At 39.9% G+C, this 72,089-nt stretch overlaps 2 protein-coding genes and 1 pseudogene across 2 annotated transcripts in view; all 3 read right to left on the bottom strand.

Annotated features, from left to right (window-relative positions):
- Positions 1–157, bottom strand: part of LOC113253678 (proline-rich protein 23A-like) — a 732-nt gene extending 575 nt beyond the window's left edge. The window contains exon 1 of the mRNA XM_026496594.3: positions 1–157. This exon is cut by the window's left edge and continues 575 nt beyond it. Within this exon, the coding sequence (XP_026352379.3) occupies positions 1–157 (157 nt within the window).
- Positions 158–24,810: 24,653 nt separating this feature from the next.
- On the bottom strand, positions 24,811–25,542 carry LOC113253679 (proline-rich protein 23A-like). Its single transcript, XM_026496595.4, has one exon. The coding sequence runs from the start codon at positions 25,540–25,542 to the stop codon at positions 24,811–24,813; it is 732 nt and encodes a 243-aa protein (XP_026352380.3).
- LOC113253618 (steroid hormone receptor ERR1-like) lies at positions 25,542–43,685 on the bottom strand (annotated as a pseudogene).
- Positions 43,686–72,089: the final 28,404 nt, after the last annotated feature.

Here is a 72,089-nt window from a genome sequence, read left to right as displayed (position 1 = left end):
CGGAGGTGAGTGCGCCGGCGGCGGCGGGCGGCCCCTCCAGGCCTTCCAGGCCCGCGGGCTCCTCGGTTCGGCGGCGCTTGGCAGGGCGGGGTCCTCCGGGCGGCGGTCCCCAGCGGAGCTCAGCGTAGGCGCTGGGGCTGCGGGGCCGGCTGCCCATCACCTGGACGGCGCGTCGGGCGGCGCTCCCGGGGCTTGGCGGAGGGTGTGAGGGACAGGGTCCTGCACGCAGTGACAGGTTTGGACGACAGGTGAGGCGTCCGGGGGCGGCGGGGCGCAGTGCCGGGCGACGCAGAGACAGTGCCTGGAGTTCTGGGGGCGCCTCCTGGGAGGCCCGCAGTCCTGGGGTTCTGGCTTCGCAGCACGGGTGCAGGGCTCAGCCTCGGGCGTTCGAATCCCAGGTTTCTCACACTGACGGATCTGCGCGGGTAATTCAAGTGACGCCTGCGGAACCAGAGTCGTAAAATGTCAGCTAGGCTCCGCCCCTTCCGAGGCTCCGCCCCCTAGAGATCACGGTGTCTGTGCAGCCCAATAGCTGAGGCTGTGGTTAAGGAAATACTTTCAGGGGCTCTTATAAAGGAGGCAGGACACATGTGTAACTCATTCTTAGAAAAAAGAAGATATACCAGTAATAAAACTCAAAACATTGTCACCTTTAGGACTAATGTTTTCTTGTGGTTTCATCCATTCTAGAGAAAAGACCTCTCAAAGAGATCACCCCCCCCCCCCCACCCGCCCTCCCTACTCCCACCCCTCTCACCCCTAGTAAAATGGACTTACCCAAATGCTTTATAAAATTTCTTTAGGACTGGGTCTATCATTTCAGGAGTAAATGGAAAATACTGATTTCTCTTTAGGAAAACTTCTGTTTTAATAGTAAAGTAAAATATTTGTGGAACTTTCTTCGAGAGGTTAAGGTTGTTATAAAATTTCATTAATAATATCAATAGCAGTTAAAATAATATAATTAACTTGTTTTCTTGAGCAATTATTATGACATGTCCACCATTTACTGTTTACAAAAGTGATCTTTTTCTTTACGAAAAAACCCAACACTTTATTGAGGTATGATTAGCATGTAGATAGCTGTATATATTTAATGTATACAACTGAATTTGGAAGAAGTGAGCACCCATGAAACTATCACCTCAATCAATGCCATAAACATATCTATCACCTACAAAAGTTTCCTCCTGCCCTATTTAAAACAAATGATCTTTTCAGTCTTCACAACAGCTGACACTGGAAGTGGTGAGCTGAGTTATCCAAAATTAGATCCCTAGTTGGGTTTGATGTGGGAATCAAATGCAGACTAATCTAGTTTTAGATCATCGACTCTTTACTCATATGTTTATTGTATATACCTAGGAATAGAAAACTAATTGGTATTATGTGTGTCTTTTCAAATTAATAGGTAATGCTTCCCTCTGGTTTTTTTTTTTTCCACAAAATGGTTTTCATAGTTTACACTTCTATGAGCAGAGTATGTTTTTATTTCACTACATCCTTGCAAACATTTCTTACTGCGAGACTCTTAAATCTGGTGTAGTAAAATGCTCTCATTGTGTTTTCATTCTGCATTTCTGATTGCCAGTCAGGGTGGATCATTTTTCAAATACTTATTGGCCACTCTTTATTCCTTTTTTCTTATTGGCCATTCTTATATCTTCTTGTTTGAAATGTTCCTATCTTTTATTTTTTTAATTTAAAAAATGAGTTTCAACACTTCTTTCAATTTTAAGCAGCGCTGATACCTTCCTCGTCAGAGCCCAACTTGGATAGCACCTTCTCAAAAAGGCCATTGCCGAGCATTTTATTGGAAATAGCTTTCTCTGTTCACTCTATCTCATCACTCTCTTTATGGCCTTCATAGTATTACCACAATCTGCAACTAATCAAAATATTGTTTAAAAAACTTGCGTTTCAGACATACTCCGTATCAATCATTTATCAAATGTATATGTAGCAAATGTCTCTATCACAATCTTTGAAGACTTTAGCTTTGATTCGCTATAATTCTCACTCATTCTATCTCTGGTATGATTTGTGGTGATTTTAATATGCTAATGGATCCCCCCGCCCCCAAATCTTGGTCTCCGACTTCTCTTAATGATCAATAATTTTATCTTCTCTCCTCACTGACTCATACTCTTGATCTTGTCGTTACTCCAAATTGTAACCCCTCCATAATCACAGTTTCAAACATTGTATTCTCAGAGCACCACCTCCTAACTTTCTAGCTTAGTCCTTTAAATATCCAAATTCTATCCGTCTTTCTGCCCCTCTGGAAAAATCCATTGATCCTACCACCTTTTCACTGAAACCAACACCATCAGGTCCTCGCTTCCCTCTTTACCTGGAATTTAAATTCCATGGACAGTCATTATAATTGTTGTCATGTTTATATCTTCATCTCCCTTTCCTGCTACCTGCTTTGCTGGTTAATACATTATGTTACTCTGTGGCTACATTTGTGCGGCTGAGTGGGGCTGGAAAAAAACACTCAACCCCACTGACTGGTCTTACTTTAAATTCATGATCAGCAACCTCAAGTAGGCTACTAATTGCTGCCCAGTGATCTTACTATGTTGTTCTATTTCATTCACTTTTTCACTCTTGTAGATGAACATTGTGTGCTTTCTTCTCTCTGCAAACTTCTGATACCTTATCCCTTATTTTCTGTACTAGATGGTCACCTTTTTCTTTTTCACTGAGGCAATAGAAGCAATCAAAAAATATTTTCCAAAATTCCCATAATCACATCTCATTAAGCTCCACTGGGATTGTATGTTTTGCCTTTTGTCCTCTTCCCATAGATGATATGTCTGTGCTTCTAGCAAAGTCTTCTTCCTCCATTTGTATAGTTCATCTCATCTCATTTTGCCTCCTCAAGAACATCACTCTAGGAATCCCCTCCTCTCTGTCCAGCATCATCAAATTTTACTACCTTTACCAATTCAGTATCTTTGATATGTAATTGAGAGGTAAAGTCCTCCATCTTCAACAAAAACTCTGTTGACGTGACTTTCTCCTCCAGTTTCTTTCTTTTAAATATTTATTTATTTATTTGGGGGCAGAGGGGCAGAGGGAGAGGGAGAGAATATCAAGCAGACTTCCTGCTGAGCACGGAGCCCAGCATGGGGCTCAGTCTCACAACCCTGAGATAATGACCTGACCTGAAATCAACAGTCGGACGCTTAACCGAGGAAGCCACCTAGGTGCCCCTCTCCTCCAGTTTCTATATCAGTTTTCTTTTTCCTCATACACCGAAACTCTCAGATTAGTGAACTGTGCTTGTATTCTCTAATTTTCCTTTTTCCACTTGCTCTTGAACCCACTCTAATCAGACTTCTGTCCATGCCAGTCATCTATAAATGCTCTCATTAAGGTCATCAATGGTTCCCACATTAGGAAATCCATGGTTAATTCTCAGTTCTCATCTTAGAGTTATGAGCAACAACTTACACCACCACTATTCCCTTTAAACATTTCCCCCCTTGGCATCCAAGATTTCACACTTTCCCAGTCTGTCTCTGGCTTCCTCTCAGTTTCCTTAGCTGTTTGCTTCTCCTTGTGAAGGTTGAAATATCCCAGGACCCCTTTTTGGCCTTATCTTTTTTTCTGTCAACCTTCACTGCCTTCCTTTAAGTGCCATCTGCATGTTGGTGACCCCCAAACATGAGTCTCCCTCCTTTTCCTTTCCCACCAAATGCAACTGCATTGTCAGCATTTTCTCCTGGATATCTATTAAGTTGAACCATGTGCAATTTTCATTTTTGTAGGTCAAGATGGTTGTCTATTGCTAATTTTATGTATATCAATCTAATGGTTGGCAGTCCAAACTTCAGGTCTAAACTTGAACTCCTCATATTTCCTCAAACCCGATCTTTTAAAGATTTTATTTATTTATTTATTTATTTATTTATTTATTTATTTATTTATTTATGATAGATAGCTAGCTAGATAGAGAACATGAGCAGGGGGAGCAGCAGAGAGAAAAGCAGACACCCCACTGAGCAGGGAGCCCCACATGGGGTTTGATCCCAGGACCCTGGGATCATGACCTGGGCCAAAGGCAGACTCTTAACCGACTAAGCCACCTGGGTGCCCCAAACCTGATCTTTTAAAAATGTTCTGTATCATGGTAATTGGCAATTCCTTCCTGTCGCTCAAGCCAAAAACTTGGAATTATCCTTGGGCATCTTTCTTTCACATATCACATCCATTCCACCTGGATATCCCGGACCATAGCCCTTCTTACCACCCCCTCACTAACCCCCTGCTGCCACCTTCATCCCTTCAGTGAATTACTGTAGAAGCCTCCTAGGTGGTCTCCTTGCATCTTTTCTTTTCTTTTTTTAAGGTAATCTCTATGCCCAGTGTGGGGCTGGAACTCATGACATGAGATCATGAGTCCTATGCTCTACTGACTGAGCCAGCCAGGAACCCCATCCTTGCATCTTTCCTTTGTTTCTTTCCCGGCTAGTTTCCACACATGAGCTGGAGTGGTTCTATTAAATCGTAAGTCAGACCATGTCACTCCTCTGCTCAGATGCCTCCGATTTCACTCAGTCAAAGCCTATGTTTTTATATAAGGGTCTGCAGAGCTCTCTCTATATGATCTGGACTTTCCACCTATGTTTTGTCATACTGTACTTCCTATCACCCTCTCTCTTGTTCCTTCTGTTAGAGCTCTGACTGCCTCTATGCTTTTCCTAGAAATGGACAGGTATAATCACAAATTTTGCAATTGCCTTTTTCCTACCTATCTATCTGCATGGCTCCTGACTTCTTTGTGACCATTATTGAGTTAAACGCTCCATCTTCAAGGCTTTTCCTGAATATATCATCTAAAATGGTAATCTCTGACCTTCTGCCTCCCCTTAGTCTTTTGCACATAACGGTATTTAACATGGTGTGCATTGTATTTCTCTTGTTTACCCTCTATATTATCAAGTATAAGCTTATGGTGGTAGTGATTATTTTTTAAGATTTTTAAAATTTATTTGACACAGAAAGAGAGAGGGGCTCCATCCCAGGACCTTGGGATCATGACATGAGCCCAAGGCAGACGCTTAATCGGCTGAGCCACCCACGTGCCCCGATGGCAGTGATTTTTTAACATGGTTTTGCTCTCCTGTATCCCCAGTTTTGGAACACTGCCAGCTGCATCTGGACACTCAAAAACATATATTGACTAAATAAATGATTTTTTCTTTCACTAGTTATGAGCAATCTTTTTTTAAAAAGATTTTATTTTTAAGTAATCTTTACACCCAACATGAGGCTCGAACTCACAACCCCAAGATCAAGAGCCGCATGCTTCACTGACTGAGCCAGCCAGGTGCCCCATGAGTATTGCCCTCTGTTCCATTTTCTCTATTTCCTCCCTCTGAAACTCCACTAGTCATGTATTAGAACTTCCTTTCTTCAAATAACTATTTATTCTTTTTATTATTTTTATGTCTGTACCTTTCTATGATAAATTATAAGAATGTTTAAAAAATATGTTCAACACTTTTACATGGTTTGTTTTGGAGGATTTTTTTTTTTTTTTTTTTTTTTTTGCCATTATAGACCAACATGGATGTCTTCAGTTATTTCTTTATGTGTAGGGTGTGATTCTCTGGAGAAATAGAAGTCACTATTTGTGGAAATAAAATCATGATCTTAGGCTGGGACTTGAGGCTGATTAACTGCTGATTCTTTTGTGCCATTTAGGAGAGTATAAGGTTGTGTGTGTGTGTGAATTCTTTTTCTAGTTTAAGTGCTCAGACTAGGATTTCCAGTACTACGTTGTATTGAACTGGTGAGAGTGGGTATCCTCGTATTGTACCAGATCTTACAAGAAAAATTTTCCGTTTTTCCTCATTGACCATGGTGTTAGTTGTGAGATTTTCGTATATGGTCTTTATTGTGTTAAGGTAAATTCCTTTTATATTTATTTTGTTGAGAGTTTTTATCATGAATGGATGTTGAATTTTTTCAAATGCTTTTTCTGTACTTATTGAAATGATCATATGGTTTTTATTTTTATGTTTTTGAGATGATCGCGTGGTTTTTAATTGTTCATTCTGTTAATGTAGTCTATCACCTTGATTGATTTGGATATGTTGAACCATCTTCACATCCCAGGGATAAATACTACTTGGTCCTGATGCAGAATCCTTTTAATGTGTTGATGAATTTGGTTTGCTAGTATTTCTTTTCTTGTGGTGTCTTTGGCTTTAGTATCAGGGTGATACTAGCCTCATAAAATGACTTTGGAAGTGTTCCCTTGTTTTCTACTTTTTGGATTGGTGTTAATTCTTCTTTGACTGTTTGGTAGAATTTACCAATTTACTAATGAAGCCATCTAGTCCTGGGCTTTTCTTTGTTAAGTGGTTTTGATTAATTGATTCAATCTCCCTATTTGTTATTGGTCTGTTTGGTAGGTTTTATGTTTCTGGGAATTTATCTATTTCTTTTATGTTATCCAATTTTTTGGTGTACTATTGTTCATAATAGTTCCTTAAGATTCTTTTTATTTTTATTTTTTTAAAGTATAGTCTCCAGGGGTGCTTGGGTGGTGCAGTCGTTTAAGCATCTGACTCTTGGTTTTGTCTCAGGTCCTGATCTTAGGGTTGTGGGGTTGAGCCCATGTCGGGCTCTGTCCTCAGTGTGGGAGTTTGCTTGAGGCTTCTCTCTCTCCTTCCCCCTCTGCCCCTCCCCCCTCAAATAAATAAATAAATCTTAAAAAAATAAAGTATAGTCTCTATTTTAATTTTTTAAATTTCTTAAGTATCCATTGTAATGTATCCTCTTTCATTTATGATTTTATTTATTTGAATCTTCTCTTTTTTTTCCTTAGTCAAGCTAGGGTTTGTTGATTTAGTTAGTTTTTTCAAACAAAACTAAGTCTTAGTTTTGTTGATTTTTCTATTATTTTTCTATTCTCTATTTGACTTACTTTTGCTCTAATCTTTTTATTTCCTTCTTTCTTCTAACGTTGGGCTTTACTCTTTTTCTAGTTCTTTGATGTATAAAGTTAGGTTGATTTGAGATCTTTCTTCTTTTTTAATGTAGGTATTTGTTGCTGTAAACTTTCTTCTTAGTCCTGCTTTTGCTGCATCCCATAAGTTTTGGTATGCTGTTTCTTGGTAACCATTTGGATGGACTATCTTTCTTATCCCTTCACTTTCAAACTCTGTGTTTCCTTAAATCTAAAGTGTTTCTCTCGTAGACAGCATATAATTGGATCTTGTGCTTTTACCAATTCAGTATGTCTTTTGGTTGGGAGTTTAGTCCATTTATATTAAAAGTAGTTAATGATTGGTAAAGACTTACTATTGACATTTTGTTAATTATTTTGTCTTTTTTTTTTGGCTCTCTTGTTCCTCTCTCTTGTTGTTGTCTTTGTAATCTCATTTTTTAAAATAGTGGTGTGTTTTGATTCTTTTCTCTATATCTTTTGTAAATCTACTGTACTTTTTTTTTTTGGTGTGTGGTTATCATGGGGTTTGTATTGGACATTTTGTGGCTGTAGCAATCTTTTTAAAGCTGATGACAACTTAACTTCAATTGCTTGCAGAACTCTATACTTTACTCCCCCAACTCTACTTTATGTGATTGCTGACAGATTTTATTTTTCTCTATATTCTGTTTCTAGTAACAAATTTCTGTGGTTAGAGTTATCCTTACTCTTTCTGTCTTCTGATTTATATACTACTGTTAAAGTGATTTATGCATGACCGTTAGAGTATTATTACATTGTTTGTCCTTATAGTCACCTTTAGCAGTGAGATTCATACTTTTGTAAGTTTTTATATTGTTGTTTAGCATCTTTTCATTTCTTTTTTTAAAAAGATTTTTAAAAAGATTTTATTTATTTATTTGACAGAGAGAGAGACAGCCAGAGAGAGAGGGAACACAAGCAGGGGGAGTAGGAGAGGGAGAAGCAGGCTCATAGCGGAGGAGCCTGATGTGGGGCTCGATCCCAGCACTCTGGGGTCACGCCCTGAGCTGAAGGCAGACGCTTAATGACTGAGCCACCCAGGTGCCCCAGGATCTTTTCATTTCAACTTAAAAAACTTCCTTTAGTGCTTCTTGTAAGGCAGGTCTAGTGTTGATGAACTCTCTCAGTTTTCATTTGGGAAAATCTTCTATCCTTGATTTTTAAAGGACAGTTTTGCCGGGTAGAGTATTCTTGGTTGGCAGTTTTTTCTTTAAGTACTTTGAATAGATTCTTTCCTGGCCTGCTGAGAAAACCACTGATAGGCTACTTGGTACATGGCAAATTGCTTTCAAAATTCTCTTTTTGCCTTTTGATAATTTAATTGTAATGCGTCTCATTATAGACCTTTTTGGGAACTTCCGGGCTTCATGAATCAAGATGTCAACCCCCCACCAATCTGGGGAATTCTCTGCCATTATTTCTTTAAATAAGGTTTCTGTCCCTTTCTTCTTTTTCTGGAACTTCCATAATGTGTATCATTTCTTTTGATGATTTCAATTAAGTCCTATATGCTTTCTTCACTCCTTTTCATTCTTTTCTCTTTTTATTCCTCTAACTGGATAATTTCAAATGACCGTTTTTTGAGTTTGTTGATTCTTTCTTCTACATGATTGAATCACTGCTAAGCACTGTATTGAATTTTTCAGTTCAGTCATTGCATTCTTTAGCTCCAGAGTTTTTTTAATGGTTTCTATTTCTTTATTAAAACTTCTCATTTTGTTCATGTATTGTTTTCCTGATTTCATTTAGTTATTTACCTGTGTTCTCTTGTAGCTCATTGAGTTCTTTAAGATCTTTATTTTTTTTTAAATACTTTATTTATTTATTTGACAGAGAGAGAGACAGCCAGCGAGAGAGGAAACACAGGCAGGGGGAGTGGGAGAGGAAGAAGCAGGCTCCCAGTGGAGGATCCTTATGTGGGACTCGATCCCAGCACTCTGGGATCACGCCCTGAGCCAAAGGCAGATGCTTAACAACTGAGCCACCCAGGCGCCCCAAGATCATTATTATTTTTTTTTAATATTTATTTAGAGAGAAAGAGAGAGAGAGAGAGTGTGTGTGCTTGAGCATGGGGAGGGGCAGAAGGAGAGGGAGAAAAATCCTCAAGCAAACTCCCCACCGAGCATGGAGCTCGATCCCAGGACCCCAAGATCATGACCTGGACTGAAATCAAGAGTCAGTTGCTTAATGGACTGAGCCACCTAGGCACCCCTAAGGTGATTAATTTTAATTCTTCTCGAAGTAGTTTATGGATCTTCATTTCTTCAGGGTCAGTTACTAGAACTTTATTAGTTTCCTTTTGGTGGTCATGTTTGCCTGATTCTTTATATTTTTAGTGTTACATTGATGTCTATACATTTGAAGAAGCAGAAACCCCTTCCAGTCTTTACAGACTGTTTTTGCCAGGTAAAGACCTTCTCCTACTAGGTCCAGACTGATGGGACCGCCTCTAGACTGTAGTCAAATAAAGTTAGAGCTAGGTCATAAGGCTGATTTTAGGGTCTGCAGTTGGGTCCACAGTCAGTGGGCCTGTACCTGAGGTCACTGATGAACTTGGCTCCTCCTGGGTCTCTTGGTGGATGTGGTTGATGGAAACACTGCAGGCAAGTAGAGCTGGAGCTGACTCCACAAGGGGATGGGGCAACTTTTGAATCTGCAGCTGGTACCACACTATAGTCAGTGGGCCTCTCACTGGTGTCTGCCTTCTCAAAGTGGCCTTCCTTGGTCTTGGGCTCTACCAGTTTTCACAATCTCCTACCTGGTCCCAAGCCTCTCTCAAAGGCACTTTCCCCCATGAATGGCTGCCAAACCGTTGTTTCTGTGGGGAAAAGAGTGCTGGAGACTTCCTATTCCACCTTCTTGTTGACATTACTCCTTAGCTGTCTGGTTCTAACAATTTCTGCATCTAGAAGATCTCTGAGAATCCTCAATTTGATGTCCCTTATTGGAATAGACTTTACATTTTATGGAATTCTGAACTGTTTTTTGGTTGTGAAATGTGGACACAAGGACTGATGCCCTGGAGTTTCACTGCTGTATTTATAACGGTATCTGATAAAGTCTCTTCCAATGAGGTTCAAGAGTACTTTTTCTTTGATATCTCTTCCAATAGAGGAAATCTCCCAACTAAAGATCATGAGGAGACTTTTTAGGAAGATGTGGTTGGAATGTGGACTTGTTGGTGATTGGACTGGGTATAATATATGTCTCCTGCAATATCTTGCCATGTCTACATACAATAGGGTGGAGTCTAGTATTGGAGCTAAAATCCCTAAATGCATGGGCTTTGCAGTTACTTCTTCATAGGGGGATAACCAGTGTGTCTCAAGGAAGTGGAATGTATAGACTCATAAGTGTTAGTAGGAGTATATTTGGCCAAGGGAGTATAAGAGTTTCTTAAAGTTTTGCTAATTTTAATTTAAGGATGCTTTTGGTGCTGTTAATCTTTCTAGGAGATTGTGGGTGGTAAGGACAGTACAGTTTTTGAGTAAAGGACAATGACTTACAGAGTTCTTTTATAATGTTTTCCATAAAGTATGTACCTTGATCATTGATATAAAAGTTGCTATATTCCAGGTGGGAAACACAATATCAAGCAGCTTTTTCTTAAATAAAAGATTTTATTTATTTATTTGAGAGAGAGCACAAGTGGGGGAAGAGGCAGAAGGAGAGGGAGAAGCTGACTCCCCCTGAGTGGGGAGCCCCATGTGGGGCTTGATCCCAGGAGCTGGAGATCATGACCAGAGCTAAAGGCAGATGCTTAACTGACTGAGCCACCCAGGTTCCCCTGAAGCAGCTTTTTAGTGATTATAAAGGCTGTAGATTTTCAGCCTGGAAATGATACAACCAATCCTGAAAGTAGACATACAAAAACTAAAATATATTCATATAGGGATGGAAGCTGGATAAAATCTATCTGAAGGTGTACAAAGAGCCCTTGAAACTTTGGTTCTTGGCTATGTGCCATTTTTATAGTTTTTCCAGGATTATGTTATTGACAGGTGACATATGAACTAGAAATAACCTCAGGTCTTTTTAAAACAAAATCGAGGTTTGGGGTGCCTGGGTGGCTCAGTCGTTAAGCGTCTGCCTTCGGCTCAGGGCGTGATCCCGGCGTTATGGGATCGAGCCCCACATCAGGCCCCTCCGCTATGAGCCTGCTTCTTCCTCTCCCACTCCCCCTGCTTGTGTTCCCTCTCTTGCTGGCTGTCTCTATCTCTGTCGAATAAATAAATAAAATCTTAAAAAAAAATTTAGCACTCTAATCATTTTTAAGTGTACAGTTCAATAGTTTAAGTATATTCACATTGTTGTGTAACCAAACTCTAGAACTTTTTCATCTTGCCAAATGGAAAACCTATACCCTTTTTTAATTTTTTAAAAAGATTTTATTTATTTATTTGACAGAGAGAGAGACAGCCAGCGAGAGAGGGAACACAAGCAGGGGGAATGGGAGGGGAAGAAGCAGGCTCCCAGTGGAGCATGGAGCCCGATGTGGGGCTTGATCCCAGGACCCTGAGCTGAAGGCAGATGCTTAACGGCTGAGCCACACAAGCACCCTAATATATTTATTTTTTTTACAACAGATTTTTAAAATATGTTATTTGTTTATTTTTATGTTCAATTAGCCAACATATAGTACATCATTAGTTTTTGATGTAGTGTTCAACAAGTCATTAGTTGCATATAATACCCAGTGCTCATCACAACACGTGCCCTCCTTAATATCCATCACCTGGTTGCCCCATTCCCCCACCCCAATCCCTTCTGTAACCCTCAGTTTGTTTCCCGGAGTCCAGAGTATCTCATGGTTTGTCTCTCTCTCTGATTTCTTCCCATTCAGTTTTCACTCCCTTCCCCCATGGTCCTCCATACTATTCCTTATGTTCCACATATGAGTGAAACCATATGATAATTGTCTTTCTCTGCTTGACTTATTTCACTTAGCTTAATATCCTCCAGTTCCATCCATGTCGATGCAAATGGTAGGTATTCATCCGTTCTGATCACTGAGTAATATTCCATTGTATATATGAATCACATCTTCTTTATCCATTCATCTGTTGAAGGACATCTCAGCTCCTTCCACAGTTTGGCTATTGTGGACATTGCTGCTATGAGCATTGGGGTGCAGGTGCCCCTTCTTTTCACTACATCTGTATCTTTGGGGTAAAAACCTAGCAGTGCAATTCCTGGGTCATAGGGTAGTTCTATTTTTGATGTCTTCTGGAATCTCCATAATATGCTGTTTTCCAGAGTGGCTGTACCAGCTTGCATTTCTACCAACAGTGTAAGAGGTTTCCCCTTCTCCACATCCTCTCCAACATTTGTTGTTTCCTGTCTTGTTAGTTTTGACCATTCTAACTGGTGTAAGATGGTATCTCATTGTGGTTTTGATTTGTAATTCCCTGATGGCTAATGATGTTGAACATTTTTTCACGTGTCTGTTGGCCATTTGTATGTCTTCTTTGGAGAAGTGTCTGTTCATGTCTTCTGCCTATTTCTTGACTGGATTATTTGTTTTTTTGGGTGTTGAGTTTGAGAAATTCTTTATAGATCTTGGATACCAGCCCTTTATCTGTAGTGTCATTTGCAAATATCTTCTCCCATTCCGTGGGTTGCCTCTTAGTTTTATTGACTATTTCCTTTGCTGTGCAGAAGCTTTTTATCTTAATGAAATCCCCAAAGTTCATTTTTGCTTTTGTTTCACTTGCCTTTGGAGACATGTCTTGAAAGAGCTTGCTGTGGTGATGTCAAAGAGGTTACTGGCTATGTTTTCCTCTAGGATTTTGATAGATTCCTGCCTCACATTTAGGTCTTTCATCTCTTTTGAGTTTATGTTTGTGTATGGTGTAAGAGAATGGTCCAGTTTCATTCTTCTGCATGTGGCTGTCCAATTTTCCCAGCACCATTTATTGAAGAAACTTTTTTTCATTGGATATTCTTTCCTGCTTTGTCGAAGATTAGTTGGCCATAGAGTTGAGGGACCGTTTCTGGGATCTCTATCTTGTTCCATTGATCTATGTGTCTGCTTTTGTGCCAATAGCATGCTTGATGATCACAGTTTTGTAATTTATTTATTTATTTATTTATTTATTTATTTTAGGGGGGAGAGAGCAGAGGGAGGAGCAGAGGGAGAGGGAGAGAATCCCAAGCAGTTTCTGCACTGAGCACAGCGCCCCTGGAGGGGCTCCATCTCACATCCCTGAGACCATGACCTGAGCTGAAATCAAGAGTTGGTCAGTCACTTAACCGACTGAGCCATCCAGGCGCCCCCTTTTTAGAACCATTTTATGTTTATAGAAAATTGAGCACATAGCACAGAGTTTCCATACACCACGCCTCTCCCATGCAGTTTCTCCTATTATTAACATCTTGCATTACTATGGTACAATATTACAATTAATAAACTAACATTGATACATTATAATTAACTAAAGCCCATAGTTTACATTAAGGTTCACCTTGTGTTGTACAGTTCTATGAATTTTGACAAATGCATGTCATGCATTCATGTAATATCATAGAATAGTTTCACCACCCTACAAAACCCCTTGTGTTCCACCTATTCACACCCTCCTTCTGAACCTTGGCAACCACTCATCTTTTTACTGTCTTTATAGTTTTGCCTTTTTTTCAGAATGTTACATAGTTGATTTCACATAGTATATAGTTGTTTCAGACAGTTTCTTTCAATTAGCAATATGCATTTTCTTGGCCTGTTAGCTCCTTTCTTATTTTTTAACACTGAATACTATTCCATTGTATGCATATATCACAGTTTGTTTACCTATCTGCCTGTCGAAGGACATCTTAGTTGCTTCCAGTTTCTGGAACAATGGTTTTTTGGTGGTTCTCATCAGGTTTAATTAAAATCTCAAAGGTTTGTCTAGGTTGCTTATGCGCAAATAGACACAAGACCTTTTTGTAGTTAGAGATGGCTAAAGAAAGAGACTGTTGAATGGCCTTCTTCAGGTCATAAAGCCCTGTTCATTTATGTGCTTTCCAGGTGAGGATTTCTTACTGAGAACTTAGTCAATTCATAAAGAGGTGTTTCAATCTCAGAAATATTTGGCACCCTTTGTTTGCAAAATCCAGTTAAAATAAAAAATACTCTCAACTGTTTTTTTGTGAGGGGTCTAGGATATATTTGGATGGTCTTTAGTCTATCAGGAGAAAATGTTTTTCCTTCTTAAGATAGGTCATGTTCTAAATAAAGGATTGTACTTGGGCAAAATTATAACTTATCTTTTCAAACTTTGTTTGGCCGGGGGCAAGTAGATGGAATCCTTTTACAGGCTTCCTTGTTCTTTGAACAAAGTAGGAGATTATCTACACATTGTATTGGTACTAAATCACAAGGGAGATTTAGATCTTTTAAGTCTTGATTGAGGACCTGGGAAAAATAGGAGGGGGCTCTAGTGAACTCCTGAGACATGACTGTCCAGGTAGATTGTTGTCCTCTCCAGGTGAAGGCAAAAAGGTATTGATTGTTTTGATCTATAAGCACACTAAAAAAGGGCAAAGATCCGCTATAGCGAAGCAAGTGGCTTCAGGTGGAATCGATGATAGGATGGTGCTTGGGTTAATTTCTATCAAGAAATGAGGTATACTTATTCTGTTGATGGACTTGAGGTCTTGAACAAATTTATATCCTTGTCTGTTTGGTTTCTTTTCTGGCGGGATGAGAGTGTTATGAAAGACAGGGTATGAGAAGACCTTTGTATATGAGGTCTTCACCTATAGGTTTAGCTCTTCCTTTGGCTTCAAGAGATATTGGGGAAGTCTGGGTAATGGTTTGGTAGAATGTAGCTGAATTTAATAGATCCTGCTCCCATTACCTTTCCTATGTCAATAGAATTTCTAGCCCATAGAGGGTGGGGTTGGGTGTCAAGATCTTTATTTGGGGTATATAGTAAATATGGAGAGTGCAAAGGTATATTCAAAAAAGACACAATTGGTTATGAATAGAGAAGTCCTCTGAAACCTCAAGAAATAGTTTCTTAGGTGTGATTTCAATATAATGAGTCTATGTGCAAAGTAAGTCTCTCCCTATTAAATTTACAGGTGTGTTATCATAGAACAGGAAGAACTGTTTCCAATCAAGGGCTCAAGGGTTACAGTTAAAGACTCAGGATGTAGGGAAAATCTGTGAGTTATTTGAAATAATGACCACCCGTGTGGTTTCTTTCCTCCAAGGAAGAGGCTGAGCAAAGGTGGCAGGGTTTAGATATAGAAACAGTAGCACTTGTATTGGTTTGTACTGGAAATGTTTCAGGTATGGTTTTTAGGAGACTTTGCCTAACTTTTCAGGCTTGTTTTCAGACCCTCAGGTTTATTGTGGTAAGAGAGATCCTATAGGTCCTTTTCTGGGTGAGTCTGATCTGCTTTGCCATCTAGGAGTTAGCATCTGCATTTCTGACCAATATGTGTGAGTGGTATAAGTCAGGTAATTATAGGTCATATGCACCCAGAAGAATTCTAAATTCTTCTATGAATATTTGCTGGTCTTGTCTGAATTTAGGGAAATCTTTACTAATAGCTCTTAATTCAGTTATGGGGGATGGATTTTTAGAAGCAACTGGCATTTTAGGTTCTTGGGAAAGTTGTTGGGGAAAGGTGGGGCCTGAACAGGGGAATTGGAGGGAGGAGTCAACAGAAGTGCAGAAGGAGAGAGATTGGCAGGATAAGGGGAAGAAAGAGATTTTGAATAGGTCCTAGGCAACTGGGGGACAAGGACAGGGGATTTATTAGAGAAATAAATCTTGTTTGTTGTTTGTCAAGTTGCTCATAAGCTTTGGGGAAGGAATTTTTTAATGAAGGAACTGTTGATTCAAAGTTTTGTTTTGAGGTCTCTTTAAACCCAATCAAAAAAATACTGCCCATTGAAACTGGAAAATCTTTTTCCCTTTCATTTCTAAGGTGCTTCTCAAATGAACAGTTTTGTTGAAGTCAAATCACCCTTGCTGAAGCTGTGTCATTTAGAGAGAGAGGCACGAGAATTAGGATTGTAATGAGATTATATATAAGCAGCAGGCATTTTTCCTGGAAGAGAAGAGGAGTTAGACTTATATTACCTAATAAAGGTGGCCAATGGTGGGTAAAACATGATACTGTTACACCTTGTGTTTTAGGCCCCTATTCTGTTGGTCGGCTATCTCTGAATGCAGACCCAACAGTCTGCACCCCCTAACAGGCAGACAACCAGAGAACACTCTATCTGGATCAAAGCTGGAGTTTCAGGATGAAAAAAATTCAGGACAGAAGAACCTCATCTAGTTTTATTGATTGCCCACAGCAAAGTTTCTCCAAAGGGGTGCTGGTTTGGTGAGAACTGCAAACTCACCAGACTGAGGCTGGCTCAAACGACAGGCTTATAGGACCTATTACAGTGTTCTACTCTGTGATTCTCTTTCTGTGACAAAGAACACATTTAGTCAGCACAACACAAAATGGAAACACGAAAGAGAGCAAAAGAGGAGAAAAGGAATGGCTCGATTCCACAGGATGCCAAATAAATGGAAGTGGTAACAAAACCTGGTATCAGACCGAGAATAAATAACCAAGGAACTCAATGCAGTGAGAGAGTTCAGACCTGCTGTTGACTTACCACATTGATACATACTTTATAAGCCAAGAGTAGCAAGGCACAGGGTGCCTCCATGAGTACTGCACCTGGTTGAAGGCTGAGGTTTGGCAATGGGCAGTGCAGATTACATCTTACTGGGACCTCCAGGAAAATGGAAAATAAACAAAGGCTACTCAAATGAGAACAAGTGGAAGCTATTTATACAGAGCTTGCAATAGCAAGGGAGTCAGCCCAATCACTTGCATTTGACAGAGATTTTAGGCAGGTAAGGGAGTGAGAAAGCTTTAAAGTGAAAAAAAGGAAGTCTTCAGGTATGTTTGATTGGAGGTTGTAGGCATGATAGGAAAGCTGGAGGCAGGCTAACTGGAAGCAAGGCATCCTATGTAATTGGTTTGGTTTGTATACTTTGTATCTTAGATACAGCATATGTGACTTTCTCTAGCTGGTCCTGAGTTGTAAGTGGGGGTGGAAATTAGGGAAGCTGGCAGTTACTCACTAAGTATGTCTATTTGGGGCCAGTTACTGATGAAGTTATGGTTTTGTTTCTGGGCTGGGTGCTGCAAAGGTTGTGGGTCAGAATTTTATTGTCATATGTGGTCTGGCCATTGTTCATTTGTATATTCAGTCTCTCAGATCCTGTTATCCCCATGGCTTCCAAGCAGTCCAGCTCTTTAATGGCATTTGCCATCACTGGCCATCTTGGACTATTGAGCTTCTCAATGATACTGGTGTCTCTCCAGTGCATTTCTTATTGCTTTGTTGCACAAAGGTCCCTCTAGTCCCTCCCACACTCTCTAGTAGCTGATATATTATTCAGCTTAGCTAGTATATCTGCTGTATCGTTTCCACTGCTTGAAACTTTTTTTTTTAAAGATTTTATTCATTTATTCAACGGAGACAGAGACAGCCAGCGAGAGAGGGAACACAAGCAGGGGGAGTGGGAGAGGAAGAAGCAGGCTCATAGCGGAGGAGTCTGATGTGGGGCTCGATCCCGTAACGCCGGGATCACGCCCTGAGCCGAAGGCAGACGCTTAACCGCTGTGCCACCCAGGCGCCGCATCACTGCTTGAAACTTTTGATCCATTATTCTACTGTCTGCCTCAGCATTTATGGTATTTTTACTTAACTTTGTGTGGGACATCTTTTTCTCTAAGCTTCCAAGAGCCACCTGTCCAAATGTGAGCACTGCCTTATAGGGTCCTTGCGAGTATTGTTCAATCCTGTATCATGAGTGCTTCTAAATTGATAGACTCTCCCTTCTCCAGGCTGACCTCCAGCACCCTCAGTTCTCTACTTGGCAACTGCTGGTAATATGTTGAGTGAGTTCTATAGCTCTTCCAGGGTATAGGCAGTCCCCTTCCTTATGTATAGGACTAACATTTCCCTGACTGGATTATATTGTACATAACTTTAGTTACTGGCCTGGTGACAAAGAGAGGAGATGGAGGCAGATCTTGAGGTTGGTGCATGTTATCTTGCCAGGAAGAGGCTTCTGTATCATCTTAAAGCAGGGAGAAGTGCCAACTTTTCACAGAAAGGAGTGGGCCACTTCTGAGGTTCAAGAGGATTGAGAGGGATCTGGGGATTCAAAATATTCAGTATATCTTTCTGGTTGTCTCCATTCAATGTCTCAGTGCTCAGTTAAGCTGTGATCTCACCATTACAGACTTGCCTAGTTTGAGAATTCAATCTTTTATGGTTCTCCGCTATCTCTACAGTGAATCCTGGGTTGGATCTTTGGGGTCTCCCATTGACCCCTTTAGCTCCAGGAGGCTATTTGTATGCTGTCGAGGAGACTGTCTGAATCTCTTTTATTGGTAATTAATCACCCTCAGCCTTTCATTCTTTATCTTGAATGTATTGATTGTCCCAGCAACAGCCATTCAATTCCATACTGCTTATAAATGTTACTTCTTATAATTACTCTGTCCCCCAAATTCCTCAAATGCCTGAGATGTTGCCAATACCAGTGTAGTCCCTTCTACCAGTACGTCAGTAAGTTCACCATTGATTAAGATCTTATCTGCTTTGCTGTAGCATGCCATGGGCTATTCATACTCCATGATTCAGCTCTGAAATCCACTCCTCCCTATGGTAACTCCTGGTACTAACTGTATTAAATTGGTTTGGAGGGGGCGCCTGGGTGGCACAGTGGTTAAGCGTCTGCCTTCGGCTCAGGGTGTGATCCCGGCGTTATGGGATCGAGCCCCATATCAGGCTCCTCTGCTATGAGCCTGCTTCTTCCTCTCCCACTCCCCCTGCTTGTGTTCCCTCTCTCGCTAGCTGTCTCTATCTCTGTCGAATAAATAAATAAAATCTTAAAAAAAATAAATTGGTTTGGGAAGAGTGCAATGGAGATTTGTATGCAGGAATTTGGAGGAACAAAGAAAATATGACTGGGCAGATGGAGAACTTGAACTGGGTTACAATTGCAACAAAATCGTCAGACAACCCATGGAGAGCTCTAGAATTGGGCTAGACCTCCAGAGTTGTCTTGAACCAAGGGAACTGGGCCTGTGCATCCCCTAATTGACAATCGCTGGAGTGGACTTACCATAGAGGTTGAAGGTAATTCTTGGAGAGCAACTCAGCTGAGTTAGCTGCTAATACTCCCAGCAGCAGTCCTGATGGAGTGGGGGTGGGGACAGTCCACTCCAGCATCACTACAGCATTAAAATTGGAAATTGGGACATGTGTTATTGCTTGAGGATGAGAAATATGACTTTTGAGTGCAAATTATCTGAGCTCCATATGCTTGGCTCTGAGTTCTGGATCTTTGGGAGCCATTATGATGCACATACAAAATTCCAATATGGAACAGAAAATGAATTACCATTCAAAATGTGTCCCCAAGAAAAACAGAGCTTTTCGTCTATGGTCAGGTACAAGACCGGGTTGTCCACTCTCACCATTGTTATTTAACATAGTACTGGAAGTCCTAGCCTCAGCGATTAGACAACAAAAAGAAAAAGAAGGCATCCAAACCAGCAAGGAAGAAGTCAAACTTTCACTATTCGCAGATGACATTATACTTTATGTAGAAAACCCAAAGGACTCCACCAAAAAATTGCTAGAACTGATACACAAATTCAGCAAAGTCTCAAGATCCAAAATCAACATGCAGAGATCAGTTGCATTTCTATACACTGACAATGAAGAGAAATCAAGGAATTGATCCCATCTACACTTGTACCAAAAACCATAAGACACCTGGGAATAAACCTAACCAAAGAGGTAAAAGATCTGTATGCTGAAAACTATAGAACACTTATGAAAGAAATTGAAGAGGACACAAATAGATGGAAAAACATTCCATGCTCATGGGTTGGAAGAGCAAATACTGTTAAAATGTCTATACCACCCAAAGCAATCTACACATTTAATGCAATCCCTATCAAAATACCACCAGCATTTCTTACAGACCTAGAATGAACAACTCTAAAATTTGTATGGAACTACAAAAGACCTTGAATAGCCAAAGCAATCTTGAAAAATAAAAACAAAGCTCGAAGCATCACAATTCTGAACTTCAAGCTATATTACAAAGCTGTAGTCATCAAGACAGTATGGTACTGGCACAAAACCACACATAGATCAATGGAACAAAATAGAAAACCCAGAAATGGACCCTCAACTAATCTTCGGTAAAGTAGGAAAGAATATCCAATGGAAACAAGGCAGTGTCTTCAACAAATGGTGTTGGGAAAATTGGACAGCCATATACAGAAGAATGAAACTGGGCCATTTTCTTATGCCATACACAAAAATAAACTCAAAATGGATGAAAGACCTAAATGTGAGATAGGAATCCATCAAAATCCTAGAGGAGAACACAGGCAGAAACCTTTTTGACCTCAGCCATAGCAATTTCTTACTAGACACATCTGTGGAGGTAAGGGAAACAAAGCAAAAAATGAACTTTTGGGACTTCATCAAGATAAAAAGCTTCTGCATGGTGAAGGAAACAACAGAACTAAAAGCCTACAGAATGGGAGAAGATATTTGCAAATGACATACCTGATAAAGGGTTAGTATCCAAAAATCTATAAAGACCTTATCAAACTCAACACCCAAAAAACAAATAATCCAGTTAAGAAATGGGCAGAAGACATGAATAGACATTTTTCCAAAGAAGACATCTAGATGGCTAATAGACACATGAAAAGATGCTCAACATCACTCATCATCAGGGAAATACAAATCAAAACCACAATGAGATACCACCTCAAACCTGTCAGAATGGCTAAAATTAACAAGACAGGAAACAACAGATGTTGGTGAGGATGCAGAGAAAGGGGAACCCTCTTACACTGAGGGTGGGAATGCAAACTGGTACAGCCTCTTTGGAAAACAGTATGGAGGTTCTTCAAAAAGTTAAAAATAGAACTACCCTATGATGCAGCAATTGCCCTACAAGGTATTTATCCAAAGGATACCAAAGTACAGATTTGAAGGGATACATGCACCCCAATGTTTATAGCAGCATTATCAATAATAGCCAAATTATGGAAAAAGCCCAGATGTCCATTGACTGATGAATGGATAAAGATGTGAGGAATATATATATATAATTTATGAAGGAATACTACTCAGCCATCAAGAAGAATGACCTCCTGCCAACTGCAATGATGTGGATAGAGCTAGAGTGTGTTATGCTAAGTGAAACAAGTCAGTCAGAAAAAGATAAATGCCACATGATTTCACTAATGTGGAATTTAAGAAGCCAAACTGATGAACATAGGAGAAAAGAAAAAAAGGAGAGAGGGAGGCAAACATAACAGACTCTTAACTATAGAAAACAAACTGAGGATTGCTGGAGGGGAGGTGGGTGGGGGATGGGCTGATGGGTATAAAAGAGGGTGAGTGTTGTGATGAGCCCTGGGTGTTGTATGTAAGTGATGAATCACTAAAGTATACTCCTGAAACCAGTATTACACTGTATGTTAACTAACTAGAATTTAAATAAAAATTTGAAAAAACAAAACAGAAAAACCCAAAATGTGTCCCTACAGCAAGACTTCTTTACCCAGAAGGAAATCAATCTCAATCACTGCCAAAAATTGGAGTTTATGCCTGAGGAAATGGAATTATTGGGCTAACTGATACATAATTTAAAATAAGAATGCTTAAATTCTTCTAGAGATAAAGGAGGAGATATCCATCAAATAAGAAAAGTTTCTATGACATTGATTAAAAGTTGTGAAATAAGGGCAGGTAGATTTTTTAAAAAACAAGCAATTAGAAGTCTCGAAAAGGAAAAATGCAGTAGTTGGAATGTACACTGTCTTATAAAGAACATAAACAGAATTTTGAAAATAGAAAAGGACAGAATCAGTGAATTGTAAGAGAGAAAGTGGGTTATCATAAAGACCACAAAACCAAAATATGCATACTAAGAGACGCAAGGGTAAGAGCAGTGATTAAGCAGTATCACCATTTATCTAATAGAAGTTCCAGATATTGGAGAGGTATTCAATGGTCCAAGAGAACTGACTCATTCTTTTTTGATATTTTTTTTAAAGTTAATTCTCCAGATTTAAAAAGCTCATTGAGTTGCAGCAGCAAAATTTCCCCCACTAAACATATCACGTTGACATTGTAGAATATTGAAGTCGAGAAAATAGTTAAGTAAATCGTAAACAGAACCCCGCAAAGGAGTGGCAATACAAGTGACAGAAGGCTTCTTAACTGTGACAATAAATGGCAAGGCAAATAATAGAGCAATATCTTTTTTTTTAAGATTTTATTGATTTGTCAGAGAGAGAGAGAGAGCGCGCGCCCAAGCAGAGGGAGCAGCAGGCTCCCCGCTGAGCAAGGAGCCCGATATGGGGCTCGATCTTAGGAACCTGGGATCATGACCTGAGCTGAAGGCAGATGCTTAACTGACTGAGCCACCCAGGCATCCCTAGAGCAATATTTTTAAAGTAGTAAGAAAGTATAGGCATTGTTTTGTTTTTTCAAAGTAGGCTTGAAGTACATAAACCCTTCATGAAACGGTTTTTAATGAGATCAAGAGTTGGTTGCCCAACTGACTGAGCCACCCAGGTGCCCCTAATTATTTTAGAATTCCAGCTCTCACTAGAACATTACACAGGTTTGAGGGTGTAATTGAAATATTTGCAGACATGCAAAACTAAGATTTACAAACAGGCCACAGTTGAAAAAATTTTAAAGTGTGTACCTTGGTAAGAAGAAAAACGAGGATGGAATGAAGGAGTGGAATGCAAGAATAGAAGGTGAGCAAAGACACTGGCAAAGCATGTTGGCAAATCTAAATAATAATAATTAATATTCAACAGAAAAAAATGAACATCTTGTTGACATTAGCTTTATCCTGAATAATTTATTTCTTTATAAATATGAGACAAATCTGCAAAATATATTTTAAAATTAGAAATTGTGTGTATATGGTTGTTTGTAAAAACAAAACAAAACTAAAAACAAGTAAAAGGAACCAAAGGTAGAATTAGAATTGTATCAAATAATGTGGAATAGCAGAAAGGCAAAGATTTACATTTTTAGGAGTTGCACATCACCACATTAAGAGATTAAATATGGAAGTACAAAAGTCATCTACATATACAGAAAAGTTTGCATTAAAATTTAACATTAAAAACCCTTAAAGTGACCCAGCAGTTAACTGCCTTTCCCTTTCTACCTTCTCTTCTCAAGTCCTGAGGAGGGCATCCAATTTTTAAGATCCCTGAAGCCCCAAGCCTGGTCCCATTTGCTCTGTTGGCAGGTTTCTGTATATACCCAGTGACCCAAAGTTTCCATGCAGCTATTTTATGTATACACACAATTAACTGCCAACATTTACAATAATTTGAGAAAGTCTTTGTAGTCAGTACAAATAGACAAAACAGAAGTCCAAGATTTTTGCATGATTAGAAAGACTCTAACTTCTTCAACAGGATAAGGGCTATCTACCAACAATGCACACACACACACACACACACACACGCACATACACACATACAAAATCATGCTTTATGGTAGAATTTAGAAGCACTTGCATTAATACAAGCCACAAGATAGGGATGCCACAACAACCTTACTGTTCAACCTGGAATTGGAGTTAACATCCAATAAAAAAATCAAGGACACAAACTTAGGGTTACAGAAGGGAGGGGTAGGAGGATGGGGTGACTGGGTGATGGGTCTTAAGGAGAGCACGTGTTGGGATGAGCACTGGATGTCACAGGCAACTAATGAATCGTTGAACACTACAACAAAAACTTATGATGTACTATATGTTGGCTAACATAATGAAAAATTAAAAAAATTAAAAAAAATCAAGGAAAAATAAAATGTAAGAGGCTTGTCAAAAAAAAAGAGACAATATTCGCATTATTTTGGACATATTATTGTCTTTATTAGTTAAGCAAGATAATCTACAGATAAGCCATTAAATAAATCAAATCATTTTTCTGGATACCAGAACAACACAACAAATTATGCCAGTAACAATGTACAAAATATATCCAGGATCTTAGAACTATCAAAGCACAGAGTCTTTAGAATTATGAACTTTTCCAGCACAGGAGAATTACATTAAAAATATAGTGGAAGAAAATAATGCCAAAGAGTTGGTTCTTTTGGGAAAAATCCCCCCCAACCGAGCAATACAGTTATAACATTTGATAACCTTCTCATTAAGAAAAAGAGGGCACATGATCATGGCTCCTCATTCTGTGTTTGTTTTGTATGCAGCAAACATTTGTCCACATACACCTATTTGTCAGATTCCCCAAAAGCATCTCCAGCCACCAAAAAGTCAAAATGGCAAGGCTGTCATAAACAGGGTAAGGACATAAACAGAGTAAGGACACGGGGGCCAAAACTCTCTAAGAAATTTTTTTTCTTTTTAGTAATTACTCAAATTTCGGAGGAAGAGGTGCAGTGGTAGGGTGCTGGGGAAAGGATGGGTTTTTAGAAAAAAGTGCAAAACTAGGAGAATGGAGCTACTTAAGCGTAACCTTATAGAGAAAACAACCTAAGCAGCATTTCGGATTTCTGGAAGTACACTGTATTTCCAGCAGCATGTCGTTGCTGAGGTGATTTCCTTTCAGATGTTTCGGTTCGCCTTGATCCAAAATTTTGCAATGCAGCCTGCATCAAAAGAGCATCTGTCCGTGATTCATGCTTGGCGATTCTTGCAGGTTGTGCAATGTACACACAGCGGCTGGTAGAAGGTGCCCACTGGATGGCAAGGGATTGTGGGAGCAGTTCATTCCCGGAACAGACGTCTCCGGGCCTTGCGAGAGGGACCCGGAGGGCGCTGGGGGCGCACTTGGGGACCTGGACTCGGAGAGGGAGGTAGAGGTTGGAGTGGCGAGCTGGGGAAGGGCTCCAGAAGGTGGGCGTCCAGGCTGAAGTAGCGAAGAGGAGAGCGTCTCTTTGGACGAGGGGTGGGGGCCCCAGGCCAGGGATCTGGTTTGGGGCCCTGCGGGTGGGGGCGGAGCCCAGGGACGGAGCCCGCCGCGGGGTCCAGCCCAGGCGGCAGGAACTCGGGGTCCGCGTCTTCCTCGTAGGCCTCTTCTTGGGCGGCCACCTCTGGGACAGATGCGCAGAAGAATCCCTGCTCGACGGCGACTTCGTGCCCGGGCGCGTTCCGGGAAGCGCCGTGTTCTAGGCCGGCGGGCGAGGGGCCCTGCCCTCCCGAGCTGAGGAGGGCCTCGGGGACCAGCACGAGGGAGAGCTCTCCGAGGGTCACTTGCAGGGCCGACGTCGCCTGGGGCTCGAGCACCAGCTCCACGTCGTCCAGGAGCAGCTGCAGGGCACAGCCCGTGGCCAGGACCACCACGGAGGTGAGTGCGCCGGCGGCGGCGGGCGGCCCCTCCAGGCCTTCCAGGCCCGCGGGCTCCTCGGTTCGGCGGCGCTTGGCAGGGCGGGGTCCTCCGGGCGGCGGTCCCCAGCAGAGCTCAGGGTAGGCGCTGGGGCTGCGGGGCCGGCTGCCCATCACCTGGACGGCGCGTCGGGCGGCGCTCCCGGGGCCTGGCGGAGGGTGTGAGGGACAGGGTCCTGCACGCAGTGACAGGTTTGGACGACAGGTGAGGCGTCCGGGGGCGGCGGGGCGCGGTGCCCGGCGACGCAGAGACAGTGCCTGGAGTTCTGGAGGCGCCTCTTGGGAGGCCCGCAGTCCTGGCGTTCTGGCGTCGCAGCACGGGTGCAGGGCTCAGCCTCGGGCGTTCGAATCCCAGGTTTCTCACACTGACGGATCTGCGCGGATAATTCAAGTGACGCCTGCGGAACCAGAGTCGTAAAATGTCAGGCTAGGCTCCGCCCCTTCCGAGGCTCCGCCCCCTAGAGATCACGGTGTCTGTGCAGCCCAATAGCTGAGGCTGTGGTTAAGGAAATACTTAACTGGGCCTCTAGGAGGCAGAACAATGGTACCGCTTTAGGGCTTGGCTTCCAGTGTGGAAATCTCGGCCTTCTTTGAGTTGACTTCAGGTGAGGAGGACCTTAATCAGAAAAGTGTTTGAGTGTCAATTCCCAGCAGTGGAAAGCGACACCAGGACAGAGAGATGTAACGCCCGCCTCCTCCGAAGCCCCGCCCCGGAAATGACCTGGGCTTTTCTGTATATTGAATAGCGGGAAGCATTTTTGGGCCATTTTCTTACACCTCTGCGGAAGTTGTAAACCACTCTCAAGAATCTTTCAGATGTTCTGTTGAAGGGGAAGTGAGATTAGAATTGAGTGCGTTAATAGCTGGCCCTGCAAGATGAGTTATTACCATACTACATACATACCCGTTTTGTCCTGTAGTAATGATTATAGTACCATCATAAGTATTAGGAGTTTATTTAGTTTGACCTAAAATACAACCACAAAGTAGGTCTATTTTAGCCCATTTGACAGATGATGAAAATGTCATGCAGAGGGTTAATCGGTTTGCTCATAAGCCGGGAACTACCAGAACTGGGTCTGACATGACAAGGCCCACTTAAGAAGATGCAACGTCGGCACCTTGATCTGAGTGTCAAGTGTATTGTGGCTGCAAAAGGAAGGTGTGGCTCAGCTCGTTGTCTAGTGTTAACAGGAAGAAACACCCAAAACTGGTTTTGGAATAAGTAATACTCCTAATATGGTTACAGAGGACAACAAAACATTTCCTTCCACCCCTGTTCCTTAACCATGCGATTGCTCACCTTATACCTTTTTACAAAATAACATATTTATATTTTCATTTTTAGAGCTGCATAGCATTCCTTTGTATGGAATTACATTTAAACCAGACCTCTCTTAATGGACATTTAATAGAGTGGTCTGTGACTTGGTGGCATTGCCATTCCCTGGCGAATTTTGGAAAATGCAGATGCTTTCCCCCATCCCAGAATCACTGAATAAGAATTCCTGGAGCGTGGGGCCTAGGAATTCTCTGTAAGCACCTCCAAAAAAATTTGTTTTACACTGAAGTTTAAGATCACTGAGTTTGTTTTCATTAATGGTGAGTGGTTCGGGTAGCACGGTGGTTATGCCTGCGATCAGGGCCCTGACTGTTGGTGACAAAGTTAGGCAGAAAACTCAAACTTCCTGGGCTACATTCAGGGTTTTTCCTTGCACAAGTGGCCAGCATCCGCTCTTATGGCAGGGCTTCCGGGGTTCCTGGCTGTGTGGCGGGAAATTCCTGTGAGCTGACGCAACCTGGGGCAAGGCACTGTCTGTGAGAACTAGCAAGGGCTCTGGCGGTGCGACCAGGGGAGGGGAAAGGGAGAGTGTGGGCTGCTGGGAGACTGCAGTCCTCACGGGGTGAATGTGGAAGCCGCTGCAACCTACTCCAAGGGTCCTAGGTGATAGGAGCAATCGCTGTGCTGCTGGTGTTCAGGCAGAAGATAGTGGTGGTGGTGCAGGGGGTGAGGGAGTGGGGATGGGGGAGGAGCTTGCAGGAACCACTGCTTCGGCCCTTGAATTTCCACGCCTGGGGAATAATGGGAGTTCCACTCAGGAGACTGAAAGTGAACGTGCCCTGGTGTAAGGCACACATGGATGAGTTAAAGCTAGCCTGGCTAAAGCTAGCCAGGACACAGGGAGGGGTTTAGAACTCCTGGCCTGCCCAGGAGTGGGGCTCTGAGCAAGGTGGAGCCTAGCCTTGGCTGGTGTCTGCTGCTCACCTCATCTAAGCCATTCCACTTTGGAGCTCATCATTGTCCTTGGTCCTGTGAATCCTCACTGGGAAGTCCTCTTCCAAGGTAATATGGTCCTGCCCTGAAACAGAAGCAGTTAGCAGGGGTCCTGGAATAGATGCACCCAATTTTCTCTTCTGGTCATCCACTTTCTACTTGGGTGATGACGGGCAAGTCATTTCACTTTCTCTGAGCCTCAGTGTCCTTACATATAAAAGGGAGAATGCCATCTACCGTGCCAGCTGGTTGTGAGATAATGTACGTAAAATGTTGGAACATAGTAAGTGCTTAGTAAATAGTAGCTGTTTACTGTTTATTATGTTTATAATCTGTCTCTCCCGCTTGACAATGCCAGCACTGTTCCCCAGCATTTTGAACAGCGCTTCACATGCAGCAGGCATTGAATGAATGGTAAAAAATACCGTCATCGTCATCATCATGATCTTCATCCTAAAAGGGAGTCTGATCTGTTAGAAAGTACTCTTCCAGGTATTTTTATGACATAATATGTATATGGTTCAGGAATGGCTTGCTGGGTACCGGATCAGATATCTTTCATCCTGCCTGACTTAACTTTCCTGCAAGAGGCCCAGGGACTGTCAGGGCCACTCTTTGGGTCAATACTGCCTAACCAATCAGCACGAAATGCTTGAACCACTGTTGGGGTGGAATTAACAACTGTAGCTTAAGGTTCTGGGCAGGGTACAGGTTGGCCACAGACATGTCCTATTGGAAGAAAAAAGTGGAAGTATCTTGGCTACTGGAAGTTAGGTACAAGGTGGACATCAGTGAGTGGGACTCAAGAGTTTCCTCCGCATTGTGCATCAGAACACTCTGACTCCTTCATTGCTTGGTTGGAGACTCTGAGGCCCAGGCCCTGCACTCCAGGCCCTGACACTGGTCTTGGCATTGGCTGTTATGTTATCTCCTAGAATGCACAACTGGCTTTAAGAAAATTTTATTTACATAAGTAATAATACCTGAATACATTTTCAAAAACTGTAAGCAGTGTAGCCCTCCCTTCCACTCCCCACCAACTCCCAATCCCGGATTGATGTAGTAAGATACTTTTCTTTGTATTTACAAACATAACATAGGGGATTTGTTTCCTTCCTGGAATGGCAAACTATTGTGGATATTTTTCTGTAATATGTTAGAGCTTACTGCTACTTGGTATTGTTATCAGCAAAGTACAGGATCTCTTGTGTCTTTTACGAAGAGATCTTTTTCAACATGCAATACTGGTGTCTGTATCTTGTTTGAATATTTTGTATAAGTACAAGATAAGACAACTTCAAATGTCTCTTGCACAGCAACTCCTTTGTCTTTGCCTGAAGAAGAATGATTATAGTGGCCCATTCACTTTCTGCTTATCTCCTGGTAATTCTGGTAATTTTGGTATATCTTTATTTCCTGAACACATCACTGAGGGGTGAATGGCATCATGCAATTACTGATGCTTTTACAATGATTAGATATGATCATGGCCTATGTTATCATAAAATCATCAATACCTTACTATTTTAAGAATGCCCAAATTGACAGTAAAGTAGTTAATTTGGGTATCTGGTCTTTTAAAGGCTGAAGCTAAATTGCAGTTGTTTTTTTTTAACCAAATACTTAAGTTTCTATGTTATAAGCGAATGCCAATGATTTCTCTCTCTCTCTGTATAATTTAAAAATTTTATTTATTTATTTATTAAAAAATTTATTTATTTATTTGAAAGAGAGAGAGAGAGAGAGAAAGCATGCCTGCCCCCAAGTAAGGGGAGCGATGGAGGGAAAGAATCTTTAGCAGACTCTGCTGCTGAACGTAGAGGGGAGGGGGGCTTCATCAGGACCTGAGATAAAGTTATCAGTCCCCTGTTCAACTGACCAAGCCCCGGGGCACCCCTTATTTATTTTTTACAATTTTAAGGTACAGATGGCCTTTATTGTTTACAAAGGGAAGTAGAAGAGGAGGAGACACGGCAGCTCTGGCTCCAGGGACAGCTCCAAAGACTGAGTCCACTGCTGTCCTCCCAGTGGTTTCTGTATATTAATTTTGCATTCAAATTTCTTATGGAATTGTCTTATTTTTTTCAGTTACTTTCTAGGTTTACAATCATATGGTCAGCAAATGGTCTTCTTTTCTTTTCTTTCGAAGTTTTATATGTCTGATTTCTTTCTCTTTTCTAATTTTGTTGGCTAGTGACTCCAGTACAATGTTAAATACTAGTGGCAAAGTGGCATCTTTTTCTTGTTCTAGACTTGGGTGGGAATGCTGCTGGTGTTTGCCTGTTAAGCGTAATACTGGCTGTTGTTCAGAAATTAATGTCATGTCAAAGAAGTATCAATCTCTTTCTGTTTTGTTAATTTTTTAATGCTTTGTTTTGAAATATTTCCTAATTTACAGAAACATTGCAAAAATAATACAAAAAACTGCCGTTTATCCTTCATCAACTTTTTACATTTTGTCACATTTGCTCTATATTCTCTGTCTCTCAGAAAGACCACAGGAGATATAAATATATATATATATATATATATATTCCTTGAATCATTTGAGAGTATGTTACATATATTAGGCCTTTTCACTGTATAATATTTCAGTGTATATTTCCTAACAAGAATATTCTTATATATCTTTAGTGAAATTATCAAATTAAGAAAATTTTGACATTGATACCATACTTTAACAGTCCATTTTCCAATTTTGTCCATTGTACCAATAATTTTTTTATAATATACTTCTATTTATCTATCTCTATATCTACCTTTTAAAAATTTCTTTTATTTATTTATGTATTTATTTATTATTTTGCCTAGAAGATGTAGGTCAGGATCATGTATTGCTTTCAGGTGTCGTGTCTCAGGGGGAGAGTTGGGGGGAGGGGCAGAGGAAGAGGGAGAGAGAGAGAATCTTAAGCAGACTCCACACTCAGCATGGAGCCAACCAGGGGCTCCAACCCAGGACCCTGAGGACATGACTTAAGTAGAAATCAAGAGTCGGACACTTAACTGACAGAGGCACCCAGGTGCCCTGCTTTTTATTTTGATGTAGTCCCAATACTTTATTTTTGCTTTTGTTTCCCTTGCCTCAGGAGATCTATTTAGAAAAACACTGCTTAGGTCTTATAATGATAATTCTTGTCTTAAAGTCTGCTTTTCCTCAATGTTAATATAGTTACTCTAGCTCTCTTCTGGTTACTGTTCACATGATAGATCTCCTACCATTTCAACTCATTTGTTTCTTTGAATCTTAAGTGTGTTTCTTATAGACAGCACACAGTTGGATCTTGCTTTTTTTTAATGCAGTCCAACAATTTCTGCTTTTTGATTGGGATGTTTAGACTATTTGTATTTGTGGTAATTATTGATATGGTTGAATTTACACTTGCCATTTTGATATTTATTATCTAATTGCTTCTGTCTTTTTTGTTCCTCTGTTATTCCTTGACTTCTTTTGCATTAAATAAATATATTTTTTGTGTGTCTCATTTTAAATTTCTCTGTTGATTTTTTAACCATATTATTTTGAGCTGTTTGTGGTTGGGATCTAGGGATCACCGTATGCTTCTTAACTTATTACAGTCTGCTTAAGAGTAATTCAAACTTAATTTCAATATTATATAAAAACGTTGCTCTAATATAACACCATTCCCTCTTTTTCATTCTATACTTTCATCTATATTATATTTATATACGTTATGAATCTAATAATGTCATAATTATTGCGTTTTATAATCTTATGTCTTTTAAGGAAGAGAAGAAATGAGAGAATATATTCATAGCATTTCTTAATAATAGGTATTATTATTTTTAGAGTAGTTGTAGGTTCACAGAAAAATTGAGCAGAAAGTAGGAACAGTTCACATATACCCCCTCTCTCACACATGTATAGCCACCCTAAATATTAACATCCTGCACCAGTATTACATTTGTCACAATTGATGAGCCTACAATGACACATCATTATTACCCAAAGTCCATGGTATATATTAGAGTTCACTCTTGGCATTGTACAGTTCTGTGGGTTTTGACAAATGTGTAATGACATGTAGCTGTCATTATGGTATCATACAGAATAATTGCCCTAACAATCCTCTGCTCTGCTTATTCATTCTTTCCTCCTCTTCCCTAACTCCAGGCCATATCTGTCTGATCTCCTTACTGTTTCCATGGTTTTGCCTTTTCTGGAATGTTATATACTTGGAATCACAGTTTGTAGCCTTTTTCAGATTGGCTTCTTTCACTTAATAATACACATTCAAGGTCATTTTACGGCTTGATAACTCATTTGTTTTTAGTATTGAATAATACTCCATTGTCTTATGTGCCATAGTTTATTTATCTATTCACCTATTGAAGGACATCTTGGTTGCTTCCAAGTATCAGTAATTACGAGTAAAGCTGCTATAAACATTTGTGTGCAGGTTTTTATATGGTTATAAGTTTATAGCTCCTTTCGATAAACATCAAGGAGCACAATTGCTGGATCATATGGTAAGAGAATATTTAGTTTTTTAAAGCAACTGCCACACTGTTTTCCAAAGTAGCTATACCACTTTGTATTCTCACCATCAATGAGTGTTCCTTTTGCTCCATGCCTTTGTCAGCATTTGGTGTTATCCGTTTTTGTTTTGTTTTGTTTTTTTGGTTTTTTTAGATTTTCACCATTCTAATAGATATGCAGTGGTATCTCATTGTTTTAATTTCTTTGGTGACATGAGTGGGAAGCACCTTTTCATATGCTTATTTTCCACTTTCTGTTTTCTTTGATGCAGCTATTTTGCCCATTTTAAGTCAGGTCGTTTATTATCTTATTGTTGATTTTTAAGAATTCTTTGTATATTTTGGCTAACAGTTCTTTATCAGATATGTCTTTTGCAAATATTTTCTCTTGTTCTGTGACTTATCTTCTCATTCTCTTTATAATGTCTTTACAGAACGGAAGTTTTAATGCCAATAAAGTCTAGTTTATCAATTATTTTTTTCATTAGTGTTTTATCTAAAAAGTCATGACCAAACCCAAAGTTATCTAGATTTTTTCCCATGTTATCTTCTTAGGAGTTTTCTAGGTTTTGCATTTCTGTTTAGGTCTGTGAGCCACTGTAAGTCAGTTTTTGTGAAGGGTGTGAGGTCTGTGTCTAGATGCTGCTGCTCCTGCCCTTCCTCCTCCTCCTCTCTCTCTCTGTGTTTGCACATGGATGTCTAATGTCTAGTTGTCCCAGAACCATTTGTTGAAGGGTTGTGTTTTCTCCATGGTGTGCTTTTGCTCCTTTGGCAAAGATCAGTTAATCATATGTGGGTCTATTTTGGAGCTCTTTATTCTGTTCCATTAATTTGTGTGTCTATTCTTTTTGCCAGTTTTACACTGTCTGGATTGCTGTATCTTTATAGCAAGGTGTTTTTTTTTAAAGATTTTATTTATTGGGGCGCCTGAGTGGCACAGCGGTTAGGCGTCTGCCTTCGGCTCAGGGCGTGATCCCGGCGTTATGGGTTCGAGCCCCACATCAGGCTCCTCTGCTATGAGCCTGCTCCTTCCTCTCCCACTCCCCCTGCTTGTGTTCCCTCTCTCGCTGGCTGTCTCTATCTCTGTTAAATAAATAAATAAAATCTTTAAAAAAAAAGATTTTATTTATTTATTTGAGAGAGAGAGAGAGATTGGGTGCATGTGTGCGTGCAAGTGTTGGGAGGGAGGGGCAAAGGAGGAGGGAAGGGAGAGAGAGAGCAGGCTCTACATCCAGTATGGAGCCCAATGCGGGGCTTGATCTCACAACCCTGAGATCATGACTTGAGCTGAAACCAAGAATCAGGTGCTTAACTGACTGAGCCACCCAGGTACCCCTATAATAAGTCTTAAAGTTGGGTAATGTCAGTCCTCTGCCTTTGTTCTCCTGCAGTATTGTGTTGGCTATTCTGGGTCTTTTGCCACTCCATATAAACTGTAGAATCAGTTTGTCAATATCTACAAAGTAATTTGTTGGGATTTTGACTGGGATTGTGTTGAATCTATAGATCAGATTGAGAAGAATTGAAATCTTGACATTATTGAATTTTCCTAACTATGAACATGGAATAGCTCTCCATTTTAGTTTTCCTTTGGTTTCTTTCACCAGAGTTTTGTAGTTTTCCTCTTATAGATTTTGTGCATGTTTTGTTAGATTTGTATGTATGTGTTTCATTTTGTTGGTGCTAATGTAAATGGCACTGTTTTTTTAATTTTGGATTCCTATAGTTCATCGCTGGCATATAAAGAAGCAGTTGACTTCTGTATATTAACCTTGCTGTGATTGCATTGTTCGGAGTGTTTCCCCTTCCCCCGCCCCGAGTGTTTTTGTTGATTCTTTGGGATTTTCTTTTCTTTTTTTAAAAAAGATTTTATTTATTTATTTGAGATAGATAGGTGCAGAGAGAGAGAGAGAGAGAGAGAAAGAGCACACGAGCAGGGAGAGGGGCAGAGGGAGAGGGAGAAGCAGGCTCCCCACTGAGCAGGGAGCCTGATGCTGATCCCAGGACCCCAGGATCATCAACTGAGCTGAAGGCAGATGCTTAACCGACTGAGCCACCCAGATGCCCCTGATTCTTTGGGATTTTCTATATAGACAAGCATGTCATCTGAGAACAAACACAGTTTTACTTCTTCTTTCTCCGTTTGTATACGTTTTATTTCCTTTTTTTTTTTTTTTTTGGCCTTATTGCACTAGCTAGGGTTTCCAATACAATGTTGTATTGGAGTGGTGAGAAGGAACAGCCTTAACTTGTTCTTGACCTTAGCAGGAAAGCTTCTAGTTTCAACCCACAGTTATGATGTTAGCTGTAGGTTTTGTAGATTTTTTTTAAAGATTTTATTTATTTATTTATTTGACACAGAGAGACAGCCAGCGAGAGACGGAACACAAGCAGGGGGAGTGGGAGAGGTAAAAGCAGGCTCCCAGTGGAGGAGCCTGATGCGGGGCTCGATCCCAGATCGCTGGGATCACGCCCTGAGCCAAAGGCAGACGCTTAACGACTGAGCCACCCAGGCGCCCCTGTAGATATTTTTTATTAAGTTGAGAAAGTTCCTCTCTATTCCTAATTTGCTGTGAGTTAAAAAAAATCATGAACGGATGTTGAATTTTGTCAAATGCTTTTATTCTATCTACTGATATCTCCATGTAATCATTCTTCTTTAGCTTGTTGATGTGGTGGGTTACATTGATTGATTTTCAAATACTGAACCAGCCTTATATATGCAGGATAAATCCCACTTTTTCATGGTGTATAATCTTTTTATTGGATTTTATTTGCTAATTTTTTTAAATTGAGATTTTTAAAAATTTATATTCATGAGAGCTATTAGTCTATAGTTTTCTTTTTTTGTAATATCTTTGCCTGGTTTTGGTATTATGGTAATGCTGGCTTCATGAAATGAGTTAGGAAGAATCCCTTTGGCTTCTATCTTCCAGAAGAAATTATAGAGAATTGGTATAATTTCTTACTTAAATGTTTGGTAGGACCCTCCAGTGAATCTATCTGGGCCTAGTGCTGTCTTTTTGGAAGGTTAATTATAGATTTGATTTCTTTCATAGATACAGGCCTATTCAGATAGTCTATTTATTCTTTGCAGGTGAGTTTTTGGCAGATTGTGTCTTTCAAGGATTTGTTTCATCTTGGTCATCAAATTTGTGGGCATAGAGTTGTTTATAATACTCCTTTATTATTCTTTTAATGTCCATGAGCTCTGTAATGATTGTCTCCTCTTTTGTTTCTGATATTAGTAATTTGTATCTTCTTTCTTTTTTTCTTGGCCTTGCTAGAGGTTTATTTATTTTACTGCTTTTTCAAAGAACCATCTTTTGGGTTTGTTGATTTTCTTTATTGATTTCCTGTTTTTAATTTCATTGATCTCTGCTCCAATTTTATATTTTCCCTTCTTCTGCTTACTTTGGATTTTTAAAAAAGATTTTATTTATTTGAGAGCGAGAGAGAGGGAGAACATGAGCGGGGTGAGAGGCAGAGGGAGAAGCAGGCTCTCTGCTAAGCAGGGATCCTGATGCGGGGCTCGAGCTTAGGACTCCAGGATCATGACCTGAGCCGAAGGCAGATGCTTAACTGACTGAGCCATCCAGGTGCCCCTGCCTACTTTGGATTTAATTTGCTCTTTTTTATTTTCTGAATGTAAGATTACATTTTGGATTTTAGATCTTCTAAGATATGCATTCGCCTTCTTGCTAGACACATCTCCAAAGGCAAGGAAAACAAAAGCAAAAATGAACTATTGGGACTTCACCAAGATAAAAAGCTTCTGCACAGCAAAGGAAACAGTCAACAAAACTGAAAGGCAACTTATAGAATGGGAAAAGATACTTGCCAATGACATATCAAATAAAGGGCTAGTACCAAAGATCTATAAATAACTTCTAAAACTCAACACCCAAAAATCAAATAATCCAGTCAAGAAATGAGCAGAAGACATGAACAGACATTTCTCCAAAGAAAACATTCAAATGGCCAAGAGACACACGAGAAAGTGCTCCACATCATTTGGCATCGGGAAAATACAAATCAAAAGCACAATAAGATACCACCTTACACCAGTCAGAATGGCTAAAATTAATGAGACAGGAGATGATAAATGTTGGTGAGAATGTGGAGAAAGGGGAACCCTCTTACACTGTTGGTGGGAGCGCAAACTGGTACAGCCACTCTGGAAAACAGTATGGAGGTTCCTCAAAAAGTTGAAAATAGAGCTACCCAATGATCCAGCAATTTTACTACTAGGGATTTATCCCAAAGATACAAATGTATTGATCTGAAGGGGCACCTGCACCCCAATGTTCATAGCAGCAATGTCCACAATAGCCGAAATGTGGAAAAAGCCAAGATGGCCATTGACAGGTGAATGGATAAAGAAGATGTGGTATGTATGTATAATGGAATATTCTTAGCCATCAGAAAGGATGAATACTTACCATTTGCATTGACATGGACGGACCTGGAGGGTATTATGCTTAGTGAAATGAGTCAATCAGAGAAAGAGAATTATCATATGGTTTCAGTCATATGTGGAATATAGGAAACAGTGCAGAAGATCATAGGGGAAGTGAGGAAAAACTGGATGGAAAGAAATCAGAGAGTGAGAAAAACCATGAGAGACTCATAACTCTAGGAAACAAACAGGGTTGCTGGAGGGGAGGTGGGTGGGAGGACGGGGTAATTGGATGATGGCCATTAAGGAGGGCACATGATGTGATGAGCACTGGGTGTTGTACGCAACTGATAAATTGTTGAACACAACATCTGAGACTAAATATGTTGACTAATTGAATTTAGATAAAAGAAAAAAGAATAACATGCATTCAATGCTGTAAATTTCTGTCTACCACATATGTTACTGTTTTCTAGTTATTGCTTTTGCTCTTTGTTCATATTTTTGTCTTCTATTCTTTTTTTGCCTTTTTGTTGTTTTAATTGAGCATTTTATATTATTCCATTTTCTTTCCTTTCTTAACATATCAATTATACTTTTTCTTTTTTGCTTTTAAAATGGTTGCCCTAGAGTTTGCAATATACTTCTACAACTATTCCGAGCCCACTTTCACATGACACTGTAACACTTCACAGGTTGTACAAATACCTTATAATACCAAAATATTTATAATTACTTCCTCCTGACCCCTGTGTAATTGCTGTCATTCATCCCACTTACATGTACGGCATAATCATCGAATACATTATTGGTATTATTATTTTGAACAAACTGTTATCTGTTAGATCAATTAAAAACAAGAAAAAGAGTACAATTGCTGGATCATAGGGTAGCTCAATTTTTAACTTTTTAAGGGACCTCCACACTGTTTTCCACAGTGGTTGTACCAACATGCATTCCCACCAACAATGTAGGAGGGATCACTACTGGGTGTTTACCCCAAAGATACAGATGTAGTGAAGAGAAGGGCCGTATGCACCCCAATGTTCATAGCAGCATTGTCCACAATAGCTAAATCGTGGAAGGAGCCAAGATGCCCTCCAACAGATGACTGGATTAAGAAGATATGGTCCATATATACAATGGAATATTACTCAGCTATCAAAAAGAACGATTTCTCAACATTTGCTGCAACATGGACGGCACTGGAGGAGATAATGCTAAGTGAAATAAGTCAAGCAGAGAAAGACAATTATCATATGGTTTCACTCATTTATGTAACATAAGAAGTAGGAAGATCGATAGGAGAAGAAAGGGATAAAGAAGGGGGGTAATCAGAAGGGGGAATGAAGCATGAGAGATTATGGGCTCTGGGAAACAAACTGAGGGCTTCAGAGGGCAGAGGGGGTGGGGGAATGGGATAGGCCGGTGATGGGTAGTAAGGAGGGCACGTATTGCATGGTGCACTGGGTGTTATACACAACTAATGAATTATGGAACTTTACATCAAAAACCAGGGATGTACTGTATGGTGACTAACATAATATAAAAAAAATTATTATTAAAAAAATAAGAAAAAGAAAAGTTTTTATTTTACCTTTACTTATTTCTTCTCCAATGTTCTTTATGTAGATCCATATTTTCTTTATGTAGGTCTACCTTTCTGACCTTTATCATTCTCCTTCTCTCTAAAGGACTTTTAACATTTTTTTTGCAAGGCAGTTCTGTTGCAACAAATTCCCTCAATTTTTGTTTGTCTGAGAAAGTTTTTGTTTCTCCTTAATTTTTTTTTAAGTAGGCTCCATGCCCAGTGTGGAGCCCAGTATGGCGCTTGAACTCAGGACCCTGAGATCAAGACCTGAGGAGAGGTCAAGAGTTGGACGCTTAACCGACTGAATCATTGAGGCACCCCCCTCCATTTTTGGAGGATAATTTCATATGATACAAAATTCTGGGTTGATTTTGTTTCTCTCTACATTTAAATATTTCACTCTACTCTTCTTGCTTGCATGGTTTCTGGGGTGAAGTCAAATGTTATTCTTCTCTTTACTTCTCTGGAGGTGAGCTGTGTTTTTCCTCAGGCTGCTTTCAAGACTTTTTCTTTCTCTTTGATAGTCTGTAGTTTGAATATGGTATGGCTATGTGTAGCTTTTTTTTAGATTTACTTTTTAAATTATTTTTTTGCATTTATTCTGCTTGGCATTCTCTGAGCTCCTGGATGTATGGTTTCATGTCTTGTATGAATTTGGGAGAAATTCTCAGTCATATTACTTCAAATATTTTATTGTTTCTTTCTTTCTTCTCCTCTGGTATTCCCATTGTGTGTATTTTATACCTTTTATAGTTATCTCAGAGTTCTTGAAAGTTCTGTTGTTTTTTATTTAATTTTTAAAATTGAAGTGTGGTTGACACACAATGTTACAGTAGTTTCAGGTCTATCTGTTTTGTTTTATTTTCCAGTCTTTTTTCTGTTTTATTTTCAGTTTTGTAAGTTTCTATTTATATATCCTCAAGCTCAGAGATTCTTTTCTCAGCTGTGTCTAGTCTACTAATGAATCCATTAAAGTCATCTCTACCATTGCTTTTTTTAAGGGATTTTTAAAAAAAAGTCCAGTATTGCTAAGATATAGTGTTACATTAGTTTCAGGTACACAATGTAGTGATTCAACAATTCTGTACATTACTCAGTATTCATCATGATAAATTTACTTTTAATCCCCATTCCCTATTTCACCTATCACCCCATCCCACCTCTCCTCTGTTAACCATCAGTTTGTTCTCCGCAGTTATTGGTTTGTCTCTCTTTTTTTCTACTTTGCTCATTGGTTTATTTCTTAATTTCCACATATGAGTGAAATCATATGGTATTTGTCTTTCTCTGACTGACTTATTTCATTTAGCATTATACCCTCTTGTTCCATTCATGTTGTTGCAAAAGGTAAGATTTCATGTAAGATTTCATTCTTTTTCATGGCTGAATAATATTCCATTATATATATTTTATTTTATATATCTCTCTCTATATATTTATGTATATATCTACACATACACACATACCACATCTTTTTTATCCATTTATCTATCAATGTACATTTAGACTGCTTTCATAATTTGGCTATTGTAAATAATGCTGCAATAAACATAGGGGTGGCATTTGAATTAGTGTTCTTGTTGTGGTTGTTGTTTTTGTATTTTGTAAATAGCCAGTAGTGTGATTACTGGATTGTAGGGTAGTTCTATTTGTAACTTTTGAGGAACTTCCAAACTGTTGTCCACAGTGGCTGTACCAGTTTGCATTCCCACGAACAATGCATGAGGATTCTTTTCTCTTCATATCCTCACTAACACTTGCTGTTTCTTGTGCTTTTGATTTTAGCCATTCTTAAAATATTGCATTGTAGTTTTGATTTGCATTTCCCTGATGATATTCATCATCTTTTCATATATCTGTTGGCCATTGGTATGTCTTCTTTGGAGAAAATTCTATTCATTCTTCTGCCCATTTTAAAGCAGATTATTCGTTTTTTGGGTGTTGTGTTGTATAAGTTCTTTATACATATTGGATACTAACCTTTTATCAGATATGTCATTTGCAAATATCTTCTCCCATTCAATAAGTTCCTTTTTAGTTTTGTTGATTGTTTCCTTTGTTGTGCAAAAGCTTTTTATTTTAGTGAGTCCCAATAGTTTTTGCTTTTATTTCCCTTGCCTCGGAAGACATCTCTAGAACAGAGTTGCTACAGTTAATGTCAGAGAAATTACTGCCTGTACTTTCTTCAAGGACTTTTATGGTTTTAGGTCTCACATTTAGGTCTTTAATCCATTTTTAGTTTATTTTTGTGTATGGTGTAAGAAGGTCATCCAGTTTCATTCTTTTGCATGTAGCTGTCCAGTTTTCCCCAAACCACTTGTTGAAGAGACTGTCTTTTACAACTGTATAGTCATTCTTCTTTTGTTGAAGATTAATTGACCATATGTTGTGAGTTTATTTCTGGGTTTCTATTCTCTGCCATTGATCTATGTGTCTATTTTTGTGCCAGTACCATACTGTTTTGGTTAGTACAGCTTTGTAATACAACTTGAAGTCCAGAATTGTGATACCTTCAGTTGTATTTTTCAAGATTGTTTTGGCTATTTGGGGTCTTTTGTGGTTACATACAAATTTTAGGATTATTTCTTCTAGCTCTGTGTAAAATGCTGTTGGTATTTTGATATGGATTGTATTAAATGTGTAGATTGCTTTGGGTAGTATAGACATTTTAACAATATTTGTTCTTCCAATCCATGAGCATGGAATATCTTTCCATTTGTTTGTGTCGTCTTCAGTTTCTTTCATCAGTGTTTTATAGTTTCCAGAGTATAGTTCTTTCCCCTCCTTGGTTAAGTTGATTTCTAGGTATTTTGTTATTCTCAGTGCAATTATAAATGGGATTGGTTTTTTAATTTCTCTTTCTACTGCTTCAATATTAGTGTAGAGAAATGTAACAGATTTCTGTACATTGATTTTGTATCCTGTGACTTTACTCAATTCATTTATCAGTTCTAGGAGTTTTTTGGTGGAGTCTATAGGGTTTTTATATATAGTATTGTATTGTCTGCAAATAGTGGAAGTTTTACTTCTTCCTTACCAATTTGGATGCCTTTTATTTCTTTTTGTTGTCTGATTGCTGTGGCCAGGACTTCCAATACTATGTTGAATAAAAGTGGTGATAGTGGACATTCTTATCTTGTTCCTTACCTTAGGGGAAAAGCTCTAGTTTTTCCCCATTGAGTATGCTATTGCTGTGGGTTTTTCATATAAGGCCTTTTTTTTTTTTATGTTGAGGTGCTTTGTTGAGGGTTTTTATCATGAATGGATATTATACTTTGTCACATGGTTTTTCTGTGGCTATTAAAATTATCATGATTTTTATTTCTCTCTTTTTTTTCTTGAGCTTGACATACGTTTTTCTAATCAAAGGTTTAAAATGAAAAGCAGTTTCTCTTTGCAGCAAATGTACATTAAAAGAGAGTCTCTGTATAGCCAAGGGCTCTGGGCCCTTCCTTGCCCTATGTCCCTCCACTTATCTGGCCAAACCCCAAAATACAGTGTTATTGTTCTGCAGGAGATAGAGACAGTGCATTCCCTACCCCTTGAGGAGGCTGGGTGGGAGGTGATGGGGGAACCTGGGGTCCAGGGGCTGGAGCCTGCTTGGGTTTATTGCTTCGAGGGGGAGCAGTAAAGCCTTATGTAAAAGATGAGAAGAGGAACAAAGGGGGTAGAACCTGTGCTCTCCAAATTCTCCTCTGCTCTAGAGAGGGGGCTGGATTAAGCAGCAGCAAAACATCACCCACTGGGACACTGTGGCCTCCACTCCCTTCCCTCCCTGAGATCAGGCTTCTGCCCCCACCCTCCACATACCCTGCAGTCCCCTATGGCTTCTGCAAGGTCCCCTATACTCTGAGGGCACATTATGGCTTGCAAGGGGCAACACTGTGTCCTGAGCCTGGGCACACATGTCCCCAGCTTCTAAAACCCCCTGGGAGGGGGAGAGGAAGGGCATAGGGCCTGGTCCCAGGGGCTGATGGTATTGCCCTGGCCCTGCCAGCAGGCTGTAGCACTGCCCAGACCCAGCTCTGCCCCGTTGGAGCTGACCCTGTACTGGGTGGGTCCTGCCAGCACCCCCACCCATGCTCACCCCTTGCCTCAGTCATCATGGTCTCGAGCACTTCCAAGAATAGCTTATGCATGGGCACATTGCCTTCCAGCTTCACCCATAGATATAGGCCCACACTTTGCCCACTGTCTGGTGAAGGAGTGGTAGCATGAGCAGCCTGCCTGCCTGATGCTGCTCAGTACCCCCTCCAGGGCCCACCCTGGCTGCTTCATATTCTGGCATGGTCTCATGTAAAGCTTCTCATAGCTGCTCCACAAGCTTGGCATCCTCAATGTGCACAGAGTCTGAATTGGCAAGGGCCAGGGCCTTCGTCGGACTTATACCTTATGCTCCAGCTGGAGTGCCTGTAGTCACCTCACCAGTTACAGCAGGACAGCCCCTAATTCCCCCAAGCCAGCCGCTTGTGCCCCCTTTTCATCCAGGACTAGGTCCTCATCAAAGGCCAGTTCATCCTGCAGTAGCAGTGAGCGCTAGGCCACACCCGACACCAGGACCTCTGTCCATACACTCTGCAGTACTGACATCTGGTCAGACAGTGACAGTGATGAGAAGCCTAGGATGCTCTTAGCCCAGCTGATAGTGACCATGATCTCTCAGTCAGAGAGGTCACAGAGGGTAGCCAGAGCTGGAAGGTTGGGGGCCCACTGGGTCAGGCATGGCCTGTACTTCTCAAGGTCCACCACCAGCAGGTCGTACACCAGTGCATTTACTGGAGCGGTTTTGGGAGTGCCGCTAGCTATTGTCAGGGGTCCAGCAGGGAAGGAGCCTGGGAAGAGCACTGGATCCCCCTCTGGCTGCTGCTTGTACTTCTGTCACCTATCCCGGACATGGTCCAGACAAACCTTGAGCATGTCCATCAGCAGGCAGTTGGTGAAGGGACAGGCCTGATAGGCCTTGTGTCTCTGCTTGGTGAACTTGTACTCATTGGAGGCTGGACAGTTATACTTGATGCTCCCCTGGATGGTCCTCTTGAAGAAGGCTTTGCAAGCCTCACAGGATGCCCATCCTAGTGGTAGCTGGAGGCCCCATCCCTACAGACCAGGCAGAGGTGTTTGAACAGAGAACTGAGCACCAACTTCCCACCACCCTGCTTGCCAGGTCCAGGCCCCTCCACATCGTCCTCTTTTTTGTGGCCTGGGGCGCTGTGGGTGGGAGCTGGGCCAGGGGCAGGAGGTAGGGATGTGGGATGGGGGCGGCTCAGTCTCTGAGGAACACTTTGGGCTGTTGGGGCTGGCTGGCTCTGCCTTGAGGTAGAGAGGCTCAATGCCCACCACCTGGCACTTGTCACCTGGGACTCCACAGGGCAGGCGGGCAGGCATGGGGCCCCAGTGCCAGAGTGGGCAGGTGAGCCTGGGGCCAACAAAAGTCCCTCCTCCACCCTGCCTTGTCCCCTCACTGGGCAGAGCTGCAGGCAGCTTGTGGGATTCATTGCAGCCACTTCCTACTCTGCTTCCTTCAGCTCACAGGGGCATGGGCTATCCTTTTTCTTATTGATGTGATATATCACATTGATTGTTTTATGAATATTGAACCACGCTTGCATCCTGGGAATAAATCCCACTTAATCATGGTGAATGATTTTTTAAAAGGTTTTATTTATGTATTTGACAGAGAGAGAGAGAGAGAGAGAGAGAGAGAGCGTGAGCACAAGCAGGGGTTGTGGCAGTCAGAGTGAGAGGGAGAAGCAGGGAGCCTGATGTGGGGCTTGATCCCAGGAACCTGGGATCATGACCTCTGCTGAAGACAGCTGCTTAACTGACTGAGCCACCCTGTGAATGATTTTTTAAAAATGTATTATTAGATTTGGTTTGCTAGTATTTTGTCAAGGATTTTTGCATCTATGTTCATCAGGACCTGTAGTTCCCTTTTTTGGTAGTGTTTTTATCTGGTTTTGGTATCAGGGTAATACCAGCCTCAGAATGAATTTGGAAGCTTTCCTTCCTTTCCTATTTTTGGAATAGTTTGAGAAGAAGTATAGGTATTAATTCTTCTTTAAATGTTTGGTAGAATTTGTCTGTGAAGCCATTTGGTTGGAACTTTCTTGTTTGTTGGGAGTTTTTTGATTACTGATTCAATTTCATTGCTGTTAATTGGGCTGTTCAAATTTTCTATTTCTTCTTGCTTCAGTTTTGGTAGGTTGTGTATTTTTAGGAATTTATCCATTTCTTCTAGGTTGTCCAATTTGTTGGCATATAATTTTTCATACTATTCTTTTACAATTGTTTGTATTTATGTGGTGTCAGTTGTTATTTGTCGTCTTTCATCTGTAAAGATTTTGTTCATTTGAGTCCCTTCTCTCTCTTTTCTCTCTCTCTGTCTCTCTTTTGATCAGTTTGGCTAGAGGTTTATCAACTTTGTAGCTGTTTTCAAAGAATCAGCTTCTGGTTTCACTTACCTGTTGTATTGTTTGTTTATTTGTTTGTTTTAGTTTTTAAACATTTATTTTTTTCTCTAATGTTTACTATTTCCTTACTTCTGCTGGTTTGGGGTTTTGTTCTTCTTTTGCTAGCTCCTTTAGGAATAAGTTTAGTTTTTTTGAGATTTTTCTTGTTTCTTGAAGTAGGCCTTTATTGCTGTAAACTTCCTGTTAGAACTGCTTTTGCAGCATCCCAAAGATTTTGGACCCTTGTATTTTCATTTTCAATTTTGTTTTTTTCCACATAATTTTTTTACATCTTCTTTGATCCATTCATTGTTCAGTAGCATGTTCCATGTATCTGTGGTCTTTCCTGATTTTTTCTTGTGGTTGATTTCTAGTTTCATAGCGTTGTGGTCAGAAGAGATGCATGGTATGACTTCAGTCTTTTTGAATTTATTGGGACTTGTTTTGTAGCCTAATATGTGATGTATCCTGGAGAATGTCCCATGTGCTTGAAAAGAATGTGTATTCTGCTGTTTTAGGATGGAATGTTCTGAATATATCTGTTAAATCCCATCTGGTCCAGTGTGTCATTCAAAGCCATGGTTTACTTGTTGATTTTCTGTTTGGATATACTGTCCATTGTTGTAAGTGGAGTGTTTAAGTCCCCTATTGATTAGTTCCTTTATGTTTGTTATTAACTGTTTTATGTATTTGGGTGTTCCCATGTTGGGTATATAAGTATTTAGAATTGTCATATCTTTGTGTTGGGTTATCCCCTTTATTATTGCATAGTGTCCTTCATTATTTCTTCTTGCAGTCTTTGTTTTAAAATCTATTTTGTCTGATATGACTATTGCTACCCTGGCTTTCTTTTGACATCCATTTGCATGATAAATGTTTCTCCACCCCCTTACTTTCAATCTGCAGGTGTCTTTATGCCTGAAATGAATCTCTCATAAGCAACATATAGATGGGGTCTTGTTTTTTCACTCTGTCTTGTCATTCACTCTATCATCTTGTGTCCTTTGACTGGAGCATTTAGTCGATTTACATTCAAAGTGATTATTGATAGATATGTATTTATTGCCATTTTGTTACTTGTTTTGTGGTTGTTTTTGTAGTTTTTCTCTGATCCTTTCTTCTCTTGCTCTCTTTCATGGTTTATTCGCTTTCTTTAGTGATAAACTTCGATTCCTTTCTCTTTATTCTTTGCATACCTATTACTGGTTTTTGATTTGTGGTTACCATTATGTTTGTATATAATATCCTCTTATAGCAGCCTATATGAAGTTGATGGTTGCTTAAGTTTGGATCCATTCTTTACTCCTCTCCCCCCACATTTTTGATATATGGTGTCATATTTTACATTCTTTTATTTTCTGAATCTCTTGACTGATTTTTACAGATATACTTATTTTTACTGCTTTTGTGATTCCTAGTTTTCATATTTCATTTATGGTCTTTCCTTTCCACTTAAAGAGTCCCCTTTAATATTTCCTGTAGGGTTGGTTTTGTGGTCATGAGTTCCTTTAGTTTTTGTTTGTCTGAGAAACTCTTTATCTCCACTTCTGGTCTGGTTCTTCCTTCCTTTCTCTCTCTCTCTCTCTCTCTCCCCAACAGGGGGCTCAAACTCATGACCCAGAGATCAAGAGTAGCATGCTCTACTGACTGAGCGAGCCAGATGCCCCTCTTCTATTCTGAATGGTAGCCTTACTGGATAGAGTATTCTTGGCACCAGTTTTTCCCTTTCAGCGCTTTGAATTTATCATGTCACTCCTGCCTGGCCTGCATAGTTTCTGCTGAAAAATTTGCTGATAGCCTTAGGGGGTTTCCCTTGTATGTAGCTGTCTTCTTTTCTCTTGCTGCTTTAATTTTTTTTCCTTTATCACTACTTTTTGCCATTTGAATTACTATGTGTCTTGGTGTGGACCTCCTTGGGTTGATTTTGTTGGGGGGATCTCTGTGCCTCTTAGATCTGGATATCTGTTTCCTTCCCCAGATTAGGGATGTTTTCAAGTATTATTTCTTTAAAAAAATTTCTGCCCCCTTTTCTCTCTTCTTCCTCTGGGATCCCTGTAATGTGAATGTTATTACACTTGATGGGGTCACTGAGTTCCCTGAGTCTATTCTCAATTTGCATAATTTTTTTCCTCTGCCTTGCTCAACTCGATTGCTGTTTATTACTCTGTCTTCCAGGTCATTAATTCATTGCTATGCTTCCTCTAGCTTGCTATGTGTTCCTTCAAGTGTATTTTAAATTTCATTTATTGTGTTTTTCATCTCATGAGTATCTTTATGATTGTTACTTTAAATTCCTATCAGGCATATTATTTATATCCATTGCACTTAGGTCTCTTGCTGTGGTTTTTCCTGTTCTTTCATTTGGGACATATTTCTTTGTCTCCTCATTTTGTCTAACTCTGTGTCTGTTCCTGTGTGTTAGGAAAGTGAGCTTTATCTCATGCTCTTGAAGATAATGTCTGATGAACAAGAGGTCCTGTAAAGCTGTGCAGTGCATTGTCCCCTGTTCTTCAGGACTTAGTGCTTCAAGGGGTGTCTCCTATGTGTGTTGCCTATGCCCTGCTGTTGTGTCCTGGCTGCTCTTTCCTTCAGCCATTTGCAGAGGCTCTCTTTGCCTGTTGTGGGCAATGTTTTGTCCTGCTGCGGGGTGGGACACATTTAACAAGGTGCATGCTGGTCTGCTTGTGAAATGCTACCTGCCTTGGCTGCCACCAGAACTGAGCGCCTGTAAAATGCTTGGCTTGGAGATGTGGTGTTGGTGGGGTTTGTGCCAGTCTTCTTGGGGAAAGAATCTACAATTTCTGGACTGAGGCAAGTGTGACTAGGAAGAGTCGTTCTGCTAAAGCACAAAGGAGTGGAGCTTTGTGTAAGCAAGGTAGATAGCTAGTGTCGGTGCAGTGCTGGTTCCCACAGGTGGCCCTGTGTTTATTCTGAGGGCTGGGGAAGGGAAATGTTGCCTACCAGCTCCTTTGTTCTTGGAGGACTCTTCGTGTGATTCCTGCCTCTCCAGCTACACTGTGAGATGAGTAAATAACTCTCCCTCCCATATGTTCCAGTCGTTTTTCAAGCTGCTATTTCTACACTGTATCTCTGTGGGCTCTTTGCCGTGCTGTTTCTTTAAGGGTGGAGACTCAGCTTCCTATCACCTTCCAGGCTCTCCTAGAGCTGAGCCTCTGATTTTTTAAAATTCCAGGCTTTAAGTCCCACTGATTGTAGTAACTCATGAAATTTCAAAGCTCTCGCTTTGAAAGCCAAATGTTATGAGGATTTGTCTTCCCCATGAGGGATCCCTGGTGTGCTAGTCTGTTTCTTGCCCTTCACTGTGCCCCCTACTCACTCCCAATCATGGACAACCATGATTCATTTTGCTTCCAAACTATATCTCTGCCCTTCCTACCTTCTTTGATGTGGCCTCTTCTCTATCTTTAGTTGTGGAGTTTATTCTGCCAGTCTTTGGGTCATTTTCTGGGTTATTTGTGCTGATGTGAGTGTTATTTAGTTCTATCCATGAGAAAAGATGAGCTTAGAGTCCTTCTACTCTGCCATCTTTCCAGCCTATCTACGGATTTCTTTTTGATTATTAGAGTTTCTGTCTCTCTACTTACATTATTTATTTATTCTTGCATGTTGTTTCCTTTTTCCATTGGAGCCTTTAGTATATTAGCCATAGTTATTTTTAATTCCCGGTATAATAATGCCAACATTGCTACCATATCTGAGTCTGGTTATGATGTTTGTCCTGTTTCTTCAAGCTGTGTTTTTGGCTTTTAGTATGTCCTGTAATTTTTTGTTGAAAGCCATGCATTACTTACTAGGTAAAAGGAACTATAGTAAATAGGCCTTTAGTGATGTGGTGGTAAGATTTGTGTGGGGGATGGAAAGCATCCTATAGTCTTATGATTAAGATCTCAATCTTTTAATGAGCTTGTATCTCTGGGCTGTGAACTCCACACCTATTTTTCAATTTCATCCAGTGTGGGACAGGATGGCTAGAGGGGGATGAGTTGGGCATTTCCCTTTCTCCAGATTAGTCAAGCTCTGAGAGAAACCCAATAAGTTCTGGTAAAATAGTTTCTTTCGAGGTCATGCCTTCTTAAGAACAGAATGCTCTGGCATATTTAAAAATGTTTATTTTTCCCTCCCTCTGCTGAAAGCAGGAGGGGAATTTTCTCCAGTCTTTACTGGTAGAGCTCCTGGAAGTAAAACCCACAAAAATGTGGATTCACTTCCCTAAGTTGTGATTTTCTGTATCTGTCTTTCTCTCTAATTTTGGTGGCAGCAGTTTTCTGTGACTTCTCTGATGGATTTAAGAAGAGCTGTTGATTTTCATTATGTTCAGCTTTTTACTTGTTTTTTAGGATGTAGTAACAACTTCCAAGCCCCTTATATGCTGGATAGGAAACTGGAAGTCTCTTCATAATGTTTGAGTGCTAATGTAGATATTTACCATTTTCATGCTATTTATTTCCTTCTTTGGATTTGAGTTGTTGTCTGGTGTCATTTCCTTTTACTTGAGGACTTTATTTTGTTGTTGTTTCTAGATTTTATTTATTTATTTGAGGGAGCGAGTGAGAGCGAGAGAGATCACAGAGGGAGAGGGAAAGGGAGAAGCAGACTCGCTCCTAAGCAGAGAGTCTGATGCAGGGTTTGATCCCAGAATCCTGAGATCATGATCTGAGCAGAAGGCAGATGCTTAACTGAGCCACCCAGGTGCCCCAACTTGAAGGACTTTAGTATTTTTTTTGTACAATTTTTTAAAAAATTTAAATCCAGTTTAATTAACATATAGTGTATTATTAATATCAGAGGTGGAATTTAGTATTCATCAGTTGCATATAACACCCAGTGCTCATTTGTTCAAGTGCTCTCCTTAATGCCCATCACCCAGTTACCCCATCCTTTCCACCTACCTCCCCTCCAGCAACCCTCAGTTTGTTTCCTATGATTCAGAGTCTCTTACTGTTTGTCTCCCTCTGTTTTTGTCTAATTTTCCTTCCCTTCCTCCATGGTTCATCTGTTTTGTTTCTTAAATTCCATATATGAGTGAAATTATATGATATTTATCTTTCTCTGACCGACTTATTTTACTTAGCACAATACCCTGTAGTTCCATCCACGTCATTGCAAATGGCAAAATTTCATTCTTTTTGATGGCTGAGTAATATTCTATTGTGTATATATGCCACATCTTCTTTATCCATTCATCTGTCGATGGACATCTGAGCTTTTTCCATAGTTTGGCTATTGTGGACATTGCTGGTATAAACATTGGGGTGCAGATGCCCCTTTGAATGTTTGTATACTTTGGATAAATGCCTAATAGTGCAATTGCTGGGTCATAGGGTAGCTCTATTTTTAACATCTTGAGGAACCTCCATACTGTTTTTCAGAGTGGCTACACAGGTTTGCATTCCCACCAAGAGTATAAGAGGGTTCCCCTTTCTCTGCATCCTTGTCAACATCTGTTGTTTCCTGATTTGTTTCATTGTGCTTTTGATTTGTATTTCCTTGATGTCAAGTGATGTTCAGCATTTTTTCATGTGTTTGTTGGCAATTTGGATGTCTTCTTTGGAGAAATGTCTGTTCATATCTTCTGCCCATTTCTTTTTTTTTTTTTTAAGATTTTATTTATTTATTTGACAGAGAGCCAGCCAGTGAAAGAGGGAACACAAGCAGGGGGAGTGGGAGAGGAAGAAGCAGGCTCCCAGTGGAAGAGCCTGACGTGGGGCTCGATCCCAGGACTCCGGGATCACGCCCTGAGCCGAAGGTGGATGCTTAACGACTCAGCCACCCAGGCGCCCCACTGCCCATTTCTTGACTAGATTTTTTGTTTGTTTGTTTTTGTGTGTGTTGAGTTTGATAAGTTATTTATAGATTTTTGATACTAGCCCTTTATCTGATAAGACATTTGCAAATATACTCTCCCATTCTATAGGTTGCCTTTTAGTTTTGTTGACTGTTTCCTTTGCTGTGAAAAAGCTTTTTATCTGAATCAAATCCCAGTAGTTCATTTTTTGATTTTGTTTCCCTTGACTTTGAAGACATGTCTAGCAAGAAGTTGCTGCAGCCAAGGTCAAAGAGGTTGCTGCCTATGTTCTTCTTTAGGATTTTGATGGATTCCTGTCTCACATTTAGGTATTTCATCCATTTTGAGTTTATTTTTGTGTACGGTGTAAGAAAATGGTCCAGTTTCATTCTTCTGTATGTGGCTGTCCAATTTTCCCACCACCATTTGTTGGAGAGACTGTCTTGTTTCCATTGGATATTCTTTCCTGCTTTGTCAAAGATTAGTTGACTTTAGAGTTGAGAGTGCATTTCTGGGTTCTCTAGTCTGTTCCATTGATCTATGTGTCTTTTTTTGTGCCAGTATAGTACTGTCTTGATGATTGCAGCTTTGTAATACAGATTGAAGTCTGGAATTGTGATGCCTCTGGCTTTGGTTTTCTTTTTCAACATTTCTTTTGTTATTTGCGGTCTTTTGTAGTTCCATACATATTTTAGGGTTGTGTGTTCCAGCTCTGTGAAAAGTGTTGATATAAAAATAGGGATTGCACTGAATGTGTAGATTGTTCTGGGTAGCATAGACATTTTAACAATATTTATTCTTCCAATCCATGAGCATGGAATGTTTTCCTATTTCTTTGTGTCTTTCTCAATTTCTTTCATAAATGTTCTATAGTTTTTAGAGTACAGATACTTTACCTCTTTGGTTAGGTTTATTCCTAGGTGTCTTATGGTTTTTGGTGCAATTGTAAATGGGATCAATTCCTTGATTTCTCTTTCTTCTGCCTCAGTGTATAGAAACGCGACTCATTTCTGTGCATTGATTTTATATCCTGTGACTTTGCTGAGTTCCTGTATGAGTTCTAGCAATTTGGGGTGGAGTCTTTTGGGTTTTCTACATAGAGAATCATGTCATCTGTGAAGTGTGAGAGTTTGATTTCTTCTTTGCTGATTTGGATGACTTTTATTTCTTTTTGTTGTCTGATTGTTGAGGCTAGGACTTCCAGAACTATGTTGAACAACAGTGGTGAGAGTGGACATCCCTGTCTCATTCCTGACCTTAGGGGAAAAGCTCTCAGTTTTTCCGCATTGAGGATGATATTTGCTGTGGGTTTTTTGCATATGGCTTTTATGATATTGAGATATGTTCCTTCTATCCATACACTGCAGAGTTTTTAGTCAAGAAAGGATGCTGTATTTGTCAAATACTTTTTCTGCATCTATTGAGAGGATCATATAGTTCTTGTCGTTTCTTTTATTAATGTTATGTATCACATTGATTGATTTGCAGATGTTGAACCACGCTTGCAGCCCAAGAATAAATCCCACTTGGTTGTGGTGAATAATTCTTTTAATGTACCGTTGGATCCTATTAGCTAGTTACGTGGTGAGAATTTTTACATCCATGTTCATCAGGGATATTGGTCTGTAATTCTCCTTTTTGGTGGGGTTTTGTCTGGTTTTGGGATCAAGGTAATTCTGGCCTCATAGAATGAGTCTGGAAGTTTTCTTTCCATTTCAATTTTTTGAAATAGCTTCAGAAGAATAGGTATTAGTTCTTCTTTAAATGTTTGGTAGAATTCATTGGGGAAGCCATTTGTCCCTGGACTCTTTTTTTTGGGAGATTTTTAAAAAGATTTTATTTATTTATTTGAGAGAGAGAGTCAGTCAGCGAGAAAATGAGTGGGGATGGGGAGAGAGGCACAAGCAGACTCCCTACTGAATAGGGAACCTGATGCGGGGCTTGATCTCAGGACCCTGGGATCATGACCTGAGCTAAAGGCTGATGCTTAACCAACTGAGCCACCCAGGTGCCACTAGTTGGGATATTTGTTATTACTGCTTCAATTTCCTTGCTAGTTATGGCTTTTCTATTTCTTCCTGTTTCAGTTTTGGTAGTTCATATGTTTCTAGGAATGCATCCATTTCTTCCAGATTGCCTAATTTTTTGGCATATAATTGCTCATAATATTCTCTTGTAATTGTTTGTATTTCTTCAGTGGTGGTTGTGATCTCTCCTCTTTCATTTATGATTTTATTTATTTGGGTCCTTTCAGTTTTCTTTTTGAAAAGTCTAGGTAGGGGTTTATCGATCTTATTAGTTCTTTCGAAGATCCAACTCCTAGTTTTGTTGATCTGTTCTACTATTCTTTTGATTTCTATGTCATTGATTTCTGCTCTAATCTTTATTATTTCTTTTTTCCTGCTGCATTTAGGCTTCCCAGCTCCTTTAGGTGTAAGATTAGGTTGTGTATTTGAGACTTCTTGTTTCTTGAGAAAGGCCTGTATTGCTATATACTTCCCTCTTAGGACCGCCTTTGCTGCATCCCAAAGGTTCTGAACTGTTGTGTTTTCATTTTCATTTGTTTCCATTTTTAAAATTCTTGTTTAATTCTCTGGTTGACCTATTCATTCTTTAGTAGGATGCTCTTTAGCTTCCAAGTATTTGTGTTCCTTCCAAATTTTCTCTTGTGATTGAGTTCAAGCTTTAAAGCATTGTAGTCTGAAAATATGCATGGTATAATCTCAATCTTTTGGTACCAGTTGAGACCTGATTTGTGACCCAGTATGTGATCTATTGTGGAGAGTTTTCCATGTGCACCCAAGAAGAATGTGTATTCTATTGCTTTAGGATGAAATATTCTGAATATATATATCTGTGAAGTCTATCTGGTCCAGTATGTCATTCAAAGCCCTTGTTTCCTTGTTGATCTTCTGCTTAGATGATCTGTTCATTGCTGTGAGTGGGGTGTTAAAGTCCCCTACTGTTGTTATATTATTATTATTATTATCATCAATGTGTTTCTTTAATTTTGTTATTAATTGGTTTATATAATTGGCTGCTCCCAAGTTAGGGGCATAAATAGTTACAATTGTTAGATATTCTTGTTGGATGGACCCTTTAATTATGATATAATGTCCTTCCTCATCTCTTATTAGAGTCTTTGGTTTAAAATCTAGTTTGTCTGATATAAGGATTGCTACTCCAGCTTTCTTTTGATGTCCATTAGCATGATAAATGCTTCCCCATTCCCTCACTTTCAATCTTGGAGTGTCTTTGGTCTAAAATGTGTCTCTTGAAGACAGCATATCAATGGGTCTTTTTAAAAAAATCCAATCTGATATCCTGTGTTTTTGATTGGAGCATTTAGCCCATTCAGAGTAATTATTGAAAGATATGTATTTAGTGCCATTGTATTACCTGTAAAGCCACTGTTTCTGTAGATTGTCTCTGTTCCTTTCTGGCCTTTGTTACTTTTGGGCTCTCTCTTCACTCAAAGGATACCCTTTAATATTTCTTGCAGGGCTGGTTTAGTGTTCATGAATTCCTTTAGTTTTTGTTTGTCCCTAGGAATTCTTAATCTCTCCTTCTATTCTGAATGACAGCCTTGCTAGATAAAGTATTCTTGGCTGCATATTTTTCCCATTTAGCACATTGACTATATCATGCCAGTCCTTTTTGGCCTTCCAGGACTCTGTGGACAGGTCTGCTGCCAGCCTTATGTTTCCACCCTTGTAGGTTAGGGACCTTTTGTTCTGAGCTGCTTTCAGGATTTTCTCTTTATTTCTGAAATTTGCAAGCTTCGCTATTATATGCTGGGGTGTTGACATATTTTTATTGATTTTGAGGGGGGTTCTCTGTGCCTCCTGGACTTGAATGCCTGTTTCCTTCTGCAGGTTAGGGAAGTTCTCAGCTATAATTTGTTCAAGTAAACTTCTGCCCCCCCCATCTTCTGGTACCCTTATTACTCAAATATTATTGTGCTTTATGGTATCACTGATTTCTTGAAGTCTCCCCTGGTGACCCAGTCTTTGTTTCTCTCTCTTTTTCTCAGCTTCCTTTCTGTCCATCATTTTGTCTTATATTTCACTCTCTCTTCTGCCTTGTTTATCCTAGCAGTTAGAGCCTCCTATTTTGATTGCTCCCAGTAATAGCATTTTTAATTTCAGCCTGATTATATTTTAGTTCTTTTTTTATTATATTAAAGATTACCAAAAATGGTACTTAATGGTATCAGGCAATTATGTCTTTAAGAAAAACCAGATTTGTGACTAAAAGGAAACATTTTCTTGGATCCTTTCATTGTTATGGCTTAAATTTCCTTTTAAAAAAATAACTTTCCATAAGTTAAAATTAGCATTTTCACAAATAATAGCAGAGTCACTAAATGAAATATTAAGAGCAAAATAAAAAATTTGATTAATGAAGAAGTTGAATGTTTTATTACTAAACTATTTATCTTCCTGCAAGACTGTTGCTTCACTATATAAAAATAGCACCAGCAAGTGCAGTATTTTGCAAAATTAAGGTAGTATTGTTCTTTATCTGACACTATACAACTAACAAACCTTTCTCCAATGCCAGTTATTTCCAATGGAAAGATTGTTTAAGTATTTTGACCCCCATCCAGGGATAGATGTAAGCAAGTTATAATATTTCTTAATGTTGAAGTTAACAATGTCATCCTTGAATTACATAATTTTTATAATTAGTCTTTAACCACAGATAATTTCAGGATTCTGAATATCAGAACTGGAACATAAAAATCAGAGGGTGTTGCAAAACAGATTCATACTGTGTTTCTCTGCAATCATTATAAAGTTAAGGAGTATTTTTTTCCATTAGCATTGGTGCAAGTAGTTTCTTTATCGACTGGTATTGCTAATAGTTGCTATTTTAAGTCCTCTGTGTACCACTAATTTCAGACAACTATGCTAGATTAAGTTGTTTCATACTAGTTTATTTAGGGGTTCCATTTTCATTCCTCAATAGATTTTATGTATTTCTAATATGCTTCTTTACTCATTAATTCATCCAGTTCTGAAGGATTACTGAGTGCTATCTTGATCAGCCAACCATCTTCATAAGAAGATTTGTTGATAAGTCCTGGATTTTCTGCAAGAGCTTCATTAATTTCAGTTACTTCTCCTGATGGAGGAGAATAGAGTTCACTAGCAGCTTTCTTACTTTCCAAAGCAGCAAACTCATCTTGTTTGTTCAGTCGAATCCCAACTTCAGGCAGACTACAGTAACAACATCTCCCAAAGCTTCCTGTGCAAAACTGCTGATTCTCACTGTTCCAGTACCATTTTACGTTGTTATCCATTCACGTTTGTCTGTGAATTTATGCAGGAAGAGGAGAGTGGAGCCCCTGCGCAGCATCCAGACCGTGCCTGCCCTGAGTCCCCAGGGCCGTGGCAGGCAGGGCAGGTTAGGAGCAGAGGCCAGAGCCCACACGCTCCGTGCTGCTCGCAGTGTTATGTTCACAGAGGTGCCTAGATTTTAGTTCTTTTATTTCTACAGTAAGCAATTTTTTAGTGTCTTCTATGATTTTTTCAAGCCCAGCTATTATCTTTATAATTGTTGTTTTGAATTCTAATTCCAACATCTTACTTGTATCCATATTGATTAAATCCATGGCAGAGAGTACTCCCTCCTGTTCTTTCTTTTGCAGTGAATTTCTCTTTCTAGTCATTGTGTCTGGAAAAGGAGGAAAGAAAAAACCCCAGTAAAACCAGCAACAACAATAACTTCAGGAAGTGTTCCTGGTGTATGCTGTGTACACTCTGCTGTTGTGTTTTGGCTGTTCTTTCCCACTGGTCCTTCCTCTGCAGAGTTCCTCCTTGCTTGTAGTGGAGAGTGGTTGGGCCTTTAAGTAGGTGTGCTTTGGTTTATTTGTGAAGTTGCACCTGTAAAGGAAAATAGAAATGATAAGGAGGAAAAAACAAAACAAAACAAGCCTGATCCAAAACAAGAGAAAAGGAAATGGAACGAAAATTGATACCAACATACAAACAATAAACTTTAAGCCTGATTCTAAGAAATAAGAAACAAGGAGTGAAAGAATAATAGGCAAAGAAGAGAAAAAAAATTAAAGATTAAAAAAGAAAATAAGGAGCCTGATCTGAAAACTAAGACAAGGAAACAAAGGAACCAACAAATGAACAAAAGATTATAAGCCTGATACAGAAAAAGAAAAGGAAAAGATATATAAAATAAGGGATAAAGAATAAAAAATAAGTAGAAAAATAAATAAAGTAAAAACATTTAAAAAATTAGGAAAGGGAAAAAAAAAGAAGAAGCAAACCTGGTCCTATTTCCATTGAAAGCTGATGTTTTGGAGCTTTCTTTAATCGCTAGACTTGGTAGATGTGGGGGCCTGTGTTGGTTTTCTGAGGAAGAAGCCTGCTGGGTTGGCTCACAAGCTGACTTGCCTTTGCACAGATGCCCCTGCCCGGCCAGTGGGGCGGGGTTTAGTGTAGGGGACTCCAGCCTCCACTGGAGGCGCTGTGTTTCTCTCTGGAGTCTAGCTGGGCTGATGGGAGGGGTGGCAGAAGGTGAGAATATGGCGTCACCCTGACCTCTTGTTCCTGGGGAGTGGAACTCCTGGCCACTGCTGTTCAGGGACCCTCTTAGAAAAGCAAAGAATCTGTGTCCCAGGCTTTAGTCAGTTCCCTGGCCTAACCTGTCTGTACCCATGCCCTTGGCAGGCCCAGAGCCATAGATTTCCTGTATTTTATCTCTGGCCAGTGGCTGGGATTCAAAACTCCACGTTTTATAGGGCCTGCTAAGGTGTGTGCCTCCTCCCCACGCCTGGCAGAGAGGTTCGGGGTGGATCCAGCACCACCCCGTCCCAAAAAGCCATCGCACAGTGCTCGGTGCAGAGGCTAGAGTTTATTGTAACTCTTGGTGAAGAGCTGGAACCAGGTTATCAGCCGTCTGCACTCTCCTACTCCCTTTTGCCCCAGAAAAGCTGTCGCAGAGGCTTGAATCTATCGTGGCAGACAGGGAAAAGCGGCGGCCAGGCTATCTGCAATCAGCTTCAGTCTCTGTGCTCTGCTCAGTTCAGCCTCAGAAAACCAGCCGCTAGATGAGCACACAGAGGTTTAAGCCTACTGTGCGCCACAGTGAAAACTTAGGAGGTTTTCTGCCCTCTGTGTCCACCTCCGACCCTGCGGCTGAGCCCCGCCCGATGGTTCCCTAGCTGGCCTTTCATCTTCGGACAGGCAAAATCCGCTCTTCCAAATGCCCTCTGGGAAGGGGAGCGATCTCTCCCTGAATGGTCCAGGGGATCGACTGGTGGAGGCTTTTGTGCTGCGATACTTTCTCTCTCTTTCTCCCTCTTCCTGACTTTGCTCTGTGAAATGGGTTTCCTCCCTTTCTCAGCCTCATGGCTTCCTCTCCCCCAGTTAACCACTCCAAACTTTGCATCTGCCTGCTTCTCATGCTCCAGCTGTGTATATTGTTTCCTTAATCCTGCAATCCTCTTCCTAGTTGTTCAAAATAGTTGAATGTTGATCTAGCTGTATTGGAAGGATGAGGCAAGTTCAGGGTTCCCCTACTACTCTGCCATCTTAACGCGCATCCTCTCTAGGATTTCTTATAAGGTAGGTCTGCCGGCAATAAATTCTCTGTCTTTGTCTAGGGGGGGATATCTTCATTTTGCTTTCATTTTTTAAAGTATGATTTTCCTGGATATAAAATTCTTGTTTGACAGATTTTTTTTTTTCATTCAGCACATTGAATATGTCATTCCACTGTCTTCTGGCCTTCTTGATTAATATGAGCAATTAGCTGTTAATCATATTTTCCCTTTATTTTACAAGTCATTTTTCTTTTGCTGCTTTCAAAATTTTCTCTTTGGGCTTGGGTTTCAAGAATGTGACTGTGATGTATCAAGGTGTGGACTTTTTGTATTTGTCCTACTTGGAGTTTATTAAACTTATTGGATGTATAGATTATTCTTTTCTTTTTTTACCAAATTTGAGAAGTTACTTTGCCCCCCTTTTCCTATCTCTCCTCTTCTTCTGGACTTCAATTACATGTATTTTGGTACATTTGCTATTTTCTCACAGGTCTCCAAGATGCTGTTCATGTTTCTTCAAATTATTATTCTGTCTGTTTTTCAGATGGGATCATTTGTACTGATCAATTTTCACACTCGGTGATTCTATCTTCTGCTATCTTGACTCTGCTGTTGAGTCCCTCTAGTGAATTTTTCATTTCAGTTATTGTACTTTTCAGTTCCAGAATTTCCATTTTGGTTTTTTCTATCTTTTAGTTGACAATATCTGTTTATTGGTTCATTGTTGTCACATTTTCATTTATTTTTAAAAAAGATTTACTTATTTATTTGAGAGAGAGAGAGAGAGCCAGAGGAAGAGAGAGAATCTCAAGCAGATTTCCTGCTGAGTGCAGAGCCTGATGTGATCCCACAACTTAGGATTATGACCTGAGCCAAAATCAAGAGTCAGATGCTTAACTGAGTGAGCTTTCCAGGTGCTCCATATTTTAGTTTATTGTTTAAGCATGGTTTCCTTTGGCTTTTTGAATATATCTTTAATAGCCTCTTTGAAATATTTGTCTGCTAAATCCAGTGTCTAGGATCATGCAGAGACAGTTTCTATTGACTGCTTCCCACCTCCTCAACTCAAATATGGGTCACGCTTTCCTGTTTCTTTGAATGTCTCATAATTTTTTGTAGAAAAGTGAACATTTAAATAATATAGCATCTCTGGATTCTGACTTTTTTCTCTAGAAGGTTTTAGTGGTTGCTATTTTGTGCATTTGTGTGCTTTTTGTTTAGAAACTTGTCTGGGGTTAATCTGTGAAATTTCTCTCCCTTGCAGTGTGACTACTGATGTGTCTGCTCTTTTCAAAAAAAAAATTAATATTTTTTAAAATTTTATTATTTGTTTTTAAGACTTGCTTCCTAGGGTTTGCCCCTGTTTCTGAATAGATTATTCTCCAACACCTCAAGCCAATAAGGCTTCCATCTTCTGTTTATGAATGTGTGTGTAGGAGAGTAGATTCAATGTTCAAGCTGTTTTCAAGTGCCTGGCATTTAATTCCATTGGACTCTTCTGTATCTCTGCTGAGCGTGTGCACAACCTCAGGGTTAGCCAGGAGTATGTGGCAAAATTGGGTTCTCTCTAGTCTCTGCCGTACACTTGTGGAGGCTGTCAGGAATTTGCTTATTCCAACCATGAATGGAGCCTTAGGCTAGTAGAGCAGCTGGCCCTCCCTGCTTGCTTACTCTGAGACTGTTACTTACACCAACAGCTTTTGGGCAGGGCTGTCACCTACCACTCCAGATTTAGTGAGCCCCCTTTGATTGCAGTAGAAAAGCTGCAGGTTGTTCCAGCCTGTGCCACCCTGGACAAACATCCATTAATTGAACTTGTAGGAGGAGGGAGAGAAACCGTAGACCAGAATGCCATAGATAACCATTGTTCTTACCCAAATTTCAGCAACTTAAAAATCATAAAAAATCTCATATTGTTGTATGTCTTTTTTCAGTTTTTAGATTGCAATGATTATTTATGTTAATTTTGTCTAACTCTATAAGTGCTTTTTGGGGAGTGGAGAGGATTTGCCAATCTTATTCAGTCATAGCCAGAAGTCTGCTGATGATATTAATTTTCCTTGGTTGGTTAAGATGTTGTCTTTCACCAAAATATTTTTTCACTGTACATTTACTGTTTTTTCTTGTGTAATTAAGTAATTTGTGTATATAGACTTTGGGAATGTGTAAGTGTTGCTCCTCATCAAACCCCTCCTCCTATATTTGGCATTCATTGATGTTTTCTGACTGATACAATTTTACTGTTATGGTAGCAAAATGGTGACTTTTCTGCTTGGCACTGTATTGAAAGGAAGTTTCCTCTCTGTCCCTTTCCGTCCATCCACATATCCAGACATTTTCAGTATGGATGTGCACATTCTTATTCTATTCATTGGGTTATAACTTACTACTACCTTTTTGTTTTGGTGCTAAAATTGTTCAGATTTGGAGTTTCTTCAAATTGTCCCCTGTGTCTTTTTGATATGTCTCCATCATTTTATTTTGGAGCACTTTCTTACTTTCTTTACTTTTTTAATGGAAGTATAGTTAATATACAGTGTTACGTTAGTTTCGGGTGTACAACATAATGATTCAACAATTCTATACATTTCTCAGTGCTTATGAAGATAAGTATACTCTTTATCCCCCTTATCTATTTCTTTCATTCCCTCAATCACTTCCCTTCTGGCCACTACCAGTTCTCTGTATTTAAGCTCTATTTTTTTTTTTTTAGTCTCTTTTTTTTCTTTGTTTATTTGTTTTGTGTCTTGAGTGAAATCATATGGTATTTGTCTTTCTCTGACTGAATTATTTCACTTAGCATTATACCCTTTAGCTTCATCCATGTTGTTATAAATGGCAAGATTTTATTCTTTTTTTTTTTATGTCTGAGTAATATTCCTCTGTGTGTGTGTGTGTGTGTATGCCACATATACTTTATTCATTCATCTATGGATGGACACTTGGTTTGCTTCCATATCTTGGCTATTGTAAATAACGCTGTTATAAACATATGGGAGCATGCATCCTTTTGGATTAGTATTTTTGTTTTCTTTGGGTACATACCCTTAGTGGGATTACTGGATCATTTGACAATTCTATTTTTAATTTTTTGAGGAACCTCCATACTGTTTTCCGTTGTGGCTGCATCAATTTGCATTCCCATCAACAAGCACTTCCTTACTTTCTGACACAGGAGAACCTAGGCTCATCTTGCACATTACCTTCCCCAGTTCTATCCTTTGTGTAGTTTTCTATTATGTGGACTTTCTTCCAGTGATTTGTAGAAATTTTTTTATTATGGATATTAGCCCTTGCTAATTATTTTCTCAAATCTGTTGTTTCACTTTAACCTTAGATTATGGTATCTTTTGTCATGCAGAGGTTTTACATTTTGATCTCTTTATTTGATAGGATTTTTCCCTTACCAATTTTATTAATATATATTTAATTATTTTTTCTAGTGACTTTGTAAAATTTCCCACTTTTTACCTTTAGGTGTTTGATTTGCTGAAAAAAAAATTTAAATTACTATTGTGCATGAAGATTTTATCTTTTTTTTTTTAATGGATAGCCAGTGGTCTCTACACCATTGTTGAATAGTGAAATATTTCTCTATTTATGTGAATTGCCATCTTTATTTTATGTAAAATTCTCCCCATATTTGTTGGTCTGCTTCTAGACCGTTATGTTCATTAATCTGTGATATATTTATCCTAATTATGAAGCTATTTTTATTATTAACTTTTTGATGTCTGATAGGGCAAGTTTGCTTATTGGTCTTCTCTTTCAAAATTGTCTTGATTCTTCTGCATATGTTTTCCTTGAGATGAATAATAATAATAGTAATAATAATAATAGTCACCTTATTAGCTTTTTTTTAAAGCCTATTATGATTTTGAGTGAGATTGCATTGTTAATAGATTAATTTGAGGGCACTGATGTTCTTATAATTTCAAATCTCCCCATGTAAGAACAATACATCAAATAATTTATTTAGGAATAAAAATTTGTATAAAAGATTTTAGTTTTAAGTAATCTCTACATCCAATGTGGGGCTCCAACATACAACCCTGAGATCAAGAGTCGCACGCTCTACTGACTGAGTCAGCCAGGTGCCCTTGTTTAGTTTTTTAATATCAGAGTATTAAAGCTTTCTCCATATAGGTCTTACGAATTTCTTCTTAGACTGATTCTTATGGTATTTATTTATTTATTTATTTATTTATTTATTTGCTTTCATGAATAGGATATTTCCTTTTTCTATCACATTTTCTAATTACTTATTGTAGGTGTAAAGGAAAGGTATCCCTTGCATTTCTTTCCTTCCTTTTCCCTTTCCCTTATCTGAGGTTAAATTAACTTGTGGATGCTGAGTTTTATAACTGCACTTTGTGGTTATGTGGGGGGAGGATGTGTCACTTAGTTAGTCTCTGTAGGTGGGAGCTTCCCATTTTTCCTAGGAGTCTCCAGACTCTATGTTGTCATCCTTTTGTGGTCTCCCTCACTGACTCCACTTGGGCCAGATATCACTGCCTGCTACTAGCAGGTTAAGAGATGAAGGAGAGGATGACCCATCTGGCTGCTCTTTCAAGCATCCTTTGTTTGACTAGGATAGTCTGGAGCAAAAGCCGTCAGTGTCTCTGTTTATAAGACATGCAGAAATGTGGGAGACCCATCAAGAGTTCTCTCCCAACACTCTCCTGCTCTTGGGGTCCACCACTTCTGAGGTTTGAGTAGCCTTAGGGTCCTGTCTGCTTTTATGTACTAAATCCTTTCAAGCTTGAGTTTTCTCTTTCAAACCATATCTTCTCTGTTTTTTATGTTTCAGAGATTCCTGAAATTTCTGGTTTGTAGAGAGCACTTTGTCCAATTTTCCAGTGCTTTTAAGGTGAGAAACAGTGATCCTGGGGGTCTGGGGTGTATCAATAGGAATTACTGTGGGGCCTGGAAGAGGGTGATCTCAGACATCCCTTCTGTTCCAATTGGTCAGCAAGCCATGTTGATTATTGCTTTAGAACCTCTCTTAAATCCATCCACTTCTCTGCCATTAATTTTTTAAGACCTTCATGATCTCTCGCTAGGATTATTCCATTGGAATGTTAGCTCCACAAGAGCGGGAATTTGTGTCAGTTTTGTTCACTGTTCCCTCACTGCCTAGAACAGTGCCTGGAGATTTATTTATTGAGTGAATGTTTTTTTATTTTTTAGTAACAGCTTTGAGATGTAATTCACATACCATAAAGTTCACCCTTTTAGGGTGTACAATTCAGTGGTTTTTAGTGTATTCACAAAGTCTTGCGTCAGTTACCACTATCTACTTCCAGAACATTTTTATCCACCCCTCACCAAAAAATCCATTCCTGTTAGCAGTCGCTCCACATTCCCTCCTCCCTCAGTCACAGGCAACCACCAATCTACCTTCTGTCTATTCTGGACATTAACATAAATGAGATCACACAATATGTGGTCTTTTGCGACTGGCTTCTCTCACTTAGCATTGTGTTTTCAGCATTCATCCATGTTGTCATATGTATCGGTATTTCATTCTGTTTTGTGGCTGTATAATATTCTACTGTATGGATCTGCCACGTGTTTGCCATTCATCCGAATCTTGCACATTTGGATTGTTTCCACTGTTTGCCCATTTTGAAAAATGCTCCTATAAACATTTTTGTAGGGGTCTTTGTGTGAAAACATGCTTTCAATATTCTCAGGTGGAATGGAGTAGAATTACTGGATTATATGGTAACTCTTTGTTCAACTTTTTTGAGGACCTGCCAAACTTTTTTCAAAGTGACTGCACCATTTAACATTCCTACCAGCAATTTATGAGGGTTCCAATTACTCCATATCCTCACTAGTACTTGCCCCTTTTCTTTTTGATTATAGCCTCTTAGTGGGTGTGAAGTAGAATCCCAGTATGGTTTTGATTTGCATTTCCCTAAGAACTAATGATGGTCAGCATCTTTCCATGTGCTTATTGGTCATTTGTATATCTTCTGTAGAGAAATGTCTATCCAAGTCCTTTGCCCAATTTTTAATTGGGTTATTTGCCTTTTTATTGTTGAGTTGTCGAGTTGTAAGAGTTCTTTTTGTACTCTTAAGGAAAGTCTTTTATCAGATACATGATTTGCAAATATTTTCTTCCATTCTATGGCTTGTTTTTTCATTTTCTTCACGTTGTCCTTTGAGGCACAAAAGTTTTTAATTTTTATGTTCAGTTTTCCTATTTTTTTTCTTTTATCATTTGTATTTTTGGGCATCATATCTAAATTAAATAAATGTTTGAATAGTTTCTTTTTTATGTTTAAAAATTCATTATAAAATATTATGAAATATTTTGGAAGCATGATCTAAAACATTTCACTTATGCAAGTTTTTAATAAAAAATTTTTTTTTTCTGGGGCGCCTGGGTGGCACAGCGGTTAAGTGTCTGCCTTCGGCTCAGGGCGTGATCCCGGTGTTACGGGATCGAGCCCCACATCAGGCTCCTCTGCTATGAGCCTGCTTCTTCCTCTCCCACTCCCCCTGCTTGTGTTCCCTCTCTCGCTGGCTGTCTCTATCTCTGTTGAATAAATAAATAAATAAAATCTTTAAAAAAAAAAATTTTTTTTTTCTTTCCAAATTTTCTTGGATAAATTGACATGTAACATTGTGTAAACTTGGGGCGCTGGGTGGCTCAGTAGGTTAAGCATCTGCCTTGCTCAGGTCATGATTTCGGGGTCCTGGGATCGAGCCCTACGTTGGGCTTCTTCCTCAGTGGGTAGTCTGCTTTTCCCTCTGCCCCTCCTCTCACTCCTGCTCTCTCTGTCTCTCTCTCTCTCTCTCTCAAATAAATAAATAAAACCTTTAAAAAATTGTGTAAATTTAGGGTATACAGTGTGTCACTTTGATACATTTATGCATTGTAATATGATTGCCAGTGTAACAATTTTTATCACATTACATGTTTATAGTACAGTATTATTGTCTATTGAATAGTTTTTTTTTTTTTTTTTTTTTTTTTTTTTTTAGAGAGAGAGAGTGTGCACACATGGGGGAGAGGGGCAGAGGGAGAGGAAGAAAGAGAGAATCTTAAGTAGGCTCCACACCCAGTGCAGGGCCCGACTTGGGGCTTGATCTCACGACCCCACGATCATGACCTGAGCCAAAATCAAGAGTTGTGGGCTTACTGACTGAGCCACCCAGGTGCCCCTCTATTGAATAGTTTCTTCACTACTCTTCTCTACCCTCCATCTTCTTGTCTGTCTTTTACATTATAATGAAAGTGAGTGTTCTAGAAAGATAATTTATCAGCCACTTCCTATTTTAAATCCTGATTTGGCTTCAGTGGCTTCCTATTGCTTTCAGGAAAAGTCTAAAGACTGTTTTATGGCTAGCAGGCTCTCAATGACATTGTCCGTCATATGTACTGGTGCCCTGCTTTTAGCTCTTGTTCGATCAATGACTCCTGCTCATTCTGTCTCTTTTCCTTTCTCATGAGGACCTATGGCTCTATATATGTGAAAGAGTAACACTATGGAGAGATGAAATTACATAGGACCCTGACAGCATGAAAAAAATGTCTTCAAAATGGGCTTTGTGTAATAGAAATAATATTCAGTCCTAGAAATCCCAAGTGTGTGTTAATAAGGAACGAGTTTATTTCAAAGGCTAAAGCTGCCTTAGATGGTGATCCGAATGACTTCTTATCAACTTGAATGCCTTTTCCTGTGCAGTGTGCAGTTACTCTCAGGGTGAACACTTCTGAACTCCCTGGGAGAGCTGAAGCCTTCTCTGATTTCAGTGTAATTCAATTTAAGCAACGCTGTCATAGCATCTGCAGCCCGGAGCTGTTTCCCACCCAGATATCACAGTTTAGGGTAGACTGGAGGAGGCAGGGAGAGGTAGACTGGAGGAGGCATGTGTCCCCAGTCTTTCTTCTTGGGAGGTGGGGGAATGGGAGGATGGGATTAAGAGCATCTACTCTCTGCTTGGTAAGGTGCTAGCTGCTTTCTATATATTATAGCACTTAATCTTCACAATGATCTGCTGAGGTCGGTATTATACCCATTTATACAGAAGCCTGTTTCTTTTGGCTGCCCAGATTCTTCTCTCATTGAGCATGAGTTGCCCCATCTGAGAGCAGGAGAACATGAAAACGCTCCCATTTTGGCTCCATTCTCCTCTGGTCCTAGGTGCAGTCATAAATGTGGACTTGTGGAGGGGGAGAATGTTTGACTGGGTCAGGTGTCTTTTCCTGGAGCTGACTTCCAGGGCTTCTCTCTACCCTCCTGGCATGTTTCTCTTTCCAGCTCTTGGTTCTCATCCCTGCTGTGTAACATTGCCTGCCTCATGACCACAGTGTCTGTATCTCTTTCTAGCTTCCCTGGGCTTCGGGTGTGGGGGGCTGCAGTGGGTGCAACCCCATGGTGATTTCTCACAGGGCAGTAGGAGACTCTCTGCTACCTTTCCCTCAGCACCAAATCCTTGGTCTTGGTGCATCTGCTGTATGGGAGATGCTGGGTCAGTGCTGGGGTGTGGTGGTGAAGGTGAGAAACACAGTTCCTGCCTTACAGAGCTTACCTTCTTATGCGGGAGACTGTTAATCAAGTAAACAAACATAGTCAGCATCGTTATACATTTCAATAGGAGGTAGAAATGAAACAACTGGGGGACTGTGCTTTAGATTAAGTGGCTGGCACAGATCCAGCTGAGGTGAGAATGATGAACTGATGCGGTCAGTGTTCCTTGGGCAAGAGTGACACAAAGGTCCTGAAGACAGAAAACTTGGTGTGTCTGGGGAACTGAGAGAAGGCTTGCATGGGGTCTGGAAAAAAGAATGCAAGGTGGATGGGCAGAGATGGGCAGGGACCAGGTTGTGTGCAGCCATACAGCAAAGGGGCTTTGGGTATTTTTCAAGGTGTGTGGAAAGCTGCTGAAAGATTTCAAGCAGGGGAGTGTGTGATAAGACTTGTTCTTAAGAGATCTGTCTGGTCCTGTATGGAGTCTGCACTGGAAGGAGCAGTGCTTCATAGGAGGGAAAACAGTGCCTGGGACCAGGTGGTGGAGAGAGGTGGAAGATCTGAGAATATTCAGGAGGGAGTAGGTTCAGAGCATGCTGTTTGATTGGATGGAGGGTTGAGGGAGAGGCAAGGATGAAGGAGGAGAAGCAGGTCAGGTCAAGCGGGCAGGAGCACAGCCCTCCTGCTTTAGATTCCTCTGCTTCCTTGCTTCCTCCCACTTTCTTTATCCTATCCGTCCCCCCACCCCAACCCTCAGCCCCCAGCTGCAGGAATTCCTCCCTCTTTCCCACTGCTTGGGGAAGCCACCTTCACAGCTTCAAGAGTTTCAGGTCCCCCAGCTAGCGATCCTGGCTTGGCCAAAACATGGCAACCTCTTTTTCCATTTAACTTGGCTGAGTTTTCTGTTAAAGGAATTTTATATCATGAAACTAGGAAGAATGGAAAATAAATTACCTTACCAACATCAAACTTTTGCAAAAGGAGGGTTTCAGAATGCAGTCTTATGTGTAATGATAATTTAGCAAACATCAACTAAGTTCCTATGGCTGGGTTTGTTGCTGGGAATCAGGGTTGAATTCCAGTGGGTTTCTGCCCTTGGGAACCCTCAGGCCCATGGGAGAGACTGAGAAAGGTCAGCCTCTGGTCAGGCTTTCTTAGGGGTGCAATTGGGGGAGTCCAAATGAGGTGGGTGTTGAGAGAGATCATATTCTTGTCCTGTTCGACACAGAGCCATGCCCTGGCACATCGGCCTGCAGTGGATTTACTGGTCAGACTGATGTGAAAAGGCTGAAACTATGGGTATTGGAAGGCTAACTTGGGCTTTGCTCAACTAGTGTGTGCCAGCTCTAAACTTAACCTCCTGGTGTTCCTGGGCTGGCAGGACTCCTTCATGTGCTAGCAAAGAGAACCATCTACTGTTGGGGCCTGCGGGGGCAGTCAAAGACTCGCTGGGTGGGCAGCCGCCCGAAGCAGTCTGATTCCTTAGACTGGACCTTCCTTGTCGGATTCAGGGCAGGGGCTTGCTAAGAGCAGAGGTGGGGGCAGTAGTCTCCTGGCTTGGCCACTCAGCCTGAGGGACAGGAGCTGGGCCTGCAGAGCCCTGCGGGGAGTGTAGGCCCGGGGGATTGCCCTGAGCTCCTGAGCAAGCTCTCAAGTGAAGAAGGTCACTAGGTGGGTGACAGGTGGGGCCCTTGGGGAAAGGGGAGACAGGAACCTCTGCTGGAATGTTGAAACAGACACCCTCCACGTGGCAGTCACGGTGGCCATCTGTCCCAATTTCTCAGGAAGGTCCCCACTTACCATAGTTAGCTGTATTTGTGGAGAAACATGCATTAAAGTTGAATCCTAGATCTGCCACATGGCTATGCAACCTCCTTTAAGTTTCTCTTTCTGGGCCCATTTTTACACCCATAAAGTGAGGGGTTGGGTCTGGAATCCATCAGTAAGCAGCATTCATTCTGTAGAGCCCACCTCAGAGTCCACGTTCCCTCTCTGGCTTTTCCCTTCTTCTCCTTCCCTCTGCTCTTATATGCCCACCCTTCCAAGGGCCCCCGAGGCCCAGACTCTTCTCTTGTCTATCCCAGGAGGCAGCTTGTTCTGTTGGTCTTGGGAAACAACATCTCCAGGACAAAGCACACCTTCCCTGCTGATCCTGATCACTTTTCATGGCACAACTTTGATGTGTATGTGGAGATACTCCCTTCCCTAGGGGTGAGGTGCTCCTCCATCCATTTTGGTGAGGGACAGGGTGGACTAGAGGGCCTTATTTCCCCCCTTTTCGCTACCCTCTTCTCTAGTTTCCTGCCTTGTTTCATAGTATCTAGATTGTGGGATCTGGAGCTGGACAGACTTACATTCTGATTCCTGCTCTGTCTCTTCCTGGCTATGTGATCTCTCCAGCACCATTTGTTGAAAAGATTTTCTTCCTCTATTCAATTACCTTGGCATCTTTGTAAAAATCAATTCACCTTATATATGTGCATCTATCTGTGGACTTTATTCTGTTCTATTGACCTGTATGTCCATATGCCAGTGCCATTCTGTGCTGATTACTATAGTTTCCAGTAAGTCTTGATATCAGGGAGTGTAAGTCCTCCAACTTTGTTCTTCTCTTTCAGAGTTGTTTGCCTATTCTAGGTCATTCTGCATTTCCTTATAAATTTTAGAACCAGCTTGGCAAATTATTAAAAAATATCCTGCTAGGATTTTGATTGGGATTCTTTTGAATCTATAAACCAATTTGGGGACAATTGCCATCTTAATAATGTTGGGACTTCCAATCCATGAACATGGGATACCTCTTCCTTTATTTAGGTCATATCTATTTTTGTTGTGAAGGTCCATAGGTTTTTAGTTTTACTAACTAAGCACTTCCCGTTTTGATAGGGGGATCTGGGAATATGAAAAAACTCTTCTCTCATGACTGCCATCTCCCCCAAATCTCTTTTGCTAACTTCTTGAGAACAATCTTAGTTCATTAATTTTCACTTTTTTCATTACAAACATGGGCATTTGTGACTGTAAGTTTTCCTCTAAGCATTGCTATATCTGTATCTGACAAATTTTGGTGCATAATATTTTTCAATTTACTTAACTTACAATGATTGTCTATTTTCTCTTAGGACTTCTTCTTTGATCCACTAGTCATTTCAAAATATGTCCCTTAATTTCCAGACATATAAATATATTTTAGAGTTTGTTGTTGTTACTGATTTTAACTTAATTGCATATAGAGAACACACTATTATGATTTCAGTACTTTTCAGTTCACTGAGATTTGTTTCATGGTCCATTATATGTTAATTTTGTCATTTTTGTGTGTACTTGAAAATAACTTTTATTCTTAAGTGTTGGGTGCACTGTTCTATAATCGTCCCTTTGTTACATGTTGTTAAAATGTTCTTTATCCTTATTGATTTTTTTATCTACTTCTTTTAATAGCTACTGATTACTTAATCTCTCATTTTGAGAATTTCTTTCTTTTCTTGGTAGATTTGCCCATATTTGAGGGCATATTACATGTCTTAAGGACATATTATTGACTGCATACAAATTTAGAATTATTTTATCTTCTTGATGAACCTAACATTTTGTCACCATGAACTGGCTCTCCTGTTTTCTAGTAATGCTTTTTGCCTTAAGGTTTTTGCTGACTAATAATAGTAGTCACACTGTACACACACTACTTCTTTAGGTTATTGAGTGCATGGTATATTCTTTTCTATCCTTCAGCTTGTAACCTTTCTATTTTAGTCCATGGGAGCTGCTATAGCAAAATGCCATAGACTGGCTGGCTTATAAACAACAATAATTTATTTCTCACAGTTCTGGAGGCTGGAAGTCCAAGGTCATGGCACTGGCAGATTAGGTGTTTGGTGAGGGCCTGCCTCTTCACAGATAGCCTCCTCGCACTATGACCACACATGGTGGAAGGGGCAAGAGAGTGCTGTGGGGCCTCTTTCATAAGGGCACGAATTTCATTCATGAAGGCTCTTCCTTCACAACACAATCACCTTTCAAACTGTGAATTTTGGGGGAACACAAATATTCAGACGGTGACATCTTTCTATATACTTATGTTTTATATGTTTCTTATTTATTTATTATTTTACATTGAAGTGTAGTTGACATACAGTATTCTATTAGTTTAAGGTGTATAATATAGCTATTTGACAATTACATACATTATGAAATGTTTATCACAATAAGTGTAGCTACCCTTGGTCATGATACAAATTGCAATATTATCGACTCTATTTCCCATGCTGTACTTTTCATCCTCATGACTTATTTATGTTATAACTGGAAGTTTGTACCTCTTAATCCCCTTCACTTAATTTCTTCTTCTCCCACTCCTCTCCTCTCAGGCAACCACCAGTTTTTTTTTTCTATATTTATGAGTGTTTCTCTTTGTTGTTATGTCGTTTGTTTTTCATTTGTTGTTTTTTAGATTCCACATATGAGTGAAATCATATGGTATTTGTTTTTTTTCTGCCTGACTTATTTCTCTTAGCATAATACCCTCTAGGTCCATCCATGTTGTGGGAAATGGCAAGATTTCATTTTTTTCAATAAAGAATGCACCCAGCTTAGTTTATTGATTATGGAAAATGATACGTAATTTATTGATACATAATTTAAAAGATTTTATTATGTTATGTTAGTCACCATACAGTACATCATTAGTTTTTGATGTAATGTTTCATGATTCATTGTTTGCGTATAATACCCAGTGCACCATGCAATATGTGTCCTCCTTCATACCCAACACCAGCCCAACCCATCCCCCACCCCCTCCCAACTAAAACCCTCAGTTTGGAAGATTTCATTTTTATGGCTGAGTTATATTCCACTGTGTATATATACCACATCTTTTAAAAAATTATATGTGTTTTTATTTTTATTATTTTGCTACTTTCTCTATTTTTACCCTATTCTTAAAAAAAATTTTTTTATACCCCATTGTCTTTATACATTCATCTATCTATGCACACTTAGGTTTGCTTCCATATCTTAGCAATGGAGTGCATGGGGATACACAGATCTCTTCAAATTAGTATTTTCATTTTTGGGGGGGGGTAAATACATAGAAGTAGAATAACTGTATTGTATTTTTATTTTTTTGAGGTTTATGTTTTTCTTTTTATTATTTTTAAAAACACTTTATTCCTGCTGTAAATATAGCATTGATTATGTTGTATTATGGTTAGTGGCCAGTGTGTGGATCTCTGGAATCCATTTTTTTTGTTTGTTTTTTTGAGTAAGCTCTATGCCCAGTATGGGGCTTGAGCTCACAACTCCAAAATCAAGAGTCACATGCTCTGTTAACTGAGCCAGCCAGGTGCCCCTTATGTTTCTCTTTTTAAACAGATATGTTTAAGTTAAAAAATACTTCTGATAGCCTTTCATTTGGGTTTTTTAAATTGGAGCATTTTGTCCATTTGTATTAAATGTATTTAAATCTACCATCTTACTCTATGCTGTCTATTTGTCCCACATGAGGTTGCCCTTTTTTTTTTTCTTGTCTTCTTTTGGATTTGTTTATTCCATCTTTTCCCTGTTAGTTTTGAATCACATACTCCTTTGCTGTCCTT

This window comes from Ursus arctos, unplaced genomic scaffold (assembly GCF_023065955.2).
Source record: "Ursus arctos isolate Adak ecotype North America unplaced genomic scaffold, UrsArc2.0 scaffold_20, whole genome shotgun sequence".
Classification (NCBI taxonomy): Eukaryota; Metazoa; Chordata; class Mammalia; order Carnivora; family Ursidae; genus Ursus; species Ursus arctos.
Note: the sequence above shows the minus strand (reverse complement) of the source record. Positions and strands in the feature narration are given on the sequence as shown.

Coding starts and splice junctions, on each gene's coding strand:
- LOC113253679 (XM_026496595.4), bottom strand. CDS start 25,542: ATGGGCAGCCGGCCCCGCAGCCCCAGCGCCTACCCTGAGCTCTGCTGG.